The sequence below is a fragment of the Amblyraja radiata genome, chromosome 10 (assembly GCF_010909765.2).
Source record: "Amblyraja radiata isolate CabotCenter1 chromosome 10, sAmbRad1.1.pri, whole genome shotgun sequence".
NCBI classification, from domain to species: Eukaryota; Metazoa; Chordata; class Chondrichthyes; order Rajiformes; family Rajidae; genus Amblyraja; species Amblyraja radiata.
The window spans coordinates 68,144,114-68,215,804 of record NC_045965.1 but is presented as its reverse complement, the minus strand read 5'-3'; the positions used below and the strand labels follow the sequence as shown (position 1 = coordinate 68,215,804).

At 48.6% G+C, this 71,691-nt stretch overlaps 2 protein-coding genes across 2 annotated transcripts in view; both read left to right on the top strand.

Moving 5' to 3' along the window:
• Positions 1–14,857: 14,857 nt before the first annotated feature.
• On the top strand, positions 14,858–46,679 carry LOC116977420 (vitellogenin-like). The gene is made up of 33 exons (XM_033027848.1): positions 14,858–14,897; positions 15,004–15,027; positions 15,123–15,274; positions 18,051–18,302; positions 18,874–19,035; positions 19,827–19,975; positions 20,776–20,923; positions 22,281–22,438; positions 23,646–23,811; positions 24,753–24,878; positions 25,335–25,553; positions 26,172–26,389; positions 26,565–26,662; positions 27,619–27,743; positions 27,832–27,933; positions 28,308–28,427; positions 29,184–29,367; positions 30,570–30,654; positions 30,764–30,949; positions 31,970–32,120; positions 33,629–33,851; positions 34,811–34,974; positions 37,984–38,121; positions 39,132–39,344; positions 41,079–41,221; positions 41,863–42,001; positions 42,209–42,338; positions 42,890–43,082; positions 43,890–43,975; positions 44,711–44,805; positions 44,890–45,040; positions 45,130–45,291; positions 46,428–46,679. Exons 1-33 carry the CDS (start codon positions 14,858–14,860, stop codon positions 46,526–46,528), a joined length of 4,803 nt encoding a protein of 1,600 aa, XP_032883739.1. The 3' UTR covers positions 46,529–46,679.
• A 21,735-nt stretch (positions 46,680–68,414) lies between these two features.
• The window catches only part of LOC116978067 (di-N-acetylchitobiase-like), a 17,663-nt gene continuing 14,386 nt past the window's right edge, over positions 68,415–71,691 (top strand). The window contains exon 1 of the mRNA XM_033029088.1: positions 68,415–68,661. Within this exon, the coding sequence (XP_032884979.1) occupies positions 68,509–68,661 (153 nt within the window). The 5' untranslated portion in view covers positions 68,415–68,508. The remainder of the gene's footprint in view (positions 68,662–71,691) is intronic.

Genomic DNA, 71,691 nt, shown 5'->3' with positions numbered 1-71,691 from the left:
ATTAAACGAGAACTTACCAGTTTGAAGTTTGATCTTTATTTTATGAGGAGTTACGATGAGGGATTACGTGCCCCCCGCACCCACCCTCAATTATAAAGGTCAACTGGTATCTTAGTTCTCCTTATCTTTACTATGTTTATTTCAATCATTGTGTTGTTTCTGTGATTCCACACCGCTGCTTTGAAGAATGACGCGCATGCGTGCTGGCGGGGTCTTCACATAATCCCTCATCGTAGCTCCTCATAAAATAAAGATCAAACTTCAAACTGGTAAGTTCTCGTTTAATCTTACTAGTGATACACTGTGGAAACAGGCCCTTCCACCCAACTTGCCCACACCGGCCAACATGTGCCAGCTACATGAGTCCCACTTGCCCGCATTTGGTCCATATCCCTCCAAACCTGTACTATCCATGTACCTGTCTAACTGTTTCTTAAACATTGGGATAGTCCCAGCCTCAACTGCCTCCTCTGGCAGCTTGTTCCATACACCCACCACCCTCTGTGTGAAAAAGTTACCCCTCAGATTCCTATTAAATCTTTTCCCGTTCACCTTAAACCTATGTCTATTAGCAAGGTTGCTGATGATACAACAGTGGGTGGTTTTGCAGATAGTGAAGATGGTTGTGAACGATTGTAGCAGGAACTGGATCGATTGGCCAGGTGAGCGGAGGAATGGTTGAAGGAATTTAATACAGAGAAGTGTGAGGTGTTGCATTTTGGGACGTCGAACAAGGGCAGGACCTACACAGCAAATGGTCGGCCTCTGGGTAGTGTTGTAGGAAAGATGTTGTCAAGCTTGAAAGGATTCAGAGAAAATTTACGAGGATGTTGCCAGGACTAGAGGGTGTGAGCTACAGGGAGAGGTTGAGTAGGCTGGGTCTCTATTCCTTGGAGTGCAGGAGGATGAGAGGAGATCTTATAGAGGTGTATAAAATCATGAGAGGAATAGATCGTGTAAATGCACAGAATCTCTTTCCCAGATTACGGGAATCGAGGACCAGAGGACATAGTTTCAAGGGGAAGGGGAAAAGATTTAATAAGATCCGAGGGGTAACATTTTCACACAAAGAGTGGTTGTTGTATGGAACAAGCTGCCAGATGAGGTAATTGAAAGGTACATGGATCGGACAAGTTTGGAGGGATACGGACCAAGCGCAGGCTGGTGGGACTAGTGTAGCTGGGACATGTTGGCCGGTGTGTTGGGCCACTGATTCCCACAGCTATCTAGACCACACTTCTTCCCACCCTGCTTCCTGTAAACACTCTATCCCCTACTCCCAATTCCTCCGTCTACGCCGCATCTGCACCCAGGATGCGGTGTTCCATACCAGGCCTAAGGCAGGCAACGCCATTGTAGTGGGAGACTCCATTGTGAGAGGTACGGACAGGGGTTTCTGCGGCAACAGACGGGATGCGAGGATGGTGTGCTGCCTTCCTGGTGCCAGGATCCAGGATGTCACGGACAGAGTGCAGAAAATCCTCAAGGGCGAAGGTGAACATCCGGAAGTGGTAGTGCATGTCGGCACAAACGATGTCGGAAAGAAGGGGATGAATATTTTGCAGCGTGACTTTAGAGAGCTCGGAAAAATGCTGAAAAGCAGGACCTCCAGGGTTGTTATCTCCGGTTTGCTTCCAGTTCCTCGTGCTGGCGAGAGCAGGAACAGGGAGATACGGGACCTGAACGTGTGGCTGAGGAACTGGTGCACGGGGCAGGGATTTAGATTCTTAGATCACTGGGATCTGTTTTGGGGTAAGGGGGAACTGTACAAAAGGGACGGATTGCATCTTAACAGGTGTGGGACCAGCATTCTGGCAGGCAGGTTTGCCACTGCTACACGGGTGGTTTTAAACTGAATAAGGGGGGTGGGGTGTCGAATGGGCTAGTGGAGGATGGAGTTAAAGGGAAAGGGTTTCTTAAATGCGCGAGCGTAGAGACAGAGGGGTGTAAAATGAGGGTAGAAGCAATAGGTAGCAAGGTGAAAAGTAAAAGTGGCAGGCAGACAAAACCAGGGCAAAAATCAAAAAGGGCCACTTTTCAACATAATTGTATAAGGGGTAAGAGTGTTGTAAAAACAAGCCTGAAGGCTTTGTGTCTCAATGCAAGGAGCATTCGTAATAAGGTGGATGAGTTGAATGTGCAGATAGCTATTAATGACTATGATATAGTTGGGATCACGGAGACATGGCTCCAGGGTGGCCAAGGCTGGGAGCTGAACATCCAGGGATATTCAATATTCAGGAGGGATAGAGAGAAAGGAAACGGAGGTGGGGTAGCGTTGCTGATTAGAGAGGAGATTAACGCAATGGAAAGGAAGGACATTAGTTTGGAGGATGTGGAATCGGTATGGGTAGAGCTGCGAAACACTAAGGGGCAGAAAACGCTGGTGGGTGTTGTGTACAGGCCACCTAACAGTAGTAGTGAAGTTGGAGATGGTATCAAACAGGAAATTAGAAATGCGTGCGACAAAGGCAAAACCGTTATAATGGGTGACTTCAATCTACATATAGATTGGGTGAATCAAATTGGCAGGGGTGCTGAGGAAGAGGATTTCTTGGAATGTATGCAGGATAGTTATCTAAATCAACATGTAGAGGAACCAACGAGAGAGCAGGCTATTTTAGACTGGGTATTGAGTAATGAGGAAGGGTTAGTTAGCAGTCTTGTTGTACGTGCCCCCTTGGGCAAGAGTGACCATAATATGGTTGAGTTCTTCATTAGGATGGAGAGTGACATTGTTAATTCAGAAACAATGGTTCTGAACTTAAAGAAAGGTAACTTTGAGGGTATGAGAGGTGAATTGGCCAAGATTGACTGGCAATTAATTCTAAAAGGGTTGACGGTGGATATGCAATGGAACACATTTAAAGACTGCATGGATGAACTACAAAAATTGTTCATCCCAGTTTGGCAAAAGAATAAATCAGGGAAGGTAGTACATCCGTGGATAACAAGGGAAATCAGGGATAGTATCAAAGCGAAGGATGATGCGTACAAATTAGCCAGAAAAAGCAGCATACCGGAGGACTGGGAGAAATTCAGAGACCAGCAGAGGAGGACAAAGGGCTTAATTAGGAAAGGAAAAATAGATTATGAAAGAAAACTGTCAGGGAACATAAAAACTGACTGCAAAAGTTTTTATAGATATGTGAAAAGAAAGAGATTAGTTAAAACAAATGTAGGTCCCTTGCAGTCAGAAACAGGTGAGTTGATCATGGGGAACAAGGATATGGCGGACCAATTGAATAACTACTTTGGTTCCGTCTTCACTAAGGAAGACATCAATAATCTGCCGGAAATAGCAGGGGACCGCGGGTCAAAGGAGTTGGAGGAATTGAGTGAAATCCAGGTTAGCCGGGAAGTGGTGTTGGGTAAATTGAATGGATTAAAGGCCGATAAATCCCCAGGGCCAGATAGGCTGCATCCCAGAGTACTTAAGGAAGTAGCTCCAGAAATAGTGGATGCATTAGTAATAATCTTTCAAAACTCTTTAGATTCTGGAGTAGTTCCTGAGGATTGGAGGGTAGCAATCGTAACCCCACTTTTTAAAAAGGGAGGGAGAGAGAAAACGGGGAATTACAGACCAGTTAGTCTAACATCGGTAGTGGGGAAACTGCTAGAGTCAGTTATTAAAGATGGGATAGCAGCACATTTGGAAAGTGGTGAAATCATTGGACAAAGTCAGCATGGATTTACAAAAGGTAAATCATGTCTGACGAATCTTATAGAATTTTTCGAGGATGTAACTAGTAGTGTGGATAGGGGAGAACCAGTGGATGTGGTGTATCTGGACTTCCAGAAGGCTTTCGACAAGGTCCCACATAAGAGATTAGTATACAAACTTAAAGCACACGGCATTGGGGGTTCAGTATTGATGTTGATAGAGAACTGGCTGGCAAACAGGAAGCAAAGAGTAGGAGTAAACGGGTCCTTTTCACAATGGCAGGCAGTGACTAGTGGGGTACCGCAAGGCTCAGTGCTGGGACCCCAGCTATTTACAATATATATTAATGATCTAGATGAGGGAATTGAAGGCAATATCTCCAAGTTTGCGGATGACACTAAGCTGGGAGACAGTGTTAGCTGTGAGGAGGATGCTAGGAGACTGCAAGGTGACTTGGATAGGCTGGGTGAGTGGGCAAATGTTTGGCAGATGCAGTATAATGTGGATAAATGTGAGGTTATCCATTTTGGTGGCAAAAACAGGAAAGCAGACTATTATCTAAATGGTGGCCGACTAGGAAAAGGGGAGATGCAGCGAGACCTGGGTGTCATGGTACACCAGTCATTGAAAGTAGGCATGCAGGTGCTGCAGGCAGTGAAGAAAGCGAATGGTATGTTAGCTTTCATAGCAAAAGGATTTGAGTATAGGAGCAGGGAGGTTCTACTGCAGTTGTACAGGGTCTTGGTGAGACCACACCTGGAGTATTGCGTACAGTTTTGGTCTCCAAATCTGAGGAAGGACATTATTGCCCTAGAGGGAGTGCAGAGAAGGTTCACCAGACTGATTCCTGGGATGTCAGGACTGTCTTATGAAGAAAGACTGGATAGACTTGGTTTATACTCTCTAGAATTTAGGAGATTGAGAGGGGATCTTATAGAAACTTATACAATTCTTGTGGCTAAGGGGATCAGAGGGTATGGAGAGAAGGCAGGTATGGGATACTGAGTTGGATGATCAGCCATGATCGTATTGAATGGCGGTGCAGGCTCGAAGGGCCGAATGGCCTACTCCTGCACCTAATTTCTATGTTTCTATGCTTCTATGTCCTCATTCTTTAGGGAAAGGGGGTTCCCCTCATCCATTATAGATGAGGCTCTCACAAGGGTCTCCTCGATATCCCGCAGCTACGCTCTTATTCCCCCACCCCCCATTCATATCAAGGACAGAGTCCCCCTTGTCCTCACCTTCCACCCCATCAGCCATCACATACAACACATAATCCTCCAACACTTTCACCACCTCCAACGGGATCCCACTACTGGCCACATCTTCCCATCTCCACCCCTTTCTGCTTTCTGCAGGGACCATGACCTCCGTAACTCCCTGGTCAACTCGTCCCTTCCCACCAAAACCACCCCCTCCCCAGGTACTTTCCCCTGCAACCGCAGGAGATGCAACAGCTGTCCCTTTACCTCCCCCTTCGACTCTATCCAAGGACCCTGACAGTCTTTCCAGGTGAGGCAGAGGTTCACTTGCACCTCCTCCAACCTCATCTACTGTATCCGCTGTTCCAGGTGTCAACTTCTTTACATCGGTGTGACCAAGCGCAGGCTCGGCGATCTTTTTGCTGAAAACTACCGCTCAGTCCGCCTTAACCTAACTGATCTCCCGGTTGCTCAGCACTATAACTACCCCTCCATTTCCCAATCTGACTTTTCTGTCCAGGGCCTCCTCCATTGTCAGAGTGAGGCCCAGCGCAAATTGGAGGAACAGCACCTCATATTTCGCTTGGGCAGTTTACACCCCAGCGGTATGAACATTGACTTCTCTAACTTCAAGTAACCCTTGCTTTCCCTCTCTCTCCATCCCCTCCCCTTCACAGTTCACCCACCAGTCTTACTGACTCCGACTACATTCTATCTCTGTATCGCCCACTCCCCTGACATCACTCTGAAGAAGGGTCACAACCCGAAACGTCACCCATTCCTTCTCTCCAGAGATGCTGCCTGTCTCGCTGAGTTACTCCTGCATTTTGTGACTACCTTGATATAAACCAGCATCTGCAGTTCTTTCCTACACACTGTTTCCACACTGTATCACTCTATGACTCTATGACTTTATGTCCTTAGGGTAGTTGAAAATCCAAGATTCATTGGTAATCATTTTCCAATGTTCTCTTGACTCTGGATCAGTATCTGTGGACTGGAGGGTAGCCAATGTAGCTTCACATTTTAAGAAAGGAGGGAGAGAGAAAACGGAATGATAGACCAGTTAGCCTAGCATCGGTGGTGGGGAAGTTGCTAGAGTCGATTATTAAATATGTTATAGCAGCACATTTGGAAAGCAGTGACGGGATCAGTCAAAGTCAGCATGGATTGATGAAAGATAAATCATGCTCGACTAATCTTCTGAAATTTTTTGAGGATGTAACAAGTAGAATGGAGAAGGTAGAGCCAGTGGATGTGGTGTATCTAATAATAATAATAAATTTTATTTGTGGGCGCCTTTCAAAAGTCTCAAGGACACCTTACAGAGATTAACAAGAATAATAAAACATATAATCGGAATAAAATAAATAATAAAGACATCACCAATAAACAAATTAAAAACAGAATTCGATCCAAAGACAAAAAATCAAAAACACAATGTGAAGAAAGAGCAGCGGCAGCCAAACCGGGCCAGCATACACTCTCCTTTCCGACAGCCATCTTGGACACAGACTAACATATTTACTTACACACAAAAAAATCATCCCCCCACAATGGTTACCACTGTGGGGGAAGGCACAATGTCCAGTCCCCATCCACAGTTCACCCAAAGTCAGGCCTATTGAGGCCTCCGCTATTGCCTCTACGGAGGCCCGATGTTCCTGGCCGTTCTGGCCGGGTGCTGTTGCCCCGGCGTCGGGAGAGTCCACTCAGCGGCTGGGCCACCTGGAACGGCCGCTTCCTAACTGGGGACCGCAGCTTCCGAAGCCGACAAGGCCGCGCTGGTTTGGAGCTCCCACGCTCCCGATGTTAAAGTCGGCGCCGCCCGCTCCGCTCCGCTCCGCAGACCCGCAGCCCGGCGGTGTTGATCTCTGCGGTCACAGCTCACCGGAGCTCCAGCGCGTCATTCCAGCGCAGCGACCCAGGCAAGGCATCGCCCGCTCCGCTCCGCGATAGCGCTCCAGCGCTGTGCCGCCACCGAAGCCGAGGTGCTGGGCGGTCCCCGCCAGGAAACGGCGCTCCACGCCCGCTGGTAGGCCATGAGGATGGGTCGACGGGGCAGCCCGGAGAAAAAGCTGCCTCTCCGACCAGGTAGGGACCTAGAAATATAGTTACCCCCTTCCCCCCACATTAAAAAGTCAATTTCTCCAACAGACAAAGCACAGGACTTACTAAAACTTCAAAAAAAAAGTGAATTCAACTGACGGCTGCTGGTTAGCAGCCGTTCCCCAAGATGGCTCCTCTTGCTGCTGAGGACTGGACTTTCAACGAGCCTTTGACAAGGCCTCACACAAAAGCTTAGGTCGACTGGGCTTGTATTCACTGGAATTTAGAAGGATGAGAGGGTAACTTATAGTAACATATAAATTTCTTATGGGATTGGACAGGGTAGATGTAGGAAAAATGTGTATCTGGACTTTCAAAAAGCCTTTGACAAGGCCCCACACAAGAGATTAGTGTGCAAAATTACAGCACAGAGACTAAGTGGGACCCATTGGGTCCCATTCTCACAAGGGAGGCCTGGTCCCCCAACGCAATATTCCACCACTCACGCATAGCCCGCAACTGCGCAGGTGCGGCTGACGGGTTCCCATTGTGATGCACCTGATCCCCTCTCCTCCCCATTCCCCCCCCTCCCCCCCCCCCCCCCCGCAGCTCCCTCCGGTCTCACAGTTCACTCAGCCACGGCTTGTGGACTCACAATTCACTCATTCACGGCTTGTGGACTCACAGTCCACTCACTCATTGCTGGTGGACTCACAGTTCACTCACTCATGGTTTGCGGACTCATAGTCCACTCAATCATGGCTTGCAGACTCACAGTTCACTCACTCACGGCTTGTAGACTCACAGTTCACTCACTCACGGCTTGCAGACTCACAATTCACTCATTCACGGCTTGGGGACTCACAGTTCAGTCACTCACGACTTGTGGACTCACAGTTCGGCCACTCACGGCTTGTGGACTCGTAGTTCAGTCACTCATGTCTTGTGGACATACATTTCACGCACTCACAGCTTGTGGACCTCTGGACTCAGGCTTGACTTCTGGACTCAAGCGCAACTTCGGGACTCAAGAGTGACTTCCGAACTCAAGCGCGACTTCCAGAATTAGCGCGACTTCCAGACTCAGTACGGCTTGTGGACTCACAGTTCTGGACGCAACTCTCACTCACGGCTTCGAGGTTGACTGACTCATGGCTGCCCTCCGGGGCTTTATTCTCCTCATCCCCCGAAGGGGCGTTACCATCATGGGGACTGACAGGCGAGAAATTCAATCTGTTGATCTCACGATTGTTTAAACCTTCAAACTTTTCTAATATTCCACCGATCGGAATAAAACTTGGTGCGTTTGGAGCAGAGGAGAACAGTGAGTAAGGTGGCCAAAAAACCCTAGTGATATAGCGTACCGTTTTTGTGCAAATTAAAAAAAAAGCAGACTGGAAGTTGTCAACATGAGAGTTTAGTAATAGTATATAGATGGTATTGGGAGTAGGGTATTGACATGGATAGAGAACTGGTTGGCAGACGGGAAGCAAAGAGGCAGTGACTAGTGGGGTGCCTCAAGGCTCGGTGCTGGGACCCCAGTTATTTACTATATATATTAACGATTTAGACCAGGGAACTAAATGTAACTTCTCCAAGTTTGCAGATGACACAAAGCTGGGTGGCAGTGTGAGCTTCAGTGTGAGGAGGATGCAATGAGGCTGCAGGGTGACTTGGATAGGTTGTGTGAGTGGGCAGATGCATGGCAGATGCAGTTTAATGTGGATAAATGTGAGGTTATCCAATTTGGTGGCAAGAACAGGAAGGCAGATTATTATCTGAATGGTGTCAGATGATGAAAAGGGGAGGTACAACGAGAACTGGGTCTGCTTGTACATCAGTCACTGAAGGTAAGCATGCAGATACAGCAGGAAGTGAAGAAAGCCAATGGCATGTTGGCCTTCATTGCGAGTGGATTTGAGTTTACGAGCAAGGAGGTCCTACTGCAGTTGTACAGGGTCCTGTTGAGACCACAGCAGGAGTATTGTGTGCAGTTTTGGTCTCCTGATTTGAGGAAGGACATTATTGCTATTGAGGGAGTAGAATTTGTTCAATCTTGTTTTTGAATAATATAATCTATGTAAAATTTTAAATTGAATTAGATTATGTCTTACATTAATCGAACATTTGTGAATATATATCGTACTTTTCCCATGTAACTTTCGTAATTTTTATCATTAATTCCCGTTCCCACTTTTCTCTAAGTACCTCTGTCGATTGTAGGTCTATATTTAAAATACTCAAATTACAATCGAAGAAATAGGTGAAACAATAAAATTGTTGAAAAATGGTAAGACACTGGGACCAATGGTTTTAGTAATGAATTTTATAAAAAATTTCATGAGATAACGACTCCTTACTTATTTAATTTATATACTCACCAAATATGAGGTTATCCATTTTGGTGGCAAAAACAGGAAAGCAGACTATTATCTAAATGGTGGCCGACTAGGAAAAGGGGAGATGCAGCGAGACCTGGGTGTCATGGTACACCAGTCATTGAAAGTGGGCATGCAGGTGCAGCAGGCAGTGAAGAAAGCGAATGGTATGTTAGCTTTCATAGCAAAAGGATTTGAGTATAGGAGCAGGGAGGTTCTACTGCAGTTGTACAGGGTCTTGGTGAGACCACACCTGGAGTATTGCGTACAGTTTTGGTCTCCAAATCTGAGGAAGGACATTATTGCCCTAGAGGGAGTGCAGAGAAGGTTCACCAGACTGATTCCTGGGATGTCAGGACTGTCTTATGAAGAAAGACTGGATAGACTTGGTTTATACTCTCTAGAATTTAGGAGATTGAGAGGGGATCTTATAGAAACTTACAAAATTCTTAAGGGGTTGGACAGGCTAGATGCAGGAAGATTGCTCCCGATGTTGGGGAAGTCCAGGACAAGGGGTCACAGCTTAAGGATAAGGGGGAAATCCTTTAAAACCGAGATGAGAAGAACTTTTTTCACACAGAGAGTGGTGAATCTCTGGAACTCCCTGCCACAGAGGGTAGTCGAGGCCAGTTCATTGGCTATATTTAAGAGGGAGTTAGATGTGGCCCTTGTGGCTAAGGGGATCAGAGGGTATGGAGAGAAGGCAGGTACGGGATACTGAGTTGGATGATCAGCCATGATCATATTGAATGGCGGTGCAGGCTCGAAGGGCTGAATGGCCTACTCCTGCACCTAATTTCTATGTTTCTATGTTTCTATACTTACGCTTTGAAAGAAAATAAACTACCTGAAACATTAGCAGAATCAACTATTACACTTATTCCAAAAAAATATAAAGATTTAGATGATCCGGGCTCATATAGAGCTATATCACTTTTACATACAGACCAGAACATTTTAGCAAAGACTTTAGCAAGAAGATTAAGCAAATATACTAGTAAATTGATAAACCCTGATCAAACGGGGTTTATACCCAAAAGATACTCATTTAATAATTTGAGACGCCTGTTTAATATAATATACACACATAAAGTAGAGGAAAGAAGATATATCAATTATTTCTTTGGACGCAGAGAAAGCATTTGATCAGGTAGAGTGGCCGTACTTATATAAAGTACTGCAAAAATTTAATATGGGAGAGAATTTTATTACATGGATAAAATTATTGTATGATAAACCGATGGCAAGAATATTAACTAACGATATGTTATCGCAAAAATTTCAATTATCAAGGGGTAATAGGCAGGGATGTGCGTTATCACCCCTGCTATTTGCCCTTATGATAGAACCTTTGGCTGAAAGTATACGAATTCATCCGAATATTCAGGGCTATAATACTAGGGACTCAAAGAATAAAATTTCATTATATGCAGACGATATACTTTTATATATTACAAAGTCACTAACGAGCATACCAAATTTATTAAATTTAATAGAGGAATTCGGGTCCTTTTCTGGATATAGAATAAACTGGAATAAAAGTGAAATCATGACGTTAAAACCTCAAGAATCTACACACTTACTGAAGTTCCCCTTTAAAATTGCAACAGAAAAATTTAAATACTTGGGTATTCAGATTACTAGAAAATATAAAGCATTATTCAATGCTAATTTTATACCATTATTAAATAAACTTAATATGCTGATTAAATTTTGGAAAACACTTCCTTTATCTTTATTAGGTAGAATAAATTCTATAAAAATGATCTTCCTACCACAATTATTATACCTATTTCAGTCTATACCTGTATATATACAAACATAATGGTTTTTTCAAGTGTCGCAACATTTTTTTTGTCGCCGTTGGATTTTGAAATGTTCAAAACCTATTGGCGACATTGATATGACGCCGGCAGTCGACGAAAAAATTGCCAAGAGGGACAGGCCCTTAAGGGACCTACATTTGTCTTCACTAATCTTTTCCTTTTTACATATCTAAAGAAGCTTTTACAGTCAGTTGTTATATTCGCCGCAAGCTTTCTTTCATGCTCTTTTTTCCTCCTCTTAATTAACCCATTTGTCCTCTGTTCAGCTAAATTTCTCCCATTCCCCCGGTTTGCTGCTTCCTCTGGCCAATTTATATGCCTCTTCCTTGGATTTTCAACTACCCTGAGGACATAGAGTCAGAGAGCGATACAGTGTGGAAAAAGTATGTAGGAAAGAACTGCAGATGCTGGTTTAAATCGATGGTAGACACAAATGCTGGAGTAACTCAGTGGGACAGGCAGCATCTCTGGAGAGAATGAATGGGTGACGTTATTGTTAGGGGAGTGGGCAGTACAGAGATAGAATGTAGTCAGAGACCGTAAGACAGGTCGGAGAAATGGGAAGATGGAGGGAATCGAGAGAAGGAAAGCAAGGGCTATCTAAAGTTAGATGTCCATACCGCTGGGGTGTAAACTGTCCAACCGAAATATGAGGTGCTGTTCCTGCAATTTGCGCTGGGCCTCACTCTGACAATGGAGGAGGCCCAGGACAGAAAGGTTAGTGTGGGAATGGGAGGGGGAGTTGAAGTGCTGAGCAACCGGGAGATCAGGTAGGTTAAGGCGGACTAAGCGGAGGTGTTCAGCGAAACGATCGCCGAGCCTGCGCTTGGTCTCGTCGATGTAGAGAAGTTGACACCTGGAACAGCGGATAGATGAGGTTGGAGGAGGTGCAAGTGAACCTCTGCCTCACCTGGAAATACTGTTGGGGTCCTTGGATGGAGTCGAGGGGGGAGGTAAAGGGACAGGTGTTGCATCTCCTGTGGTTGCAGCGGAAAGTACCTTGGGAGGGGGTGGTTTGGATGGAAGGGACGAGTTGACCAGGGAGTTGCGGAGGGAACGGTCTCTGCGGAAAGCAGAAAGGGGAGGAGATGGGAAGATGTGGCCAGTAGTGGGATCCCGTTGGAGGTGGCGGAAGTGTTGGAGGATTAGATGCTGTATGTGACGGCTGATGGGGTGGAAGGTGAGGACAAGGGGGACTCTGTCCTTGTTATGAATGGGGGGAGGGGGAGCAAGAGCTGAGCTGCGGGGTATCGAGGAGACCCTAGTGAGAGCCTCATCTATAATGGAAGAGGGTAGCCCCTGTATCTGAAAGAATGGGGACATCCCCGATGACCTGGTGTGGAACACCTCATCCTGGGCACAGATGCGGCGTAGACAGAGGAATTGGGTTAGAGTCTTTACAGGCAGTAGGGTGGGAAGAAGTGTAGTCTAGATAGCTGTGGGAGTCAGTGGGCCAACACACTGGCCAACATGTCCCAGCTACACTAGTCCCACCTGCCTACACTTATCTGAAGTGTCAGATTAGGAAAAGGAGAGGTGCAATGAGACCTGGGTGTGCTTGTACATCAGTCGCTGAAAGTAAGCATGCAGGCTACAGTAGGCAGTGAAGAAAGCCAATGTCATGTTGGCCTTCATTGCACGAGGATTTGAGTTTAGAAGCAAGGAGGTCCTACTGCAGTTGTTCAGGGCCCAGGTGATACCACACCTGGAGTATTGTGTGCAATTTTGATCTCTGAATTTGAGGAATGACATTATTGCTATTGAGGGAGTATAAAGTTCTTAAAGGATTGGCCAGGCTAGATGGAGGAAAAATTGTATCGATCTTGGGTGAGTCCAAAACCAGGGATCACAGTGAGGGGTAGGCCATTTAGGACTGAGATGAGGAAAAACCTTTTCACCCAGAGAGTTGTGAATCTGTGGAATTCTCTGCCACAGAAGGCTGTGGAGACCAATTCACTGGATGTTTTCAAGAGAGAGTTAGATTTAGCTCTTAGGGCTAAGGGAACCAAGGGATATGGGGAAAAAGCAGGAACGGGGTACTGATTTTAAATGATCAGGCATGATCATATTAAATGGTGGTGTTGGCTCGAAGGGCTGAACGGCCTACTCCTGCACCTATTTTTCTATGTTTGTATGTCTCTCTGGGTGAAAATGTTTTTCCTCATCTCAGTCCTAAATGGCCCACCACTTATTCTTAAACTGTGACCCCTGGTTCTGGACTCCCCCAACATGGGGAACATTTTTCCTGCATCTACCCTGTCCAATCCCATAAGAATTTTATATGTTACTATAAGTTGCCCTCTCATCCTTCTAAATCCCAGTGAATACAAGCCCAGTCGACCCATTCTTTCATCATGTGTCAGTCCTGCCACACCGGGAATTAACCTGGCGAACCTACGCTGCACTCCCTCATCATTGTCAAGTGAACGATGTACAAAGAAAAGCTTTGTTTTACACGCTGTCCAAACAGATCAGACAATACTGGACATAGATGCAATCTAGTCAAACCAAAGTATCATACTTTTGTTTACACCCCAAGGGTGGTGGGCGTATGGAACGAGCTGCCAGAGAAGGGAGTTGAGGCTCGGACTATCACAATGTTTAAGAAACAGTTTGACAGCTACATGGATAGGACAGGTTTAGATGGATGTAGGCCAAACGCGGGCAGGTGGGACTAGTGTAGATGGGAGACTTTGGCCGGGGTGGGCAAGTTGGGCCAAAGGGCCTGTTTCCACGCTGCATCACTCTATGACTCTACAATAGGTGATGCAAAGGGGAAGATATAGAATGCTGAATATCATTCTCAGCATTGTTGCAGAAGTCCCACGCCCGCAATGGGGTAGAGGTGAATCGGACAGTACCATGACTCCATGACTTTTCAGGTCGGCTCCCCCCAGTCTGAAGAAGGGTCCCGACCTGAAAGGTTCACTATCTCTTCCCTCCACAGATGCTGCCTGACCTGCTGGTTTCCTCCAGCACTTTGCGTTATGCTCCAGATTCCAGATTGATGCTTCAGAACATCTAGCATTCCTTGTGTCTCCACAACAAGGGAGAGTGAACGCTGGCGCCATTAGTTACCGCTGCTCTCTCTTTCAATTGTGTGTTGTTGATGTCCCTACTATTTTGTTTTGTTTTTTGTTTTATTCTGCTTATATGTTTTGTAATCTGCTTATTAAATTGTGTAAAGCGGTCCGTGAGAGTCTTTAAAGGCGCCCATAAGTATAATGTTAATAATAATAATAACAACATCCTTCTCCTGATCACACTTCTATATCATCACAATCATGTTGCATTTACGTGCAGAATCTAACAAGTGGACACACTTTCCCTTTGGCCGTTAGACTGGGGGGAATTGGTTGAATTGTTTACCGTTTGGAAAAGATTCTCGCAACCCAATGTCAAGCTGAACAAAGTCAACAACAAACTTGTGGAATGAACACACATTGTGTGTCACCAAAGTCACTGCGTTGATAAGGGGCGAGTTATCTCGATCTAGTCCGGTCACCCTAACCTACGTGGTCACGTCACACCTGATGTCAAGCCACATCATCTCACAAACATCTAATGGTGGCAAGTTTTCACCTCTCTTCAACATGACTCTGGATGTGTGGAGATGTGCCAAACATCTCGACCGTTGAACCCGACAAGAAGTGGCCGACTCAGCACTCGTGGTCAGCTGACCCAGAAGAGCCGGCTATATATTGGGCAGCAAAACCCAGAGAAGGCAGATTCAACATGAAGTCCCTCATCTTCCTGTTGGCTCTCGCCCTTGTGGGTAAGTCAAGGCTTTGGTCTACCTTGTCCACTTCTTAAACCAACTTTGTGAGTGTCTGTTCAATTCATTTCCGATGTTCATTTCTGCTTCTTCCTTCCTTCCACAGGGAGTGATCATGTCAGTAAATATGGTACGTATATCCTTCCTCTCCCTCAAGCCGCAGAGACTTTCCTAGCCAGGCCCATCTTTATCGCCATGCTACCTTTGTTTTTTCTCTTTGTACAGATCCCAGCTTCTCCGAAAACAGCCTTCACATCTACAGGTATGAAGGTGTGATTCTGTCTGGACTGCCCGAGAGAGGATTGAACCAAGCTGGAGTTAGGCTGATCTGCAAAGTGAAAATCAGGGGCGTTGGACAAAGACAATACCTGCTGCAGGTAGGTGGACAATCCTGCAATGTTTCAGCTGCCAGAGCATGTTGTAGCGAAGGTGGACACAGAATGCTGGAGTAACTCAGCGGGACAGGCAGCATCTCTGCAGAGAAGGAATGGGTGACGTTTCAGGTCGAGAGCTTTCTTCAGTAGGGACTTGTACAACCTTCCAGCAGAAGGTTTCTTGATTAGTGCGGGTGTCAAGGGTCATGGGGAGAAGACATGAGAATGGGATTGGGAGAGAAAGATAGATCAGCCATGATTGAATGGCGGAGTAGATGGAAAGGGCCAAATGGCCGACGTCTACTCCTGGAACCTATGAAGGATTTGCTTGTGTGGGAGAGAAATACCAGGGATTCTCCAGCACCATTCCTGGCGCAGAGTGTTTCACATCCGAGGAGGGAACAAAGAGACGTGTTCTATTTTCCCTGGAGCACTGGGGTCAGTATGGACACGGCGGGCCGAATGGCCTGTTTCCATCCCTTTATGACTCTGTTAACCAGAAACCGAATTTGATGGAAACACTCGGCAGGTCAGGCAGCATCTGTGGAAAGAGAAAAACGTTTCAGTCCAGACGCCCTTTGTCAGAACTATTTTAACAAAGCTTCACCCTGAAATGTTCGTTCCTTATTTCTCTCCACAAATGCTGCCTGATCCGCTGAGAGTTTTCAGCAATTTAGGATTTGGTTTCAGATTTCATTCGTCTTGCAGTTCTTCTTTGTGTTGGTTTTCAGGGAATATTCAGTCATGGGCACGAGGTTCGAGTCCTGTCATTATTCAAGCTTGTTCTAGTTGAACCACAGTGTTCAATATTCCCAACCACATCTGGGAACAGGAAGGGAGGGAGAACTGGGCAGATGTGGAAATGTTCCACGTCACACGATGGCCAGTATTGACCACGGAGCCACACAAAGACAAACTATTCCTGCCCATCAGTGGGGAATACACAGAGATGGTCGAGGACTTTGCCAGAAGGGGTCTGGATCTTCAGGAATATTCTGACACAGGGAGGAAAACCCGGAAGACTAAAGGACGAGCGAATGAGCGGGATGGGGAAGCGATAACAGAGTTTAGTTTTGTTTATTGTCACGTGTACAATGAAAAGTGTGTTTGTCAGCATAATCTGAGGAAAGACATTCTTGCCATAGAGGGAGTTCAGAGAAGGTTCACCAGACTGATTCCTGGGATGGCAGGACTTTCATATGAAGAAAGACTGGATAGACTCGGCTTGTACACGCTAGAATTTAGAATATTGAGGGGGGATCTTATAGAAACTTACAAAATTCTTAAGTGGTTGGACAGGCTAGATGCAGGAAGATTATTCCCGATGTTGGGGAAGTCCAGAACTAGGGGTCACAGTTTAAGGATAAGAGGGAAGTCTTTTAGGACCGAGATGAGAAAATCATTTTTTACACAGAGAGTGGTGAATCTGTGGAATTCTCTGCCACAGAAGGTAGTTGAGGCCAGTTCATTGGCTATATTTAAGAGGGAGTTAGATGTGGCCCTTGTAGCTAAAGGGATCAGGGGGTATGGAGAGAAAGCAGGGATGGGATACTGAGTTGGATGATCAGCCATGATCATATTGAATGGCGGTGCAGGCTCGAAGGGCCGAATGGCCTACTCCTGCACCTATTTTCTATGTTTCCATGTTTCTATGTTTGTTACGTGGTCTCTGTGGAAAGACTATACATGATTACAATCAAACCATCCGCAGAGTATAGATACTGGATAAAGGGAATAACGTTTAGTTCAAGATAAAGTCCAGTAGAATCTGATTAAAGATAGTTTGAAGGTTTCCATTGAGTTTGATGGGAGGTCAGGATCGCTCTCTGGTTGGTGAGAGGACGGTTCAGTTTCCCGGTAAAGTGCAGGACGTTACAGAGCTAGACTCTGTAAGGTGCCAGGAAGCTGACATCTGTTCCCTTATCTCCCAGTGTAGTTACAAGTCTAGTTCATGAATCCTGATATGACCAGTATGTGTTCTGGTTGCACTAACAGCAGGGACATGGTTAGCAAGTTTGGTTGTGTTTGGCACACTCGCTGTGAGTGGCAGTCGTACCCTGAACCAGAGCCCACAAACAGTTGGGAAATTGGTTAACAACAAGTGTGTAATACAGTGAACATGGATCCCAGTCCCAAAGACAGTTGAATGACTGGACTTTAATAGTCCTTGCAACACAGGACAGGTTGGACACACTTGGATTGTTTACTCTGGAGCATCGGAGGCTGAGGGGAGACCTGATTATAGAAAATGATGAGAGGCAGAGATTGGGTAGAACCTTGTTCCCCAGGTGGAAATGTCAAAGACCAGAAGGTGAGAGGGGGAAGGTGCAAGGAGATGTGTGGGACAAGTGTTTTACACACAGAGAGGTGGGTGCCTGGAACACACTGCTGGGGAGATGGTGGAAGCAGATACAACAGTGATGTTTAAGAGGCATTGAGCCAGACACATGAACAGCTGGGGAATGGTGAGATAGAACCATGTGAAGTTTAAATTGGCATCATGTCTGGAACATTCAAGGTGGGCCGAAGGGCCTATGCCTGGTCTGTCCTGTATCATGTTCTATCACATTATAACTCTTGCACAACTTGCAATCTGGTCAACTGGCTAAGCAGAACATGACTTTTCTCTGAGCTGCCTTCTTCACAAAGTATGTAGTGTGTGTGCGTGGTCTAAACTTCAATGGATGGGTGCAAACAAACACCTTCCTAATGAGTTGATCATACGATGTGGAGTTAGAACCTTGTTTGTGCATGGACTGATGTCAACTTGCTTTCTCAGATTGAAGAACCCCGCATCCAAGAACTCAATGGAATTTGGCCAAAGGACCCGTTCACTTCCGCGAAGAAGCTGACGGAACGATTGGCTCCACTCTTGACCAAAGCCGTGAAGTTCGAGTACATCAATGGACGTGTGGGGACCATCTTTGTCCCGGCCAACCTGCCTGAAGACATCCTCAACATCCACAGAGGGATCCTCAACATCTTCCAGATCACCATCAAGAAGGCTCAGTCTGCCTACGACCTGCAAGAGGTAAGGATTTGTTCTCCATCCTTACTCTCGCTCCACAATCGCTCACTTTCACATTCCCTTTAGTTTATTGTCCCGTGTACCGAGGTACAGTGAAAAGCTTTTGTTGCGTGCTAACCAGTCAGCAGGAAAGACAAGACATGATTACAATCGAGCCGTCCACAATGTACAGATACATGAGAAGCGAATAACGTGTAGTGCAAGGTAAAGCCAGCAAAGTCCTTTCAAAGATAGTCCGAGGGTCTCCAATGAGGTAGATGGAAGGTCAGGACCGCTCTCTAGTTGGTGAGAGGGCGGTTCAGTTGCCTGATAACAGCCGGGAAGAAACTGTCCCTGAATCTGGAGGTGTGCATTTTCACACTTCTGTACCTCTTGCCCGATGGGAGAGGGGAGAAGAGGGAGTGACCGGGGTGAGACTGGTCCTTGATGATGCTGCTGGCCTTGCCGAGGCAGCGTGAGGTGTAGATGGAGTCAATGGAAGGGAGGTTGGTTTGTGTGATAGTCTGGGCTGTGTCCACATTTTGCTGCTCTTCCCCCTTCTTGTCCAATAACACTTGGAGTTGCTCCCGTGCAGGCTGGGATTGAAGGAATCTGCCATGCGAGATACCTGGTCCAAGAAGACAAGAGGAAGGAACGTGTAACCATTATTAAGTCCAAGGACCTGAACAATTGCCAGGAGAAGGTGGTGAAGCACACTGGCATGGCCTACACACAACTCTGCCCCAGCTGCCAACTGGTGAGTCTTTCATTGTTCATCCATCTCAGGTCAACACAACCCAATGTGACCATCAGAGGCTTAGTTTCCTTTAGAGATACAGTGCGGATACAGGCCCTTCGGCCCACCAAGGGTGTTAGGTGATATGGGGAGAAGGCAGGAGAATGGGGTTGAGGGGAGAGTTAGATCAGCTATGATTGAATGGAGGAGTAGACTAGATGGGCCGAATGGCCTAATTCTGTTCCTTTCACTGACGCCCTTCTAAGCATTGTAACAGTCACCTGCTTCTTACCAGAGTCCCAGTTCCCTGCTCTTTCTATCCAGCTTTGAAAAGTGCAGAGAAGATTTATGAGGATGTTGCCAGGACATGAGGGCCTGAGCTACAGGGAGATGTTGGGCAGGCTTGGACTTTATTCCCTGGAGCGCAGGAAGATGAGGTGATCTTAGGAGGTGCATATGATCATCAGGGGAATAGATAGGATGAATGCACGGTCTCTTGCCCAGAGTAGAGGAATCAAGAACCAGAGGACATAGGTTTAAGGAGAGAGGGGGAAAGATTTAATAGGAATCAGGGGGGTAACAGTTTTACACAAAGGGTGGTGGGTGTATGGAATGAGCTGCCAGAGGAGGCAGTTGGAGATGGGACTATCACAATGTGTAAAAAACATTTGGACAGGTGCATGGATAGGACAGGTTTGGAGGGATATGGGCCAAACGCAGGCTGGTGGGACTAATGTGGATGGGACATGTTGGTGGGCGTGGGCAAGTTGGGCTGAAGACCGGTAACCACCATGTTCTTGTCCCACCAACAGAGAGGCAGGAATATCCGAGCCTCTGTGACCTTCACCCATGTCCTGAAGCCCACTGCTGCCGGGGCCATCCTGCAGGAAGCCAAGGTCCGGGAGGTGCATCAGTTCACTCCCTTCCATGAACTGGACGGTACAATGCGCGTTGAGGCCAGGTATGTACTCACACACTCAACCCTCCGCTGACCAATGTCCAATCATTCCCATCATCACATCTCAGCCAAGACTGGTCTTTGCTTCGGATTCTCATGTCACCGCCATGATTGCTGCTCCCTCTGCTGTGTTCTGATTAAATCAACCTTGTCTGATGGACAACCAATTATTGACTGATTGATTGAATGATACAGCATGGAAACAGCCCCTTCGGCCCACCCAGTGCATGCTGACCCCCAATCACCCGTTCATACTAGTTCTGTCTTATCCCACCTTCGCATCCACTCCCTGCACACTGGGAACAATTTACAGAGGCCGATTAATCTACAAACCCACACATCTTTGGGAGATGATAGCAAACTGCAGCACTCTGAGAAGACTGGGTAGTTCCCTTCAATGGTGGGGAGGTCAGTACTGTGATGGACCTTCGATGGTGGGGGGGGGTCAGTACTGTGATGGACCTTCGATGGTGGGGGGGGGTCAGTACTGTGATGGACCTTCGATGGTGGGTAGGTCAGTACTGTGATGGACCTTCGATGGTGGGGGGGGGGTCAGTACTGTGATGGACATTTGATGGTGGGGGGGGGGGGTCAGTACTGTGATGACCGGCCAGTGTCCACCATTCTCTGTAGTCTCCATCATTTCTGGGCGTTGGAGTTACTGAGCCAGACCGTGATCCAAAGCTGCCACTGCCAACCGTGTGGCACTGCCCTGGGGCGGCAGTGGGCTGTAGAGCATGTTTGAGATTCCGTGGCGGCCATGTTGGTGACGGAGACCTTGTGATGAATGTTTCCCATTGCAGACAGAGCCTGATCTTGGAGCAGATCACCACAGCAACCATGAGTGAAGTGCCCGACTTCCAGATCCAACGCACCCTTCAGTTCCGCAGTGACAGCAACGTTCTCCAACAGCCCTTCACTCTCATCCGTGACCAGAACATCATCCTTAAGGTGAAGCTCAGCGCCTCCACACTGCTCACGGGGAGATAGGAAACCTCTGAGTATAGTTTAGTTTATTGTCACGTGTACCGAGGTACAGTGAAAAGCTTTTGTTGTGCCCCAACCAGTCAGTGGAAAGACAATACATGATTACAATCGAACTGTCCACAATGTACAGATACATGATGAAGGGTATAAAGTAAATCACGTTTAGTGCAAGATAAAGCCTGTAAAGTCTAATCAAAGATAGTCGGAGGATATCCAATGAGGTAGACAATAGTTCAGGACTGCTCTCTAGCTGGTGATAGGATGGTTCAGTTGCCTGATAACAGGTGGGAAGAAGCTATCCCTGAATCTGGAGGTGTGGGTTTTCACATCAGACAGTATGGTATAGGGAGGTGAAGAATATATTTGGCACGCTGCCCTTTATCAAGCAGGGAACTGAATATTGAAACAGAGTATTGAATTTGGGGCAATATGTACAAAACGTTTGTCTTATAACATCATGTAAAGGACATTTGGACGGGATCATGGATAAGGAAGGTTTAGAGGGATGTGGGCAGGTGGTGCTAGTGTAGATGAGGCATCTTGGTCGGCGTGGGAAAGTTGGGCCATAAGACCTGTTTCCGTGCTGTGTGACTCTGTCACTCTATGTTGGTGAGACCACACTTGGAATATTGTGCTCAGTATTGGTCACCCTGCTGTGGGAAGGCAGTTGTTTGGCTGGAAAAAGAGAAGATTTACAAGGATGTTGTCATGGATTTGAGTGATTGAGGTATCGGGAGAGATTGGGCAGGATGGGACTTTATTCCTTGGAGCACAGGAAGCTGAGGGGTGATCTTATAGAGATGTATAAATAATGAGGGGAATAGATAGGGTGAATGCACAGTCTTTTTCCCCAGAGTAGAGGAATCAAGAACCAGAGGATGTAAGTTTAAGATAAGTTTTGAGGAACTTTTACACAGAGAACTACAAAGGTTTTTCGCTTGGGTGGGCTGTATGGAACCAGCTGCCAGAGGAAGTGGTTGAGGCAGGAACATGAACAACATTTAGAGGATGTGTAGGAAGGAACTGCAGATGCTGATTTACACCAAAGATAGACACAAAATGCTGGAGTAACTCAGCGGGACAGGCAGCATCTCTGTATAGAAGGAATGGGTGATGTTTCAGGTTGAGACCCTTCTTCAGATGTGTGGACAGGGACATGGTGAGGTAAGGTTTAGAAGGGCTAAATGCGGGCAGGTGGGACCATTGATGGTTGATGGGACATGTTGGTCGGCAAGGACTAGTTGGGCCTGTGGCTGTTTGGTGTGACTATAAGACTGTGTTAGTCCTGGACTTCACCTTGTCTCCCACTTGTTGTGTGTAGGTGAAGGACACACTGAACCACATTGCCCAACACAATGTACAGACTATCCACAGTGATGCACCCTCTCGATTCCTGGAGCTCATTCAGCTCCTGCGATCCGCGGATCATTCCAGCCTGGCTGAGATTTGGAGACTGGTGAAGAGCCAGCCTGAGTTAAGGTAAGCCATCGTATTCTGCCTCTTTGTGTGGAGAAAATAATAGTCTTGTGTAATTGCAAACTTGTTATTTAGAAGCGAGTGACCCTAGTTCTAGATGGCTCCATGGGGGAGGGGAATCATACACTGGGTGAAAACACAACAGGATGTATCTGTTTCCATCTAGCCTTGTCTCACTCACCTACATTCCAGCCAGTGTTCGCCCAGCCTGTACAACCTTCCCTCATTACACCTGCTGACATAATACAGACAGCAGTGTCGTAGCAGTTTGCCTCACATTACCTTTCCCTGGAGACACGAGGAACTACAACTCTTTCTGACTGTCGTTTAGTTTAGTTTATTGTCACGTGTACTGAGGTACAGTGAAAGGCTTTCATGTTGCCTGCTATCCAGTCAGCAAATAGACTGTACATGATTACAATCGAGCCGTCCACAGTGTACAGATACAGGAGAAAGGGAATAACATTTAGTGGAAGATAGAGTCCGGTGAAGTTATTAAAGATAGTCCGAGAGTCTCCAATGAGGTAGATGGGAGGTCAGGACCGCTCTCTAGTTGGTGATAGGACGGTTCAGTTGCTTGATAACTGCTGGGAAGAAACTGTCCCTGAATCTGGAGGTGTGCGTTCGTTTTCACACTTCTGTACCTCTTGCCCGATGGGAGAGGGGAGAAGAGGGAGTGACCGGGGTGAGACTGGTCCTTGATGATGCTGCTGGCCTTGTCGTGGCAGCGTGAGGTGTAAATAGGGGAATCCTGTGCCTGAATCTTGAGAAAAGCACAAAGGAACTCAGCAGGTCAGGCAGCATCTGTGGAAGGAAATGATGCAGGTGCTGTCACAACATTTAAAATACATTTAGACAAGGACATGGATAGGACAGGTTTAGAAGGGCCAAACGCAGGCAGGTCAGTAGTGTAGATGGGACATGTTGGTCGGCATGGGCAAGTTGGGCTGAAGGGCCTGTCTCCATGCTCTATGACTCTATGAGATAAAGTTTCGGGTCGGGACCCTTCTTCAAACTCAAACGTTTCTGCCATCGTTCTTCAGAAGTTTGCTTGTCAGGGAAACACGTTGCCGACAGTAATGGCTAGACTGCACAAGTGGAAAAAGGAAATCTGTGCCAGGGGGTTGACTGGAGGAAAGGTCCAGTGAGCCATCTAGAGTTGGCCAGACCAATATTGATTCAAGGAGCTTGTGTTGTTCCATGATTGCAGGCGTTGGTTCATTGAAGCACTTCCTGCCGTCGGGACGATCGACTCCCTGAGATGCCTCAAGGGCCGCATCCAAGAATCGGAGATCAGTCGCATGGAGATCCTGCAGACTTTACTGCTGGCAATGCACCAAGTCAAGACCGATCGTCCAGTTATGAACTTAGCCATCGTGAGTATTCCCATTATCCATCTGTTTGATGTCTCCTTGATGTACCAAGTCAGCAGCTCAACTGACTCAGCTCAGTTCAGTTCAGTCTATTGTCACATGTACCGAGGTACAGTGAAAAGCTTTTGTTGCAACTAACCAGTCAGGGGAAAGACAATACATGATTACAATCGAGCCATTCACAGTGTACAGATACATGATAAGGGAATAACGTTTAGTGCAAGGTAACACAATGTTTAGTCACAGGGTGGTGAATCTATGGAATTCATTGCCACAGACGGCTGTGGAGGCCAACTCATTGGACATTTTTAAGGTGAAGATTGACAGATTCTTGATTAGTACGGGTGTCAGGGGTTATGGGGAGAAGGCAGGAGAATGGGGTTGAGAGGGAAAGATAGATCAGCCGTGATTGAATGGAGGAGTAGACTTGATAGGTTGGATGGCCTAATTTTGCTCCTACAACTGATGAACTTATTATGAGAACCTTTAGCTGTCCACACAACCTGCCTCAGTGTAAACTTCACTGAGCTGTGACCAGAGTCGCACTTAAACCTAGTTGAGGAAGGAAAGTAATTAATCTCCCAACTAGACTCAAGGGACTGCAGATGCTGGAATCCTGAGCTAAACACAAACTGCTGTCGTCTCAGCAGCTCAGGCACATTCCCTGCATCTGTCCATTGGAGGGAAGATTACATTTTGGGTCTGGACCCTTGGTCTTTAGCTGGGACTGGGTTGAAGAGGTTTAGATGGGCACGTACGTATATATGCAGGGAATGGAGGGATAGGGTTGATGTGCAGGCAGAGGAGATTCGGTTATCTCAGCATCATGTTGGGCATGGACATTGTGGGCCGAAGGGCCTGTTCCTGTGATGTATTGCTCTATGTTCTAGTCCCAGCAGCTGGAAGATTTGCTTTGACATCTCGTTTGCTTTCTCTTACTGTAGGAGATCATCAACCTCAGTGTGATCAAAGAAATCCCGTTCCTGCGCAAGGCCACGCTCCTGGCGTACGGTTCCATGGTCTTCCGATTCTGTGCCGACAAGTCTACATGCTCCGATGATGTGTTGAAGGTGAGTTCCTGCAACCGACCCCATCTGGTCCCCACCCCGATCCCCCTGGTCTCCCTGGTCCCCCTGTCCCCCAGTTCCCCAGTCCTCCAGTCCCCCTGTCCCCCTGTCTCCCTGTCTCCCTGTCCCCCAGTCCCCCAGTCCCCCTGTCCCCCTGTCTCTCTGTCTCCCTGTCCCCCAGTCCCCCTGGTCCCCCAGTTCCCCTGGTCTCCCTGTCCCCCAGTCCCCCTGTCCCCCAGTCCCCCTGGTCCCCCAGTTCCCCTGGTCTCCCTGTCCCCCAGTCCAGTCCCCCAGTCCCCCAGTCACCCAGTCCAGTCCCCCAGTCCCCCAGTCCAGTCCCCCAGTCCCCCTGTCCCCCTGTCCCCCGGCCCCCCTGTCCCCCTGTCCCCCTGTCCCCCGGCCCCCCAGACCCCCCTCATGCTACTGTGCACCAGTCTAAACACAAGGCATCTCTTGCAGCCACTTCACAACCTGCTGGCTGAAGCCACCAGCCAACGCAACGATGAGAACATCGTGCTGGGCCTGAAAGCCATCGGCAATGCGGGGCAGCCCGGCAGCATCAAGAGTATCGTCAAACTGTTGCCATCCTTCGGAACCGTCTCCACCAACCTCCCACTCAAGATCCGTGTGGACGCCATCATGGCTCTGCGCAACATCGTACACAAGGACCCCAAAACGGTACAGCTTGGTTACCTTCACTTGCGGCCAATGTCGTCTTTGTTTAGTGACATCCCCCAGATGGGCAACTTGTTGATACGCCCGGTGAATTGTGGCTGGAAGTGGACTCCAAGAGTCCAGTCAGGAGTCAAGAGTCTTGACCATCCAACTTACTACTTGCCTCATTGGGCGGCACTTGATTAGTTCGGGGGTCAGGGGTTATGGGGAGAAGGCAGGAGAATGGGGTAGGGGGGAGAGATAGATCAGCCATGATTGAATGCTGCAGTAGACTTGATGGGCCGAATAGCCTAATTCTACTCCTATCACTTATGATCTTATGATCCAATGGCAGTGCAGTGGGTAAAGCCCTGCCTCACGGCGCAGAGACCTGAGTTCTATACTGATGAGCTACAGATCTCGAATGATGTCAATGAGGACGAGTTGGGCCGAAGGGCCTGTGTCCATGTTGTAAGCCTCCATTAATGGTCAGCATGGATGTGTTGGGCCAAAGGGCCAGTTTCAGTCCTGTAGACTCTATGACTCTATAATTGGGTTTCAGGCTGTTTCTGACCTGTAGACTCTATGACCAGTCCAGGGCAGTTACTAAGACAGGTCCTTGTCATCTCTCTCTCTCTCCAGGTACAACGCATTGCTGTGCAAATCTTCCTGAATCGCAAGAACCACCCAGAGGAGCGGATGATGGCGTGTGCCGTGCTCTTCCTCACCAAGCCTCCACTCACCCTGGTCTCCATGGTGGCCAACTCACTGCTGACTGAGACCAGCCTACAAGTGGCCAGCTTCACCCATTCACACATCAGAGCGCTGTCCAGGAGCTGCCTGCCCGGCATCCACTCTCTGTAAGTACCCAAGGCACTGGTTCATTCATCCATGCACGCCCGCTCCACAGTGGCAGCACCGTGCTGAGTGCTGAAGGCAGGGTGCCTCTCACCAATACATCCATCATAGAGTATAGACCTTCTCAAGGTATGAATCCGCCAGCCTAGTCAGCATCACTGCTTCTTGTTCCCACAGGGCGACCTCCTGCAATCTCGCCCTGAACATCCTCAGCCCCAAGCTTGAGCAGTTGGGCAACCGATTCAGCAAGGTTTACCGCATGGACACCTTCATGTGTAAGTACCTGGCTCCCACCCTCAGTGGCATTTTCAACGCCAGCTACAGAAACACAAAGACTGAACCATAAGAGTTTTGAATGCAAGATAGTGGCATGGAATATAGGTAAGTCGATAGGGCACTTCTGGCGCAGTTGATGGCATTGTAACTGAGCCCCTCATCATAGTGGAGGCCTGCCAGATATTCCAGAACAGACGGGATGTTCATGTCTCTGTAGGTGATGTTGTTTTTATGGCAGTACATCTCCCACTTCCTGATATAGACCAGATACTGTTTTTTGGTTGACTTTGTCTTTGGGCCGCCGAGATCATGTTCACTGTTCGGTCCGTCAGTCCCAGTTGTATTAGAGGTGATCCGAGTGCCGCTGGCTGCCCGCTGCTCCGCGGTCCTCCCTCACCAGCTTTGTCGCAGCCCGTTGGTTTCTCCACCTGTAATCAGCATTGGAAAACACAAAAAGACCGCAGCTCTTACCTGCAGGTCCTGGTTTAAATTGTCGCTACGGGGGAATGTCGTTCCACCCCACCTCCTCCGTTTTCGACTTGTCAAAAGTCGACGGCCCCATTCTGAATAGTCTCCCGCCTGGCCGTGGTGTTCTGGCCGACGCGGGACAAAAAGTCGGCACAGCTGATCCCTTACGGGGCTTGTGCCTTCAGCTGCTGCTGGCTCCCGCAACTTCGTGGCCCTCCCCAGCCAGCTTTACTCGCAGCACTTGTAGACACTATTTTGTCCAGCTTCCCCCCCTGTGTAAAAACAGCGCGGGGACAAAAACTACCGCAGAGTAAATCACTTATCTGCGGGTCGCGGTTTCAAACTTACCGCTGCGGGGGAACGTTCCACCCCGCCTGTCGTTTCGCAAGCGTGAAGCGATATGGCACGCATGCGTCCTGGCGGGCTTCTTCACGTAGTCACTCACGTGACTCCGAAGTAAAATCGTTGTTGTGTTCTTGTGCTGCAGACCGTGTGATGGCAGGAATATCGGCCAAACTACTTATGATCAAGTCATCCAGCACCGTCATTCCAACAGTCTTGATGGGCAAGATCAAGGGTCATGCTTTGGGTGGTGAGGTGGATCTCATTCAGGTAATGACTCAAGCTGTGAGGCTACAGGTGTAACACACATTGATTCAATGAATGAAGGCATTCTCACCATCTATGTCCATCCCTACAGGTTGGTTTGAGGGCTGAGGGTCTACAGGAAGTCATCACAAAGTCTCGATCAACAGACATCAGGATCACAGAGAACAGATCCATCCGTCGTATCTTGAGCAAGGTGAGGCTGGGCACCAGTACACCAACATTATTCTCTCGCCAGTCCCAGAGTCACACAGTGTGGAAACAGGCCCTTCATCCCAACCTGCCCACGCCGACCAACATGCCCCATCCACACTAGCCACACCTGCCCACGTTTGGCCCATATCCCTCTAAACCTATCCTATCCATGTACCTGCCCAAGTGGCGATGAAATGTTATTATAGTACCGGCTTCAACTACTTCCACCGGCAGCTCGTTCCCTACACCTGCTCCTCCTCTGTGTTAAAACGTTGCTCCTCAGGTTCCCATGAAACCCTTTCCCTGCTCACCTTTAACCCCTGACCTCTGCCTCTGGGGTGCCTACACTCACACCAAGTTCATTCTCTTCTCCAGATTGTTAACTGGAAGGACTTCCCCGAGGAGGAAATCCTGGGCTCAGCTTACGTCAGAGTGTTCGGACAGGAACTGGCCTTTGTCCAAATCCGCAAAGACACCATCGATCAAATTGGCCAGGTACGGAGGTGGTGGGCAAAGCCAGTGGGGGTTGGGTTTGGTTTGGTTTAGTTTATCCTCACCTGTACTGAGCTCGAGTGAAAAGCTTTTGTTAGCCTGCGATCCAGTCAATGTAAAGACTATTAATGAATACAGACGAGCCATCCACAGTACACAGATACAAGAGGAAGGGGCCAACATTGAGTGTGAGATAAAGTCCGATTATAGATAATTCAAAGATCTACAATGAGATAGATGGGAGGTCAGGACCACAACCAGCAATGTCTTCCTTCAGTTTAGCAACAGTCTTGGTTTGGTTTAGTGTGGTTTATTACCACGTGTGTCAAGCAGCAGTTAAAAGCATTTTTGTTGCGTGCTATCCAGTCAGCGTAAAGACTGTGCATGATTACAATCGAACCGTCTACAGTGTACAGATACAGGATAAAGGGAATAACATTTAGTGGAAGATAAAGTCCAGTGAAGTCAGATTAAAGATAGACCGAGGGTCACCAATGAGGTAGATGGGAGATCAGGACCGTTCTCTGAGAAGAAACTGTCCCTGAATCTGGAGGTGTGTGTTTTCACACTTCTGTACCTCTTGCCCGATGGGAGAGGGGAGAAGAGGGAGTGACTGGGGTGAGACTGGTCCTTGATGATGCTGCTGGCCTTGCCGAGGCAGCGTGAGGTGTAGATGGAGACAATGGAAGGGAGGTTGGTTTGTGTGTATTGATCCTAGAGGTGGGATGGTCACACTAAACACTGACCTTGGTGTTACAGATCATGACGGAACCCCTCAGTGGCCAGTGGAGGAATTACCTGGAGCAACTCAACAACGGCATCAACTTCCAGCCCGCCAAGGCCATCATGGCCGCCGAGGTTCGCCGTGTTGTTCCGACTGCCGTCGGTCTCCCCATGGAACTCAACTTCATCTCAACTGGTCTGGCTGTGGCCAAAGGAAGCAGTAAGGCTCTCTTCCCATCTTGATGGATCCATCCTCCTGCTTCTCCATCCTGTCTCCCAGGCTGGGAACCTGAGTCCTGGAGTCATACTCAAAGCTGACCAACATGTCATAGAAATATAGGAACAGAGGACATAGGTGCAGGAGTTGGCCATTCAGCTCTTCGAGCCAGCACTGCCATTCAATATGATCATGGCTGATCAGCTACAATCAGTACACCGTTCCTGCTTTCTCCCCATATCCCTTGATTCAGTCTAAGAGCTGTATCTGACTCATGTCCCACCTACACTAGTGCCACCTGCTCACGTTTGGCCCACATCCCTCTAAACCTTTCCCATCCATGAACCTGTATACCTTTGTGAAAACAGAGTCTATACTGGGTCCCAGAGATGATCGAACAGTACCGCACAAGAACATCCCTTTGGGCCACAATCTTCATCAGTTCATAGGTTCTAGGAGCAGAATGAGGCCATTCAGCCCATCGTCTTCTCCATCATTCAATCATAGCTGATCTATCTCTCCCTCTCAAGCCCATTCTCCTGCCTTCTCCCCATAACCCCGACACCCGTACTAATGAAGAATCTGTCAATCGCTGGTCAGCGTGGGCAAGTCCACACCAAACATGAAGCCTAGTTAAACTAGTTAAACTAGTCTCCTCTACCTACATGTGATCCATATCCCTCCACACCCTAAAGCCTGTCAAACACCACTATTGTATCAGCCTCCACCACCACCCATGGCAGCGCGTTCCAGGCACCCACCACCCTCTGTGTAAAAAATCAAATGCCCCGCACATCTGCATTAAAACCTTGTCCCTCTCACCTTAAAGCTTTGCCCTCTGGTCTTTGGCATTTCCACACTGGTCAGGGTCAACCCCAGGTCGCTGGAGAGATAGATGATGGAGCAGCACTACCCGTTGCACAGTGCCCGCGCCTCTGGGGCAGATCCCGAGCAGATCCCGTTTAATTGTCACAAGGATCAACATGCAACAATGATATTGTTACTTCCACCAGCTAAACTGGATTTGAAGCAAGTACTGAATAGGCAGCAATAAATAAATAAAACACCTAATCTGGTGCAAAAGAAATCAAAGCCCAAAGTCTGAATGTGACAAGGATAACATAAAAGGAACTTTGCGTGGTTATGGTCAACGTATAACATTAATCACACTTAACATGGTTTTCATTCTCTTTCCCTCAATACAGTTGAAGTCCGCTCTGAACCTCCCATTTCCCGACTTCCTCAGTTACTCACCTCCAAGATTCAGCTGAAGGCTCGTCTGTCCCCAAGGTAGGGACTAGCAAGGAATTTAGTTCCTGAGATCATGGCTGCCTCATTGAGCCGATGGTGCCAACCTCTGCCCTCATCCACTCACCAAGGCTTCCTTTCTTCTCTGCAGTGTGGCCATTCACACCAGGGCCTTCATGGGCATCAACATGCGTTACATCCGCTCAGGAGTGAGTCTTCAGGCCAACGTCCGCTCAACCATCCCCATGGACATAACCGCCAAGATCAACCTGAAAGAGGGCAACTTCAGGATCGACACCACTCCCGCTCAGAAGGAGAACAAGATTGTCAGCATTGAGTGAGTTCACTCACCACATCCTCTTGTTTAGCACAATGATGGGTGGCACTAAATGTATTTGTGAGCGGCACGGTGGGACAGCGGTAGAGTTGCTGCCTTACAGCACTTACAGCACTAGAGATCCCGGTTTAATCCTGACTACGGGTGCTGTCTGTACGGAGTTTGTGCGTTATCCCCATGACCATGTGCGTTTTCTCCGAGTTCTTCAGTTTCCTCCCACACTCCAAAGACGTACTGGTTTGTAGGTTAATTGGCTTGGTATCAATGCAAATTGTCCCCAGTGTGTGTAGGGTATTGTTAGTGTGCGGGGATCGCCGGTCAATGCGGACTCGGTGGGGCGAAGGGCCTGTTTTCATGCTAAACTAAACGAAACTAAATTATCTCTAAACTAAACCAAATTATCCCAGGGATGATTGGGTTAACATATGATGAGCGTTTGTCGGCACTGGGCCTGTACTCGCTGGATTTTACAAGAATGAGGGGGGACCTCATTGAAACTTACCGAATAGTGAAAGGCCTGGATTGAGTGGATGTGGAGAGAATGTTTCCACTAGTGGGAGAGTCTAAGACCAGAGACCATAACCTCAGAATAAAAGATCGTACCTTTAAGAAGGAAATAAGGAGGAATTTCTTTATTCAGACGGTGATGAATCTGTGGAATTCTTTGCCACAGACGGCTGTGGGGACCATCAAGGGTTATATTTAAGGCAGAGACAGATTGTTGATTAGTACGGGTGTCAGAGGTTATGGGGAGAAGGCAGGTGAATGGGGTTAGGAAGGAGAGATAGATCAGCCGGAGAAGACTTGATGGGCCGAATGGCCTAATTCTGCTCCTGTCACTTCTGGACTTGTGAACATATGTCTGACCGTGAGCTGTACAGTACAGCGTGATCTTGAGCAGCTGGGCAAGTTGTCTGAGGAACGGCAAATGCAGTTTAATGCAGGACATTTAGTGTTTGTGTTTATGGCCCATTGCTGTTTGCGTTTGCATTATTTACTGACATGATCTACGATATCCAGTTCTCAGGTTTATGCCATCTCAGCGAATATGGAGAACCTTTCCTCAGTGAGACGGGTGCCCATCTTGCCTCGGTCGACAAGAAGGGACATTTCCAGCCAAAGATTCCAGTCGTCGGCTCAGTCAGGGAGGGTTCCAGATGAGAGGAATGTAGTAAGTATTCTCCACAAAATACACGCTTCACAGGTCGTGTTCTCTTCCATGTGGTGAGGTACAGCTACATTGCGAACCTTGCTCGCAGCAGCATCACACACACACATACACTCAGACACACAACAAAACAGTCTTTCATTGTCCTATGTGCTGGAAACACAACAATGGAATTCCTACTTGCTGCAGTTTAACCGGTCTGTAAACTCAAGGCTTAAAGATAACACAATTCACCAAAAAAACATAAATTGAAAAAACCTAATATTAATGCAAAAATCTAGTCCTTAGTGTAATCAAGTCAGTTCATAGACGTCAATAACACACATTGTACAGAAATTACATATAAGTGACACAAATGGTGTCAAGTTGGGAAAAGGGGAAGTACAACGGGATCTGGTGGTCCTTGTTCATCAGTGAATGAAAGTAAGCATGCAGGTACAGCAGGCAGTGAAGAAAGTGAATGGCATGTTGGCCTTCATAACAAGAGGAGTTGAGTATAGGAGCAAAGAGGTCCTTCTGCAGTTGTATAGGGCCCTAATGTGACCACACCTGGAGTATTGTGTGCAGTCTTGGTCCCCTAATTTGAGGAAGGACATTCTTGCTATTGAGGGTGTGCAGCGTAGATTTACAAGGTTAATTCCCAGGATGACGGGACTGTCATATGCTGAGAGAATGGAGCGGCTGGGCTTGTACACTCTGGAGTTTAGAAGGATGAGAGGGTATCTTACTGAAGCATATAAGATTATAAAGGGTTTGGACATGCTAGAGGCAGGAAACATGTTCCCGATGTTGGGGGAGTCCAGAACCAGGGGCCACAGCTTAAGAAATTAGGCGTAAGGCATTTAGAATGGAGACGAGGAAACACTTTTTCTCACAGAGAGTGGTGAGTCTGTGGAATTCTCTGCCTCAGTGGGCGGTGGACGCCAGTTCCCTGGATACTTTCAAGAGCGAGTTAGATAGGGTTCTTGAAGATAGCGGATATGGGGAGAAGGCAGGAACAGGATACTGTTTGGGGATGATCAGCCATGATCACAGTGAATGGTGGTGCTGGGTTGAAGGGCCGAATGGCCTACTCCTGCACCTATTGTCTATTGTCTAAAGTACAGATAAATTACACATAAATTACACATAAATTTTCCATGACGTTTACAAGCCAGTGAAAAGAAAATGATTGTGAAAACATGAGACATTAGTGTAAACCACAATTAGGTAGCATCCTCAGTAGTGCCAGAGTTAGTCCATAGTGTTCCGTTGTTGAGGTGGGATTAGGGATGTGTGGGTGGGTTCAAGAACCTGATGGTTGTGGGAAAGTATCTGTTGCTGAGCCTGGTGATGTGGGTCGTGAGGCTTGTGTACCTCCTGCCCATCGGCTGCAGTGAGAAGGGGGCACCGTGATGAGAGATGCCGCCATCTTCAGGCAGCTCCTGGTGTCGATGCTTTTTAATTCCCCGCCCGTGCAGCGTTAATGCAAAATTCTTGATTCTCCTGGCTCATCACCATTGTGTCCACAGGCACAGGTCGCCCCAGAAACCCTTGCTGACCAAATCCCATGCTCTGGAGAGGATCAGCGTCCGAGGTTGCCCAACAAAGCTGCCTATCGTGCGTGCATGAGAGCGGACAAGATCGGAGTGCAGGCTTGTATTGATGGAAGAATGGAGAATGCTCTTTCCATCAAACACATCCCACTGTACCGACTGATTGGCCGATACCAGCTGAATATCACCATTATCCCAGGTGAACGAACATTCATCTCCCTCCTTTAACAAACCTCCAACAAAAAGTCTTTGTACAGGTCATCAGCAGAGTCACAGAGTGATACAGCACAGAAACAGGCCCTTCGGCCCACCACGTCCATGCTGACCTTTATGTCCATCTACACTAATCGCACTTGCCTTCTTTGGTTTAGTTGAGTTTATTATTGTCACGTGTACCGAGGTACAGTGAAAAGCTTTTGTTGCGTACCATCCAGTCAGCGGGAAGACTGTACATGATTACAATCGAGCCGTCCGCAGTGTACAGATACAGGAGAAAGAGAACAAGATTTAGTGCAAAGATATAACACGGAGGTCAGATAAAGTCCAAGTTAATGATAGATGGGAGGTCAGGACCATTCTCTAGATGGTGAGAGGACGATTCAGTTGCCTGATAACAGCCGGGAATAAACTGTCCCTGAATCTGGAGGTGTGCATTTTCACACTTCTGTACCTCTTGCCTTAGAGGGGAGAAGAGGGAGAGGGGAGAAGAGGGAGTGACCGGGGTGAGACTGGTCCTTGATGATGCTGCTGGCCTTGCCGAGGCAGCGTGAGGTGTAGATGGAGTCGATGGAAGGGAGGTTGGTTTGTGTGATGGTCTGGGCTGGGTCCACAACTCTCTACAATACCAATGCCTGACACCAAGTGTCTATCTATGTGCCCCGTAAACATAGTGAATGTATCTGATTCCTCGGGCAGTGAGTTCCAGATTTCAACCACTCTCTGTGTGAAAAATCCTCGGCTTCCCTTTAAATCTCCTTCCTGGCACCTTCAACGTCAAGCTAATGGTAAAGTAGAGATCATGTCCTCCTGAGTTGGCCAATGTTGGTGTGGTAGTAGCTGACTCGAAGAACCTTACGGTAGAACCTTGTAGGTTAACGGGATTGGGACGAGTCTTTGCTAACAAGAGTCTGATGATCTTCATCTTGTCTCATCTTGCAGTCAGCTCAGGAGCAGACATTGAGAAGATTGTGCTGGAGATACAGACTGGAGCCAAGTCTCTGACCAAGATGATAAAGCTGGAGGATAAGGAGACAAAAATGGAGCAAACTCCATCTGTAATGAGCTCAGATAGACTGGGGAGGATTCTGATGAAGCAGGCTAAGGTACGTACTGATTCATCCACATATTACACCACCTGACCACACCATCTTGTGCTGATGAGTAAATAGTGGCTGGGCTGGGTAAAGCCAGGACAGTTCACACCTGGCAATGTTTGCAATTAATCTCATGCTGTTGCAGAGAACATGGCCATTGTACCCGTGCCGGCCAGTGATCACCAGTAGTCCTCTACACACTGGGAACAGTTTACAATCTTCACTGAAGCCTAATTAACCCACAAACCTGCACGTCTTTGGAGTGTGGGAGGAAACTGGAGAACCCGGAGAAAACCCACACAGGTCACGGGGAGAGCGTGCAAACTCTGTACAGACAGCACCCGTAGTCAGGATTGAACCCGGGTCTCTGGCGCTGCCCACTCTACCAGCAGTGTCACAGTTATCTCCTAATGTGTGTGACCCTGTTGTGTTTCTCCTCCCAGGGTAACAGAACACTGAGTCAGTCCAGTTCCAGTTCCAGCAGCTCCGGCCACCTGTCGGGCAGCAGACACTTGCGGGCTGGCAGCATCATCAGTAGCAGCAGCAGCAGCAGCAGCAGCAGCAGCAGCAGCAGCATGAGGAAGAGCAGCAAACACATCAAGGGGCAGACCCGCAGCATGCGACGCAGCATGCGACGCAGCAGCAGAATCCGTGGCAGCACCAGGCGCAGCGGCAGCCTCCATCGCAGCAGCAGCAGCCTCCGTCGCAGCAGCAGCAAACCTCGCACCCTCCTCCATCGCAGCCGCCGTCTCAGCCTCCGTCGCAGCAGCCGTCGCAGCGGCAGCCTTAGGACCTCCAGCATGCACAGGAGCAGCCGCAGGGTCAGTAGCATGAGAGCGATCCAGGGTACCCACCTGCCGAACCCTGCCCACCTGCCGAACCCTGCCCACCTGGCCAACCCTGCCCACCTGACCAACCCTGCCCACCCCACCAACCCTGCCCACATGACCAACCCTGCCCACCTGGCCAACCCTGCCCACCTGCCCAACCCTGCCCACCTGCCCAACCCTGCCCACATGACCAACCCTGCCCACATGACCAATCTTGCCCAACCCTGCCCACCTGACCAACCCTGCCCACCTCACACATGGTGAAGTGAGTGGATGTGGAGAGGATGTTTCCACTAGTGGGAGAGTCTAGGACCAGAGGTCACAGCCTCAGAATTAAAGGACGTACCTTAAGGAATGAGATGAGGAGTAATTTCTTTAGTCAGAGGGTGGTGAATCTGTGGAATTCTTTGCCACAGGAGGCTGTGGAGGCCAAAGTCAGTGGATATATTTATGGCAGATTCTTGATTAGTACGGGTGTCAGAGGTTATGGGGAGAAGGCAGGAGAATGGGATTAGAAGAAGGGTCTCGGGCACAAACGTCACCCATCCCTTCTCTCCAGAGATGCTGCCTGTCCCGCTGAGTTACTCCAGCATGTTGTGTCCACCAGCAGAAAGACTATACATGAGTACAGTCAAACTGTCAACAGTGTACAATTGCAGGATAAAGGGAATAACGTTTAGTGCAAGGTGAAGTCTGATTAAAGAGTCTGAGATCACAGGTACCATCCCCTGCCCGTTCCACTGCTGAAGTCTCTACTTGAGAGACCCCCCCACCCTCACCCTGCCCCCCCCTCACAACCTGCCCCTACCCCCTCACCCTTCCCCTCCTCACACTGCCCCCCCTCACACTGCCCCCCCTCCTCACACTGCCCCCCCTCCTCACCCTGCCCCCCCGCCTCAACTTGCCCCCCCCTCACCATGCCTCCCCTCAGCTGTCCCCCCCTCACACTGCCCACCCCCCCTCACCCTGCCCCCCCCCCTCCCCTGGGTGACCCACCAGGACCACATCTCCACACGGTTCAGCTCTCAGTATCATGGGCTCACCTCAACAACAACATGCCACTGATCCCCAGACAAGGTCCAGGTCATGTACCCACAATAATGAGCCTGGACATAACAGTGAAGGACACTGGGCAGCAGAAAGAGGAGGCTAATGCTTTTTATTCAAATATCATTTCCACAGAGTTCAAGCCGTCACATCCTGGAACATCGATTTAAGTCTGGACATGTCAGTCGGGTAAGTTCATCTTCCCCATGCCATCCCCCCTCCTCCCTCCCCCTCCCCCCCCCCCTCCCTCCCCCCTCCTCTCTCCCATCCCCCCTCCTCCTCCCCCTCCTCCCCCCTCCCCCTCCCCCTCCTCTCTCCCCCTCCCCCCTCCTCCCTCCCCCTCCCTCCTCCCCTCCATCAATCTGTGGAATTATTTGTCACAGACGGCTGTGGAGGCCAAGACATTGGGCATTTTTAAGGTGGAGATTGACAGATTGTTGATTAATAATAATAATGGATGGGATTAATATAGCGCCTTTCTAGAATACTCAAGGCGCTTTACATCGCATTATTCATTCACTCCTCAGTCACACTCGGTGGTGGTAAGCTACTTCTGTAGCCACAGCTGCCCTGGGGCAGACTGACGGAAGCGTGGCTGCTAATCTGCGCCTACGGCCCCTCCGACCACCACCAATCACTCACACACATTCACACACAGGCAAAGGTGGATGAAGTGTCTTGCCCAAGGACACAACGACAGTATGCAATCCCAGAGGGGATTCGAACCGGCTACCTTCCGGTCGCCAGCCGAACACTTAGCCCATTGTGCCATCTGTCGTCCCAATGGGGTTTGGAGGGAGGGGCATTAGTGCGGGTATCAGGGGTTATGGGGAGAAGGCAGGAGAATGGGGTTTGGAGGGAGAGATAGATCAGCCATGATTGAATGATGGAGTTGACCTGATGGGCCGAATGGCCTAATCCTGCTATCACTGAAGATGATGAACTGACCCAGTGATGCAGCCTGGAATCAGATTAATTATTTATTGCGAAGGTGCCTTTATAAATATAAAAATGTGGCCATTTTGGGCCATTTGTCTTTACTTGAATGGATGTTGGGATTTCGAAGTAAATGGTGAAGGTGTCTGGCGGGCAGTGATGCAGTTTGCTGCAAATGTTCATTGTGTTGTCTGTCTGTGCTCAGTCCACAGCCAGCAGGCGGTCAATCCAAGTCAGCCGCTCGACATCTCAACGCTCCAGCTCTCGTCTCATCAGCAAACTCAGGCACTCGTCTAGACGCACGTCTAGTCGCAGTTCCTCCATCCTCCGCTCATCCACTCAGGTGGGTCTTGGCCACGGACTCCCCCTCCCTCAAAGGGTCAGGGTGGGGGGGGGGGCAGGGTGGGGTGGGTCAGGGTGGGGTCAGGATGGGGTCAGAGCTGGGAGGGTCAGGGTGGGGTGGGCAGGGTGGGGTCAGGATGAGGTCAGAGCTGGGAGGGTCAGGGTGGGGCAGGGTGGGGTGGGCAGGATGGGGTCAGGGTGGGGTCAGGGTGGGGGCAGGGTGGGGGCAGGGTGGGGTGGGCAGGGTGGGGTCAGGGTGGGGTCAGGGTGGGGTCACGGTGGGGTCAGTGTTGGGAGGGTCAGGGTGGGGAGGGTCAGGGTGGGGTCGGGGGGGGGGGGTGGGGGGGGGGGGGGGGTCCAGCCTGCCTCCATTGGGAAGGGGAACTGATACAGACGTTGGCACATGGTGATGCTCCTGTACAAGGGGTTGGTGAGACCACACTTGGAGATACTGTGTACAGTTGTGGTCAACCAGCTACAGGGGGGATGTCATTGTGTAGGAAAGGGTTCAGGAGAGATTGACCAGGATGTTACCTGGGCTTGTGGGCTTGAGGTATCGGGAGAGGCAGGGACTTTATTCTTTGGAGCGTAGGAGGCTGAGGGGTGACCTTATTGAGGTGTACAAGGTCACGAGGGGTGTGGATATAGTGAACACTCTGTCTTTAACCCGGGGTAGAGGATTCTAAAACCAGAGGGCACAGGCTTAAGGTGAGAAGGGAGAGATTTAAGAGAGAGCTGAGGGGCAACATTTTCACCCAGAGGGTAGTCCGTGTCTGGAACGAGCTGCCACAGGAAGCTGGAGAAGTGGATGCTATCATGACTTATAAAATACATTTGGACAGTTCTATGGATAGGAAGGGTTTAGAGGGCAATGGGCTTACACGTACTAACCCAACATGCCAACTCTGTCAGCATGGACAAGGTGGGCTGAAGGGCCTGTTTGCCCGCTCTCTGACTGTGTGACTGTGCCACTGGGAGACTCTAAGAGATGGATTGTCTTTGATATTGCAGCGTTACTTGGTCGGCAAAGCTGGAACTCCATTACTGGTCGTGCTTCTCCGGGTGCGACGTACGGATGGAATACAACAAGGTTATCAGCTGACGGGATACGGCAAGATATCATCACGGATTCCTAGGGTGCACGTACGCCTGGTGGACCTGGAGCCCAAGAACAACTGGAAGATCTGTGCTGATGCATTACTACCCCGATCCCACAAACTCTTGGTAAGGCTTTCCATTCCTTTATCTTTAGAGATACAGCACGGAAACAGGCCCTTCGGCCCACTGAGTCCGTGCCGACCAGTACACTAACGCCATCCTACACACACGCGCCACAATTCACAATTTTTTACAGAAGCCAATTAACGTACCAACCTATCCGTCTTTGGAGTGTGGGAGGAAACCGGAGCACCTGGAGAAAACCCACACAGTTCACAGGGAGAACGTACAATCCCCGTATAGACAGCACCCATAGTCAGGATCGAACCCAGGTCTCTGGCGCTGTCAGGCAGCAAATCTACCGCTGTGCCACCGTGCCGCCCACATGGGACTTTGGAAGGGTCGCTAGTGATTAGGAGAGAGGACTTCATCAGCTCAGGCATGGAGCAATGCGAGAGGAAGGGCAGGCTGGGACATTATTCCTTGGAGAGCAGGAGGATGAGCAGCAATCTGAGAGAGGTATATAAAATCATGGGGCTTAAACAAGGTGAATGCAGACTTTTGTCAGCACTCGAGGGTCTGAGCTACAGGGAGAGGATGGGCAGGCTGGGACTTTGGTGCTTGGAGTACAGGCAGAGAGCGGTGATCATACAGAGGCTTATATGATGATGGTCTATTACCCAGAGAAGGGCAATCGAGAACCAGAGGGTCTAGGTTTAAGATGAGAGGGGACAGATTTAATTGGAACCTAAGGGGCAACTTGTTTTACACAAATGGAACGAGCTGCTGGAGGAGGGATTTGAAGCAGGTCGTATTTAAAAGACTATTGGACCAAACTTGGGTAATGGGACTAGCTTGGATGGGGCATCATTGATCGAGTTGGGCTGAAGGGCCTGTGACTGAAGTACAAGGGCAGTGAGCTCACATTTAGACCTCATGGGAAATAGCTCAGAGAGAACTCCAGTTCTATGGAGGATACAGATAGATGACATCAGAAGAAAGCATCTCAAGAAAGGTCCCGACGCGAAACGTCACCTATCCATGTTCTCCACAGATGCTGCCTGACCCGCTGAGTTACTCCAGCACTCTGTGAAACGTCACCTATCCATGTTCTCCACAGATGCTGCCTGACCCGCTGAGTTACTCCAGCACTCTGTGAAACGTCACCTATCCATGTTCTCCACAGATGCTGCCTGACCCACTGAGTTACTCCAGCACTCTGTGAAACGTCACCTATCCATGTTCTCCACAGATGCTGCCTGACCCGCTGAGTTACTCCAGCACTCTGTGAAACGTCACCTATCCATGTTCTCCACAGATCCTGCCTGACCCACTGAGTTACTCCAGCACTCTGTGAAACGTCACCTATCCATGTTCTCCACAGATGCTGCCTGACCCGCTGAGTTACTCCAGCACTCTGTGAAACGTCACCTATCCATGTTCTCCACAGATGCTGCCTGACCCGTTGAGTTACTCCAGTACTCTGTGAAACGTCACCTATCCATGTTCTCCACAGATGCTGCCTGACCCACTGAGTTACTCCAGCACTCTGTGAAACGTCACCTATCCATGTTCTCCACAGATCCTGCCTGACCCACTGAGTTACTCCAGCACTCTGTGAAACGTCACCTATCCATGTTCTCCACAGATCCTGCCTGACCCACTGAGTTACTCCAGCACTCTGTGTGTTCAACACAAGATCCTGCCATCTGCCGTTGCTCGTGGTTCCATCTCCAGGTATCCGATGTTTCCAGGTGCCGAGCTTCGTGGTTTCATTGCAACTTCTTTTACTTTCTGCAGACGTTGACAAGATGGGGTGAAAACTGTGAGAAATACCGCGTTGCAGTTACAGTCTCCACTGGTCAACTTGCAAGTCACCCAGCTACAAAAGTCAAGATGCAGTGGTCTAGAATCAACGAGAACTTGAAATATGGTGGCAGAATGTAAGTCCTTAGTCATGTCATTGCCTGCACTGGCCTCATATCATCACCTCTTTGTTATATATGCTCTATACTGAACACATAGAATCATCACACACAGATTGGCTTCACACTTGATGAGTGTTTGACAGCACTGGGCCTGTACTCGCTGGAGTTTAGATGAGGGGCAACCTCATTGAAACGTACAGAATAGTGAAAGGCCTGGATAGAGTGGATGTGGAGAGGATGTTTCCACTAATGGGAGAGTCTAGAACCAGAGGGCACAGCCTCAGAATTAAAGGACATCTACGGGCGACCATTTGCTGACATTGGATGCGCCAACGAAGAATTTCACTGTGACTTGTCACATGTTACAATAAAGTATTCAACTCTTTAGTCAGAGGGTGGTGAATGTGTGGGATACATTGCCACAGACGGATGTGGAGGCCAAGTCAGTGGGCATTCTTAAAGCGGAGGTTGACAGGAAATTGATTAGTACGGGTGCCAAAGGTCACAGGGAGAAGGCAGGAGAATGGGTTTGAGAGGGAGAGATAGATCAGCCATGATTGAATGGTGGAGTAGACTTGATGGGCCGAATGGCCTAATTCTGCTCCTGTGTCTTAAGAACTTGTGGTCTTACTGCAACCATTTGCTCCTTGTATCAGGGTTGGCGACTACCTCCCAGGACTGGCCTATTCACTGGGATTGTCACAGAGCTACAAACTTAATCGTGACCGCCAGATTACTGTGATGGTCGCACTAACCTCCCCACGAACCATCGACACAATAATCCGCTTGCCCAAGGTAACATGCAACTTTATTTCTTTCTGTCCAAGTTTGGCTGGATCGACCATCTGGGCCCCAGTTACACGTTGCTTCAGCTTCAGTCCAGTTTAATGTCACGTGTACCGAGTGAAAAGCTTTTTGTTGTGTGCTAACCGGGCAGCGGAAAGACAATACATGGTTACAATGGAGCCAGAGGGTGAATGAACCGTTTTGCTTTGGTTACAGATGACAGCGTTCTATCAGGGTCTCCGTATCCCCACATCCCTGCCAGTCCATGCTGTCAGCAAACGTTTACAGGTTGCAGGATTCCACAGCATCGCCGAACTCTCAGAGACCTTCCTCACAATGAACCAACGTTAGTATTCTTCAATGTTCTTGTCTCCTGATCTTGATTCCTCTCCTCTACCCATGTCCTATAACTGGGAATATCCACAACAAACATCTTGTGTATTGTCTCAGGCTAGATATGTTCACCAACCAAGATGATCCATGTTAAATTTGGATCAGTACCACTGATTGCTTCTCTCCATAGATGCTGCCTGTCCCGCTGAGTTACTCCAGCATTTTGTAGTCTCGCCCTGATTCCTACGTTTGTACCTTCTCCCCATGTCAGTGTGGCTTTCCCCTTTTTACTGAAGCCAAACTAATCTACAAACCTGTACATCTTTGGAGTGTGGGAGGAAACCGGAGCAGCCGGAGAAAACCCAAGTGGTGATGGGGAGAAAGTACAAACTCCGTACAGACAGTCATTTGAAGTTAATACACATGTTGGCCTTGCCTGAGAGGTCAACATATAACCTTGTTGACTCTATGACTGTTCCAGTGGCGGAGCAGATGTGGGAGGTCAGAGGGACATCTCCAACTCCTTCCTCCCTTCTAACGTGATGACCTTTAACTTTTCTTCAGGAGAATGCGTTGTTGAAAACGATACAGTTTGGTCATTTGACGGGAACAAATTCAACCACAGTCTTTCCAACGATTGCTACTATGTCCTGACCCAAGACTGCTCCGATAGTCCAAAGTTTATGCTGTTGATGAAGCGTGCACAAACCGATAAGATGAAGAAGTCCATCAAACTGATTGTGTCCGTGAAAAACTTGTGAGTGTTTGCGTGTTTAATGTGCGCGGTGACCCTTCACAGTAAAGTTTCACAGATGGAGCCTTAGGTGAGAACATTGGTGACAACTCTGCAAACATCCATTGGTGTTGAAGTCATCCATACAGAAACAGGCCCTTCTGCCCATCGAGTCCACACCATCCATCAACCACCCATTGTACTATTCCTACATATTATTCTCCCTGCATTCTCATCATCAGCCCACGGATTCCACATCTCACACACAATGGGGGCACATTTTACAGCAGCCGTTTAGCCCACCAACCCTGCAGGTCTTTGAGAGGTGGGAGGAAACCGGATCACCCGGGGGAAACCCACGCGGTCACAGGGAGGACGTGCAAACTCCACACACACAGTAGCAGCCAAGGTCAGGATAGAACCCGGGTCTCTGGTGCCGTGAGGCAGCAGCACTACCCGCTCCACCACTGTTCCGCCCTGTTACTAATTCCTCACCTTACACCCCTAACTGGGATGGAGAAGTATTTATACGTGTGGATGGACACAAGGTGCTGGGGTCACTCAGCAGGACGGGCAGCATCTGTGGAGGGAATGGACAGGTGACATTCTGGGTCACACTGATGCAGGAGTCGGGAGAAAGCTGTTACATGAATGGAAACAGTGGAATGACGGCTCGATGGGGAGAAATTCTCCATCGGTGGTGTGTAGTTCAACACTTATTCTGATTCTACACCAGAAACGTCACCCATTCCTTCTCTACAGAGATGCTGCCTGTCCCGCTGAGTTACTCCAGCTTTTTGTGTCTAAGACAATGTGTTTGCTTTATAACAGGACCATTGAGGCAGTTCCTTCTTCAGACCGAATGATAATATTGGTGAATGGAATCAAACAGTCTGCAGGGAAACCAATTCTACCAGGTGAGTGGCCTTTCCCTTATTGAGGGGATGTGGTGAGACAGTCACACTTTAAATGCCTCTTCAAACTGCAACAGCGCTGTTAACCTGCCTGAATTAGCGAGCAGGTAGGGATTGTCACCTTGTCGTGGTGGAGAAGCTTGTGTGGTCCTGAGATCCTGAGAGTGATGCCGTCTGGAGCTATGCTCCTGGTAGGGCCACACATGGCGGTAAGGTCGAGGGGGAGGTCTCTGACAAAGAGCAATCCAACCAAGACCTCAACTTTAGATCAGTTTAACTTGGCATCATGTACAGCATGGACATTGTGGGCCGAAGGGCCTGTTCCTGTGCGGTACTGTTCTACATTCTATGTTCTTGCAGTAACCTCTGATCCTGGTATCATTGTAGAGCAGGGAAATCACAAACACAAGCGTTTCTTTGTCTCAGATTTATCACAATGAGAAAATCAATGTATTTTAATACAAAAGCGAAATAGACCCAGTGCTAATAATCTGGACATGTCCATCTGGTCAGTCAGTGGACAATCTGTAGAACTCATGGAGAAGGCAGGCGAATGGGGTTGAGAGGGAGAGATAGATCAGCCATGATTGAATGGCAGAGTAGACTTGATGGGCCGAATGGCCTAATTCTGCTCCTATCACTCATGAACATTTAGCAGGTGAGCTTATTACAATGTGTCAGTACAAGATGTCACAAGATGAAAGTATCTGTTGAACAAAAGACTGTCCTGTCTTCCAGCTGGTGTAGAAGTTGTACAAAACTTAACTGGAATCACTCTGCGGATCCCGTCTGTGAACATCGAGAAGTTGTACTTTGATGGAGAACGTGTCCAGGTAGCTCACGCTCACTAACAGATTCAAACTTTCAGCGTTAACTTTGTGGTCGCACTGTTCTGATGTATCTGCCTTTGTGTGAAGATTGTCGTGGACCAGATGATGAGCAAGACGTGTGGCATCTGTGGCCTTAACAACGATGAGAAGAAAATGATGATGCCCAGCCGGGAGGTCGCCGAGGACCAGGATCGTCTCTTTGAGTCCTGGTTGTGTTCGGGAACGTCGTGCAAGGACGGTAAGAGGCTCCGCCTGGTTGTGTCATCGTCCCCCCACTCCCGGCCGCTGCTCGGCTCCCTGACAAACCACACTCTGTTTGTCTTTCAGATTGCAAAGTAAGGCAGGAGTTTGTGGAACTAGGAACTGTGGTGGAGTTTGAAGGACAGGCATCCAGATGCTATTCTGTAGAACCAGTACAACGGTGCCTGGCAGAATGTACACCCATGGAAACACGATCTCGCCGTGCCCGCTTCCACTGCTTGGCAGCCAGTGAGTTCACTTACTTCACATCCCATCCACAACCTTTATATACACCTGGTGTCGTGTAGAACATCCAGTCTCACTACCATGTTAGAGAATTCCAGTTACAGTCGTACTGTGATAAATCTCAGCAACTGCTTCATCCCAGGGAAGTGGAATCAAGAACTAGAGGGCAATGGGTTTAAGATGAGAGGGAAAGATTGAATCACAACCTGAGGGACAACTTTAACATTCAGAGGGTGGTGGGTGTATGGAACAAGCTGCTGGAGGAGGTAGTTGAGGCAGGTACAATAACAACATTAGAAAGACACTTGGATGGGTATCAATGGTTGAAATGGTTTAATTATTATCACCTGTAGCAAGGTACAGTGAGATACATTGAAATACAATGACAGCTGCACGAGTGGGAAGGTTTAGAGGGATCTGGGCCAGGGACAGGCAAATAATGATAGTTTAGATGGGTCAGCATGGACTAGTTGGACCGAAGGGTCTCTTCCATGCTGTATCTCTATACAACATTGAGGAAAATAGTCATACTTGAATTGAAGTGAATTAAATTGCAAGATACAGAATTACAAATGTCCCTCCAGCCCACTGAGTCCACACCAGACATCGAGCGCTCGTTCACACGAGTTCTATATCAATCCACTTACACATCCATTCCCAACGTACTAGCGCCAATTTACAGATAAGGACACAGAGTGTTGGAGTAACTCAGTGGGTCAGGTAGCATCTGTGAGAACATGGATAGGTGACGTTTCGGGTGGGGATCCTTCTTCATACTGATTGTAGTGGGTGGGTAAGAAAGCTGGGAGAGGGTCGGGCAGATAATGGGTGGACATCGCTGAAGGGGGGGGGGCAGGATTGTGAGACATTAGACGCCAGACATTAGAGACTGAAGGTGTGAAACAAAAGGACATTCTGCAATTTACAGATGAGTACTAAACTACACAACTGCATGACCCTAGGATAAGGTCACGGAGAGAGTGTGCAAACTCCACACAGATAGCACCTGAGGTCAGGATGGAACCCGGCTCACTGGAGCTGCGAGGCAGCAGCTCGACCCGCTGCGCCACCGTGCTGCATAAATGTGTCAAGTTGTTGCTGTGAGTTGTGCAACTAATCAGGAGTTTGTTTCTCGACAGATTACACAGTGACTAACATGAGTCTCTTTAACAAGAAGCCAGTGGACATCAGTCGATCTGTCGACTCCCACACTGACTGCATGTGTCGCTGTTCCCAATGATCAAGATAAACGGCAACCTTCACACCTGCTGCATCAGCAACCTTGGAATATTACAATGCTTTGCAAATTCTGACCATGTAGAAAAGTAAATTCAACATCTTGAATTGTTCTTTCAAAAACATTAATAAAGATTTTTACAGCATCCAAAAAATAGTTTGTGAATCGTTTGTGTAACAACGGTGGTTTTATGGAAGTAATAGATGATGCTGAACTTGCTGTCATATGTTTATTAGTTCTCAGAGCAGACATTGGCCATTCCGCCCACAAGTCCACAGGTCATAAGCCATCAAGTTTAGATTCTTAGATCACTGGGATCTGTTTTGGAGTAAGGGGGAATTGTACAAAAGGGACGGATTGCATCTTAACAGGTGGGGGACCAGCATTCTGGCAGGCGGGTTTGCCACTGCTACACGGGTGGGGTGTCAAATGGGATAGTCGAGCATGGAGTTAAAGGGAAAGGGTTTCTTAAATGTGTGAGCGGAGAGACAGGGGGGGTGTAAAATGAGGGTAGAAGCAATAGGTAGCAAGGTGAAATGTGGCAGGCAGACAAATCCAGGGCAAAAATCAAAAAGGGCCACTTTTCAACATAATTGTATAAAGGGTAAGAGTGTTGTAAAAACAAGCCTGAAGGCTTTGTGTCTCAATGCAAGGAGCATTCGTAATAAGGTGGATGAGTTGAATGTGCAGATAGCTATTAATTACTATGATATAGTTGGGATCACAGAGACATGGCTCCAGGGTGACCAAGGCTGGGAGCTGAACATCCAGGGATATTCAATATTCAGGAGGGATAGAGAGAAAGGAACAGGAGGTGGGGTAGCGTTGCTGGTTAGAGAGGAGATTAATGCAATACAATACAATACAATTCAATTTATTGTCATTTGGACCCCTTGAGGTCCAAACGAAATGCCGTTTCTGCAGCCATACATTACAACAAATAGACCCAAGACACAACATATTTTACATAAACATCCATCACATCACTGTGATGGAAGGCCAAAAATTTTTTTCTCTCCACTGCACTCTCCCCCCCCATGTCAGAGTCAAAGTCAAAGCCCCCGGCGGGCGATGGCGAATTGTCCCGTGGCCATTAAACCACGCCGGGTGATACAAGATCGCGCACCGGGTCTTGGTGTTAGAGCCCCCGGCGCGCGCGCGCAGCCCGCCGCCATTCCAAGCCGCGCGGGGCGGTGATGTAGGCCCCGCTCCAGGAGGTCTTCAACCCCGCAACTCGGGCGGGAGAAGTCGCCGTTGCGGAAGCCCCGAAAAGCGGTCTCCCTCCAGGTACCCGCGGGCTCCCGGTGCCGTCCGCCAAACCCGCAGTTGCAGCCACCGAATCTCCGGGGGTCGGGTCGCAGCAGCGTCCACCACAGCTCCACCCGCTCTGGACTCGGCCAGCTCCGCGACGGTGAGGTGAGTTCGGCACTGGAGTCCCCGGTCTTCATGTTGGAGGCCGCTCCTCGTTGCTGCCCCAACGACAACGGAGACCCGACAAAGAAAAGGTCGGGTCTCCCGTGCAGGGAGAGATTTAAAAGTTTCCCCCTCCCCCCCACACCACCCCCACCCCCCCACACACATACCCCAACAAAAATAACAAAAACTACATTAAAACATAGACATAAAATAATAAAAACGCAGACGGACTGCAGAGGCCGCTGCAGACGAGAGTCGCGCCGCCTACCGGATGACTTGGATAGAAAGGAAGGATATTAGCTTGGAGGATGTGGAATCGGTATGGGTAGAGCTGCGAAACACTAAGGGGCAGAAAACGCTAGTGGGAGTTGTGTGCAGGCCACCTAACAGTAGTAGTGGAGTTGAGGATGGCATCAAACAGGAAATTAGAAATGCATGCAACAAAAGTAAAACAGTTATAATGGGTGACTTCAATCTACATAAAGATTGGGTGAATCAAATTGGCAGGGGTGCTGAGGAAGAGGATTTCTTGGAATGTATTCGGGATAGTTTTCTGAACCAACATGTCAAGGAACCAACGAGAGAGCAGGCTATTCTAGACTGGGTATTGAGTAATGAGGAAGGGTTAGTTAACAGTCTTGTTGTACGTGCCCCCTTGGGCAAGAGTGACCATAATATGGTTGAGTTCTTCAGTAGGATGGAGAGTGACGTAATTAATTCAGAAACAATGGTTCTGAACTTAAAGAAAGGTAACTTTGAGGGTATGAGATGTGAATTGGCCAAGATAGACTGGCAATTGATTCATAAAGGGTTGACGGTGGATAGGCAATGGAAGGCATTTAAAGACTGAATGGATGAACTACAAAAATTGATCATCCCAGTTTGGCAAAAGAATAAATCAGGGAAGGTAGTGCATCTGTGGATAACAAGGGAAATCAGGGATAGTATCAAAACAAAAGATGAAGCATACAAATTAGCCAGAAAAAGCAGCCTACCAGAGGACTGGGAGAAATTCAGAGTGCAGCAGAGGGCTTAATTTGAAAGGGAAAATAGATTATGAAAGAAAACTGGCAGGGAACATAAAAACTGACTGCAAAAGTTTTTATCGATATGTGAAGAGAAAAAGATTAGTTAAAACAAATGTAGGTCCCTTGCAGTCAGAAACAGGTGAATTGATCATGGGGAACAAGGGCATGGCAGACCAATTGAATAACTACTTTGGTTCTGTCTTCACTAAGGAAGACATAAATAATCTGCCGGAAATAGCAGGGGATCGGGGGTCAAATGAGATGGAGGAACTGAATGAAATCCAGGTTAGCCGGGAAGTGGTGTTAGGTAAATTGAATGGGTTAAAGGCCGATAAATCCCCAGGGCCAGATAGGCTGCATCCCAGAGTACTTAAGGAAGTAGCCCCAGAAATAGTGGATGCATTGGTGATAATTTTTCAAAATTCTTTTGATTCTGGAGTAGTACCTAAGGATTGGAGGGTAGCTAATGTAACCCCACTTTAAAAAAAAGGAGGGAGAGAGAAAACGGGGAATTACAGACCATCGGTAGTGGGGAAACTGCTAGAGTCAGTTATTAAAGATGGGATAGTAGCACATTTGGAATGTGGTGAAATCATTGGACAAAGTCAGCATGGATTTATGAAAGGTAAATCATGTCTGACGAATCTTATAGAATTTTTCGAGGATGTAACTAGTAGAGTGGATAAGGGGGAATCAGTGGATGTGTTATATCTGGACTTTCAGAAGGCTTTCGACGAGGTCCCACATAAGAGATTAGTATACAAACTTAAAGCACATGGTATTGGGGGTTCAGTATTGATGTGGATAGAGAACTGGCTGGCAGACAGGAAGCAAAGAGTAGGAGTAAACGGGTCCTTTTCACAATGGCAGGCAGTGACTAGTGGGGTACCGCAAGGCTCAGTGCTGGGACCCCAGCTATTTACAATATATATTAATGATTTGGACGAGGGAATTGAATGCAACATCTCCAAGTTTGCGGATGACACGAAGTTGGGGGGCAGTGTTAGCTGTGAGGAGGATGTTAGGAGGCTACAAGGTGACTTGGATAGGCTGGGTGAGTGGGCAAATGCATGGCAGATGCTTTCTAAAGAAACATCATTTATTCTGAGGCTGTGGCCTCTGGTCCTAGACTCTCCCACTAGTGGAAACATCCTCTCCACATCCACTCTATCCAGGCCTTTCACTATTCAGTAAGTTTCAATGACGTCCCTCCTCAAGTTTAGTTTAATTCAGAGATACAGAGCGGAAACAGACCCTTCGGCCCACCGATTCTGCACCGACCAGTGATCCCCACACTAACACTATCCTACACACACCAGAGACAATTTTAATTTATGACATGCCAACTAACCTACAATCCTGTACGACTTTGGCGTGATGGAGGAATCTGAAAATCTCGGAGAAAAACCCACGTAGGTCACGGGGAATACGTACAAACGCCTTACGTACAGCAGCCATAGTTGGGATCATATCTGGGTCTCTGGCACTGTGAGACAGCAACTCTACCACTGCGCCACCATGCTGCCCTATGCTTTTAAACTCCAGCGAGTACAGGCCCAGTGCCGTCAAATGCTCATCACGTCACGTTAACCAAATCATTCCTGGGATCTCATGAAGTCAGGCCCTGACCTGAAACATCATCTGTTCATTCCCTCTGCAAATACTGCCTGACCCGCTGAGTTACTCCAGCACTCTGTGAAACGTCACCTATCCATGTTCTCCACAGATGCTGCCTGACCCGCTGAGTTACTCCAGCACTCTGTGAAACGTCACCTATCCATGTTCTCCACAGATGCTGCCTGACCCGCTGAGTTACTCCAGCACTCTGTGAAACGTCACCTATCCATGTTCTCCACAGATGCTGCCTGACCCGCTGAGTTACTCCAGCACTCTGTGAAACGTCACCTATCCATGTTCTCCACAGATGCTGCCTGACCCGCTGAGTTACTCCAGCATTCTGTGAAACGTCACCTATCCATGTTCTCCACAGATGCTGCCTGACCCACTGAGTTGCTCCAGCACTTTGTATTCTGCTCAAGATTCCAACAATTGCAATTGGCTCTCTTTATGTCTTGTAAATTTATGCCTCTTAAACATAGCGATTATGTCTGATTCCACCACCAACTCTGGCAGCAAACTTCAAATACCAAACTCTCCATGACTAAAAACATTCATATCCCATTAAAACTTCCTCCCCTCACCTTCAACCAATGCCATCTTGTTTTTGATACCCGACCATGCAAAAAAATTATTCTGATGACCTTTCTTAATCATGCTGCGAATGATTAGCAGCTCATATTGAAACACAAGGAATTGCAGATGTTGGGAATTTGGGTAGAACACAGAGTGCTGGAGTAATTCAATGGGTCAGGCAGCATCTGTGGAGAACATGGATAGGTGACATTTCACAGAGTGACGTTTCAAGCAAAGATCAAAGAGCGGAGCAAGATACTCCACTCCTGCGTAATCCAATGCACTGAGGTGTAGTACGTAACGGAGCGTAACGGCTGCCATCTTGGAATGCTCAACCCGACTTCCGTTATGCCTCCCACAGTGTGATCAGTGTTGTTGGGGAACAGTATGTATGTGATATAGCTCATCTATCAATTCACATATTTTAGTTAATGTTATATTTAAATGTTTTCCCCTGCTTAATCTATCTGTTTCTGCCCATTTCCCTCCCATCCTTCCTCCCCAGCCCGCCTCTTTGTGCAGTTCCCCCTTGCATTGCTTTAGCACACACTGTGCACAAATTAAATTTAACTGATATATATATATATGTATATATATCAGTTACATTTAATTTTGTGCACAGTGTGTGTGTATATATATGAATGTGTGTTTGTGTGTGTGCCTGTGTGTGAGAGGCAAGATAGAGATAAATAGAAAATCAAAGTTCCTTTTCATGGATCAGAAGCAACTGATTTAAAGCAACACTCTATTTCTCTCTTTATCTTATTTGTCAGCTGATGTACATAAACCATAAAGGTAACTATATTTATAAATATTTACATATAAATATAAATATATTAATTCATTTTTTACAGCTTTTTACAAAACTGCACACACAATTGTGACATATAGGGTCAAATTTCAAATTCCTTAAAAAAAGTTGACAAGCATTTTACTGGGTTCATGACTAATATAGTATCAACAACAAATATAACAAACAATAGCATATTGATGACAAGTTTTGGAAAATGGCATCAGATACACAATACGCAGTAAGTGCACATATTTTATTCATCTATCTATCTATCTATCTATCTATCTATCTATCTATCTATCTATCTATCTATCTATCTATCTATCTATCTATCTATCTATCTATCTATCTATCTATCTATCTATCTATCTATCTATCTATCTATCTATCTATCTATCTATCTACTCCCACTTCTTTGCCGAGTCTCTGTGTGGTCCGGATACTACTGCTTAAACAGCTGACGGCAAGCAAGGAGTCTGAGACCGCAAAACTCAGCAGGGTGCACCTTCCCTTCGTCCGTCTAATCCCGTCAGCTGTCCAGAGTATTTGATCCCGGAAACCGAGCCCCCACGCTGTGAGATTCAAAATCAGAAACGCTCTTGAGGCAAATTCAGGCAAAGAAGTGTTTTTATTAATTTCATATTCTGCAGAATAGGTGCCTCTCCTCTGATGTCCCCTAGAGGCACACCGAGGATCGGGATGTCTTCTATCTTTATACATTTCTTTTCATTATTATCACATTCTCATCCCTCCCCATTGAGCTTCTTCCAATCATAACATAAAGCCCTGATTCCCACGAGAACGTCCGGGAACGCCCACCCAACGTCAAAGACACCTCCCCTATCATGCATCGCATGTGCATTTAAATTAGGCATCTTGTCATAATGGGCGTGATTTAATGTTCATGTAATCTCATCAAGCATGCGTAGATCTGTTTGATCTTTTGTACTTCTCAACTTTCACTTACTTCTTTCAAATCTCCAGCTGAAGTATTTCTCTTGCTACTTTTTATCTAGAATTTCTCTCTGTTCTGTATATTGTTACTTTCTTCTACCAGCAGTCTGGCTTCTGCTGACACCTTATTTCTTTCTAAGTTATATTTCAGAGTTCTAGTATAAATCAACCATCTCTATTAACCTTTTTCTCACAATCCACCATTTTTCTTTTTGCTACGCAACTTTTGATTTATACTATATCTTCCTTTTCTAGTGCTAGCAGCAGATTCTTCGCCTCCCTATCCTCCTCTCGCTGGTCATACTGTGTTAAGAAGGCCATCATGATGGTGCTGTTCTTTGTCAGGGCTGTCTCTATCTATCGCTGAGCCAGCCCTCGTGCGCAGGGAATGATACAACATCCGAATAGGCACAAAGTCAATGGTTCCTTCCCTTCACGCACAGTCCACGGGCTGATATTGTCTGGTGGGGCCTCCACAGGACCCTTAAATCGGCTTGCGTGTGTCCACCCTTTTACTTTTGTTCGTACTGCTGTCTTGGTGATTAATAACACAAGGTAGGGTCCAGTCCACTTAGGTTGCAGCTTTTCTTCTTTCCATGATTTTACAAGATCCCAGTCCCCCGCTTTCACAGAATGGATTGGAAAGTCGAGATGGGGACTCTGTGCCAGCAGCCCCTTGGTTTTTAATTCTGTAATAGAACGAGATATTGCCAGTAAACAGTTCCTTAAGAAAACATCACTACCATGGTGGGTATTCCTTCTATCTTTCCCAAATAATAAAGACCTAACTTGCTCAACCTTTCTCTTAGTTGCTGAAACCCAGTCAACATTCTAATTGATCTCCTCTGTACTCTCTATTTTGTTAACCTTTTTCCTATAATTATGCCTACCAAAATTATACACCATACTCCACAATTTACCTCACCAATAGCTTGTACAATTTAACATTACAACCCAACTTCTATACACAATGCTCTGATTTATAAAGGCCAACACACCAAAATCTTTCTTTACCATCCTATCTACATGAGATTCCACCTTCAGGGAACTATGCACAGTTATTCCTAGATCCCTCTGTTCAACTTCATTCCTCAATTCACAATCATTTACCATGTAAGTCTAATTTGAATTTGTCCTGCCAAGATGTATCACCTCACACTTATCAACATTAAACCCATCTGACATGTTTCCACCCACTCTTTCAAATGACCTAAATCTCTCTAGTACACTTTTAAAATCTACTTCATTATTCACAACACCACCTATCTTAGTATCATCTACATACTTCTTAATCTATCTTACCACACCAACATCCATATTATTGATGTCACATGACAAACAACAGTGGACCCAACACACATCCCCGAGGTACCCCTCTAGTCACTGACCTCCAACCTGATAAATATCCATCCACCATTGCTCTCTGACATTTCCCATACAGCCACTTTTTAATCCATCTTGCTATTCCTTACTAACCTCTTCTTAACCAACCTTATTTCCTTTTGAACCTTGTCAAAGGCCTTACTGAAGTTCACCACTTTAACCTCATCAATTTCCCTAATAACCTAATTTTTAAGGAAAAAAATCAAGATTAGTCAAATATCACAATCACAAATCTATGCTAATTCTTCCTAATCCTACCCTATTTATCCAAATCCCTATAATATTGCCTTTAGTATCCTTTCCATTATTTCCCACCACTGATGTCAAACAACGTTCTTGTTAAAACACTACTCTTCTTTGTCCTCTTGTTCACTTACCTCAGGGCTATTATCTATTCGTACCTGCGGGACAGCCCTCATGTAATTATTGAAATTGTACTAGGTATCTCAACCTTCTAAACGAACATCGGTCGGTGATTTAGAAAACTCATACATACACCTTGTCTTCAGGCTTAAAGGGTCCTTCCTCCTGGTCCACCTCCAACAGCTTTTACTTTACCTGTTCATAAGTAGACTTGTATATCATAATTAACTGTTTCATATACTTTTTAAATTCTATCTTTAACTGTTCCAAACTCGGTCCCTTGTAGGGACTTCTCCATTGTGCCACCTGCTGGTTAGTTTGCATGCAACATTTCTTCAGTGCTAATGGCAGAGCATTACACAAAACCAAATTTCGTTTGAACCTCATGTGAGGTTCAAATGACAAATAAAAGGTATTGTATTGTATTGTATTTATTTTAACCTTCAATGTTCCATTTATTCTTTTCATCAAATGAAAACAATCCGTTGTCAAAGCTGATTTCTGTAGGTCTACCAAACCTCTTCATTACCTTATTCATCATAAACGACACTACAGTGCTCATACCTAAATCGATTCAGACTTACCCTAGACATATCTTCCAGATGCTGTTCCGGCTGCTTTGTCTACATTTTAATTTAACTTCTTTGACATGTACTTTTTCCATTTCACCATACAATCTCAACATATTTTCCAATCTAGTCTGAACTATATCCTGCCTTTCCCAAGGTCATCATCCGCTGTCTTATATTCTGAAGTATTTCTCTCTCTCTCTCTCTTCACTTGTGGAACAAACCAACAAATTGTCCACATCATCAAATACTGTCTAAGGGTATACCTTCCAAACCCTACAATACAATACAATACAATACCTTTTATTTATGATTCGAACCTCACATGAGGTTCAATCGAAATTTGGTTTCTGCAGCCCTACAAGAAAAGAACCAAGACACACACCAACACAATTTACACAAACATCCATCACAGTGAGTCTCCTCCTCACTGTGATGGAAGGCAAAGTCTTGTCTCTCCCCTGCTCTCCATTCCTCTCCCGAAGTCGAGGTCAAAGCCTCATCCTAGCCTTTCTTGACATCCTCCTTTAAATCCCTTTCTCTCTCTTGGGGACCCCAATCCTGTTAGGGCTTATCTCCAGATTAATTTCACTCCTAATAGGACTTTTCGAGGAAAAGTTCCCCAAGACATGTATTATTGGCATGTAATTCTCTGGCCCCGCTTGGTTCCGTCATAGGACTCACTTGTGTCAGTTCATCACTTTTTTCAGTCTTTTCAACCAGGTCCTTTGTTCATTGACATCGACCGCATAGACCAACTGTTTGCTGAATCGGGGGTTGGAAATAAATGACAATCCCACCACCTCCTTAAATTCTGCTTGACTTTAAGAAGAATGACTTCCACCACAATAGTTCATAATATAATGTTCACTGGTTGCCTTCTATTTCTTGTTCATTTTCAACTCTCCACCTTTTCAGCTGGTTTTCCAGATAGGCTACATTATTTGCCTTTCCTTGTGTATTTCCCCTTTGTTCCTTGGGGTTCACCTTAAGTGGGTAATGACGGCATCCAACCAGAAGATGGCACTGTGGCCGGTAGTCAGGCTGCAGTGACGGCATCCAACCAGAAGATGGCACTGTGGCCGGTAGTCAGGCTGCAGTGACGGCATCCAAACAGAAGATGGCACTGTGGCCGATAGTCAGGCTGCAGTGACGGCATCCAACCAGAAGATGGCACTGTAGCCGGTAGTCAGGCTGCAGTGACGGCATCAAACCAGAAGATGGCACTGTGGCCGGTAAGTTTGTGAGTGGCGGCCATGTTTGTAGTCTTTTGCCCGCCGGCTGTAACAATTTACATCATCCATCTTTATCTGCCACTTAGCGGTTCCCACCACTTTTACCAATGGTGCCTTCAAATCTTTCATGGCCAATAATCGTCCCACGTTCTCCTCCTCCAAAGCCCTAATCCATTTCCTTCCCCATCAGGGATATAGGGTGAGGTATTTTTTATTTATTATTTATTTATTTATTTATTATCATTATTTTTTAGCCCTCTCAGTTTATGGATGCCCCAAGGGATAATCTGTGTCATCCTGTCGTCTCCTACTTCTGTTTCTCGGTCTCTCTCTCTCGTTTTCTTTCTGTGTCTCTGTCTTTCCTCTCTCTGTGTCTGGCTCTCTCTCTCTCTGTGTCTGTCTCTCTCTCTCTCTCTCTCTCTCTCTGTGTGTCTGTCTCTCTCTCTCTCTCTCTGTGTGTCTGGCTCTCTCTCTGTGTCGGGCTCTCTCTGTCTGGCTCTCTCTCTCTCTCTGTTTCTGGCTCTCTCTCTGTGTCGGGCTCTCTCTCTGTGTCTGTCTCTCTCTCTGTGTCTGTCTCTCTCTCTCTCTGTGTCTGGCTCTCTCTCTCTGTCTGGCTCTCTCTCTGTGTCTGGCTCTCTCTCTGTGTCTGGCTCTCTCTCTGTGTCTGGCTCTCACTCTCTCTGTGTCTGGCTCTCTCTCTCTCTGTCTGGCTCTCTCACTCTCTCTGTGTCTGGCTCTCTCTCTCTCTGTGTCTGGCTCTCTCTCTCTCTCTGTGTCTGGCTCTCTCTCTATCTGTGTCTGGCTCTCTCTCTCTGTGTCTGGCTCTCTCTCTCTCTGTGTCTGGCTCTCTCTCTCTGTGTGTCTGGCTCTCTCTCTGTGTCTGGCTCTCTCTCTCTCTGTGTCTGGCTCTCTCTCTCTGTGTCTGGCTCTCTCTCTCTCTGTGTTTCGGTATCTGTATCTCTCTCTCTCTGTGTTTCTCAACTTGAATGTCTACCATAAAACAACAAACCATAAAAGCTGGTCATGTTTCATCAATTAACTTATTTCCAATTATTTCAATCCATATTCACCATTATTTTAAATGTCCAATTCCTAGCACTAGTAACAATTTTCCAAATTAACTTTACTGACAAGAAATCTAAAAGAACATCAAGAAACGATTAAAAGAAAATCAAAAGCTGATTTTTACAACTTCCCTTTTTCAGGTTACGAGGATACAAAGAGTTAATTTTACAGCTTGTTCGTAATCCCCGATGGCTTGCAGTATTTTTAACTACAGTGGAAATTCTCGCCGCCGCCACGGGGGGCGTCTGTGTTCAATTTTACAACTTGCTCATTCCAACCTTTCATCTTACAACCATTCGTTCCAAACCGGTTTTTACATACAAATCACATTCGTTCCGTTCTTACTTCAAATAGATTATTCAATTTATATTTTCTCCCTGTCCTGCACTCTTGTCCCTGGCCTTTGCCGCCTTCTTATCTGCTACTTCTTATCTGCTACTTTCGGGAGTAACTCCCTCATCATCCTGTCTCTCTCTGTTCCTTATTTGCTGTTTTTCTACTGCCTGCAACATAATCTTTACTACTTGTTTTTCCCTTCTGTGAAAAGGAATTGATCTAACTGTTCTTGTCAGACCTAAAGGATCTTCAAGGAGGCTATTTAACAAACCCCCTTCCCCCTCAGGGTCCTCTCCTAGGTACCTCCCTCAGGGGTCTAATTTCTACCGATCTTATCTTCCCCTTCCGACCTTTTGACTCCCCATCCTGGTGGCCGGGTGATCTTCGTCCACCCCGGCCCCTGTCTTCTCTCTTCCCTGGGTATTTTGGCCCCCTGCGGCTCTGCATTTGCCCCAACGGACTATTGGGCAGAATGCGGGGATTTGGCTTACAGCCGTTCCCCTCCCTTTTTCATTAACACTGTGTTTAATTACCTTATTTATCATAATCATATTCTTAATACCGTGTCCATCATATTCTCAATACCGTGTTCATCATATTCTCAATACCGTGTTCATCATACCTGCCTTGCCCGTACAAGGTCTTATATATTCTTAATACGTGTTCATCATACCGTGTTCATCATACCTGCCTTGCCCGTACAAGGTCTTATATTCTTAATACCGTGTTCATCATTCTCAATCGCCCAGGAAGTACTTAATAGTCATTTTCCTACCTGGGTTCCATGCACTGGAATTGCTCGATTGATTATTCGCGATTTCCAACTACTACCACTTCTTTGCCGAGTCTCTGTTTGGTCCGGATACTACTGCTCAAACAGCTGACGGCAAGCAAGGAGTCTGAGACCGCTGAACTCAGCAGGGTGCACCTTCCCTTCGTCCGTCTACTCCCGTCAGCTGTCCAGAGTATTTGATCCCGGAAACCGAGCCCCCATGTTGTGAGATTCAAAATCACAAACGCTCTTGAGACAAATTCAGGCAAAGAAGTATTTTTATTAATTTCATATTCTGCAGAATAGGTGCCTCTCTTTTGATGTCCCCTAGAGGCACACCGAGGATCGGGATGTCTTCTATCTTTATACATTTCTTTTCATTATTATCACATTCTCATCCCTCCCCATTGAGCTTCTTCCAATCATAACATAAAGCCCTGATTCCCACGAGAACGTCCGGGAACGCCCACCCAACGTCAAAGACACCTCCCCTATCATGCATCGCATGTGCATTTAAATTAGGCATCTTGTCATAATGGGCGTGATTTAATATTCATGTAATCTCATCAAGCATGCGTAGATCTGTTTGATCTTTTGTACTTCTCAACTTTCACTTACTTCTTTCAAATCTCCTGCTGAAGTATTTCTCTTGCTACTTTTTATCTAGAATTTCTCTCTGTTCTGTATATTGTTACTTTCTTCTACCAGCAGTCTGGCTTCTGCTGACACCTTATTTCTTTCTAAGTTATATTTCAGGCTAGATGCAGGAAGATTGTTCCCGATGTTGGGGAAGTCCAGGACAAGGGGTCACAGCTTAAGGATAGAGGGGAAATCCTTTAGGACCGAGATGAGAAAAACTTTTTTCACACAGAGAGTGGTGAATCTCTGGAACTCTCTGCCACAGAAGGTAGTTGAGGCCAGTTCATTGGCTATATTTAAGAGGGAGTTAGATGTGAAACTTGTGGCTAAAGGGTTCAGGGGGTATGGAGAGAAGGCAGGTACGGGATACTGAGTTGGATGAGCAGCCATGATAACATTGAATGGCGGTGCAGGATCGAAGGGCCGAATGGCCTACTCCTGCACCTATTTTCTATGTTTCTATGTTTCTATGGGGAGAAGGCAGGAACGGGGTATTGATTGGGGATGACCAGCCATGATCACATTGAATGGCGGTGCTGGCTCGAAGGGCTAAATGGCCTACTCCTGCACCTATTGTCTATTGTCTATTTACACCGCCTTATTGTCAAAAATCGCCTTATCTGAAAATTTCATGCATTATTTCTCTAGTTATTTATGAAAATGTTCACAAATGTGCAACAACTTGGAAAAAATAACTGCTTTTCCCCTGCGCTTACAGCTGTGACGTCACAATGGGATTGTAGCCCTGCTCGCAACATTGTTGCTATCCAAGTACACTGGTTCTGCTCGCCCTAGCAAGTGCGAATGGAGCCTGCACCGCCATTCAATATGATCATGGCTGATCATCCAACTCAATATCCTGTACCTGCCCTCTCTCCATACAAGGGCTCTCGCTTAACTTTTTTTCCCTGTTGCCAGCCGGGCAACCTTGGCAGCTTTTTAGGTTGCCAAATTACATTTTAGGTGGTCATTTAAGAAGGCTTGCATGACGTGTGCTCGGACGAAGTGCGTAGTTACCAGTCGGAATTATGCTCAATGAAGCATTCACATATTATTTCTGCTTCAAATAAAGTCACAAACTAACATATTCACCAATCAAGAGTGAACTGTGAGTCCGCAAGCTGTGGCAGAGTGAACTGTGAGTCCCCAAGCCGTGGCTGAGTGAACTGTGAGTCCACAAGCCGTGCGTGTGTGAACTGTGAGTCCGCAAGCCGTGAGTGACTGAACTGTGAGTCCACAAGCTGTGCTGAGACCGGAAGTCGCACTGAGTCTGGAAGTCGCACTGTCTGGAAGTCTTATTGAGTCCGGATGCAGAGCCTGAGCCCAGAGGTCCACAAACCGTGAGTGACTGGACGGTGAGTCCACAAGCCCTGAGTGAATCAACTGTGAGTCCACAAGCCGTGAGTGACTAAACTGTGAGTCCTTAAGATGTGAATGACGGAACTTTGAGTTCACAAGCCGTGAGTGGCTGAACTGTGAGTCCATAAGCCGTGAATGACGGAACTGTGAGTCCACAAGCTGTGGCTGAGTGAAATGTGAGTCCACAAGCCGTAGCTAAGTGAACTTGAGTCCACAAGCCGTGGGTGAGTGAACTCTGAGTCCACAAGACGTTGCTGAGTGAACTGTGAGCCCACAAGCCGTGGTGGAGTGAATGTTAGTCCACAAGCCGTGGCTGAGTGAACTGTGAGTCCACAAGCCGTTGCTGAGTGAACTGTGAGTCCACAAACCATGCGTGAGTGAACTGTGAGTCCGCAAGCCGTGAGTGACTGAACTGTGAGTCCACAAGCGTGCTGAGACCGGAAGTCGCATTGAGTCTGGAAGTCGCGCTGTCCGGAAGTCGCATTGAGTCCGGATGCAGAGCCTGAGTCCAGAGGCCCACAAGCCGTGAGTGACTGAACTGTGAGTCCACAAGCCATGAGTAACTGAACTGTGAGTCCATAAGCCGTGAATGATGGAACTGTTAGTTCACAATCCGTGAGTGACTGAACAGTGAGTCCACAAGCCGTAAGTGAGTGAACTGTGAGTTCACAAGCCGTGGCTGAGTGAACTGTGAGTCCACAAGCCGTGGCTGAGTGAACTGCGAGTCCACAAGCCGTGGCTGAGTGAACTGTGAGTCCACAAGCCGTAGCTGAGTGAACTGTGTCCACAACCCATGGCTGAGTGAACTGTGAGTCCACAAGCCATGGGTGAATCAACTGTGAGTCCACAAGCCGTGAGTGACTGAACTGTGAGTCCACAAGCCGTGGCTGAGTGAACTGTGAGTCCACAAGCCGTAGCTGAGTGAACTGTCTCCACAACCCATGGCTGAGTGAACTGTGAGTCCACAAGCCATGGGTGAATCAACTGTGAGTCCACAAGCCGTGAGTGACTGAACTGTGAGTCCATAAGATGTGAATGACGGAACTGTGAGTTCACAAGCGGTGAATGACTGAACTGTGAGTCCATAAGCCGTGAATGACGGAACTGTGAGTCCACAAGCCGTGTCTGAGTGAAGTGTGAGTCCACAAGCTGTGGCTGAGTGAACTGTGAGTCCACAAGCCATGGCTGAGTGAACTGTGAGTCCAATAGCCATGGTTGAGTGAACTGTGTCCACAAGACGTGGTTGAGTGGTGAGTCCACAAGACGTGGCTGAGTGAACTGTGAGCCCACAAGCCGTGGCGGAGTGAACTGTGAGTCCACAAGCCGTGGCTGAGTGAACTGTGAGTCCACAAGCCGTTGCTGAGTGTACTGTGAGTCCACAAGCTGTGCGTGAGTGAACTGTGAGTCCGCAAGCCGTGAGTGAGTGAACTATGAGTCCACAATCCGTGAGTGAGTGAACTATGAGTCCACTTTTAAGAGAGAGCTCGATAGGACTCTTAAAGTTGGCGAAGTCAGGGGATATGGGGAGAAGGCAGGAACAAGGTACTAACTGGGGATCATCAGCCATGATCACATTGAATGGAGGTGCTGGCTCGAAGGGCCGAATGGCCTACTCCTGCACCTATTGTCTATTGTTTACTGAGTGAGTGAACTGTGAGTCCACAAGCCATGAGTGAGTAAACTATGAGTCCACACGCCGTGATTGAGTTAAATGTGAGTCCACAAGCCGTGCTTGATTGAAGTGTGAGTCCATTAGTTGTGAGTGAGTGAACTGTGACGCCACAAGCTTTGAGTGAGTGAACTGTGAGTCCACAAGCCGTGAGTGACTGAACTGAGAGTCCAGAAGCCGTGCTGCGTCCGGAAGTCACGCTGAGTCTGGAAATCGCACTGTCGGGAAGTTGCGCTGAGTCCGGAGACAGAGCCTGAGTCCAGTGGTGCACAAGCCGTGAGTGATTGAACTGTGAGTCCACAAGGCCTCAGTGACTGAACTGTGAGTCCACAAGCTATGAGTGACTCAACTGTGAGTCCACAACCCGTGAGTGACGGAACTGTGAGTTCACAAGCCGTGAGTGACTGAACTGTGGGTCCACAAGCCGTGAGTGACTGAACTGTGAGTCCATAAGCCATGAGTGAGTGAACCGTGTGTCTACAAGCCGTAAGTGAGTGAACTGTGTGTCCAAAAGCCGTGAGTGAGCGAAATATGAGTCCACAAGCCGTGAGTGAGTGAACTGTGAGTCTACTTTCAAGATAGAGCTGGATAGGGCTCTTAAAGTTAGCGGAGTCAGGGGATATGGGGAGAAGGCAGGAACGGAGTAGTAATTGGGGATTATCAGCCATGATCACATTGAATGGCGGTGCTGGCTCGAAGGGCCGAATGGCCTACTCCTGCACCAATTGTCTACTGTTTACTGAGTGAGTGAACTGTAAGTCCACAAGCCGTGAGTGATTGAAATATGAGTCCACAAGCCGTGAGTGAGTGAAGTATGAGTCCACAAGCCATGAGTGAGTGAACTGAGAGTCCAGAAACCATGAGTGATTGAAGTGTGCGTCCACAAGCCGTGATTGAGTGAACTGTGAATACACAAACTGTAAATTTTCTGGTTGGCAGCACGACTCACTGTTGCAGCGGCCCCTACAGCCTGCCTGTCTTTTTTTTAAATTTTTTTGTCTAGTTAAATGTAGTTGTTGTGTTTTTTTATAGTCTTTAACTGTGTTTATGTGGGGGGCAGTGGGGGGGGGGGGGGGGGGGGGCGGGGGGAGGGGGAAACTTTTAAAATCTCTTCCTTGCACAGGAGACCCGACCTTTTCCCTGTCGGGTCTCCGTTGTCGTTGGGGCCTAGCACCGTGGAGCGGCCTCCAATCGGAACGACCTGGGGGCTCCAGTTGCGGAGCTTGCGGAGCTGCGGACTACTTACCATCGTGGGGCTGGCCGGCCTCGGAGCGTGGGGAGCGGTGGTGGTTTGCTGCTGCGACCCGACTCCGGAGCTCCAGCAACGCAACTTCTGTGGACTGTGATATCGGGAGCTCGCGGGTCCCGGGTGAGAGACCGCTTTCCGGAGCTCCCACAATGCAACTTCTCCAGCCCGTGTCGTGGGGATGGAATGACCCTGAGCGGGGCCGTACATCGCCTGGCGCGGCTTTAATAGCTGCGGGACTTACCATCGCCCGCCTGGGGCTTCAACATCGGGCTTCAACATCGGGAGAAAAATGGAGAGCAGGGGAGAGAAAAGAACTTGCCTTCCATCACAGTGAGGAGGAGGTTCACTGTGATGGATGTTTGTGTGAATTAAATTGGTTGTGTGTCTAGTAGGAATCGTTTTTTGTTTGTATGGCTGCAGAAACAGAGTTTCGTTTGAGCCTCACTGAGGTTCAAATGACAATAAATATTGTATTGTATTGTATTGTATTGTATTGTATTGTATTGTATTGTATTGTATTGTATTGTATTGTATTGTATTGTATTGAGTGGACTGTGAGTCCACAAGCCGTGGCTGAGTGAACTGTGAGTCCACAAACCGTGGTTAAGTGAACTGCGAGTCCGCAAGTCATGAGTGAGAGAACTGTGAGTACACTAGCCATGAGTAAGTGAAATGTGAGTCCACAAGCCGTGAGTGAGTGAACTGTGAGTCCACAAGCCGTGAGCAAGTGAACTGTGAGTCCTCAAGCCGTGAGTGAGTGAACCGTGAGTCTACTTTCAAGAGAGAGCTAGATAGGACTCTTAAAGTTAGCGGAGTCAGGGGATATGGGGAGAAGGCAGGAACAAGGTACTAATTGGGGATTATCAGCCATGATCTCATTGAATGGAGGTGCTGGCTCGAAGGGCCAAATGGCCTACTCCTGCACCTATTGTCTATTGTCTACTGGGTGAGTAAACTGTGAGTCCACAAGCCGTCAGTGAGTGAACTATGAGTCCACAAGCCGTCAGTGAGTGAACTATGAGTCCACAAGCCGTGATTGAGTTAACTGTGAGTCCACAAGCCGTGAGTGACTGAACTGTGAGTCCAGAAGCCATGCTGAGCCCGGAAGTCGCGCTGAGTCTGGAAGTCGCACTGAGTCGGGAAGTCGCACTGAGTCCGGAGACAGAGCCTGAGTCCAGTCGTGCACAAGCCGTGAGTGATTGAACTGCGAGTCCACAAGCTGTGAGTAACTGTGAGTCCACAAGCTGTGAGTAACTGTGAGTTCACAAGTCGTGAGTGAAGGAACTGTGAGTCCACAAGCTGTGAGTGAGTGAACTGTGAGTCCACAAGCCGTGAGTGAACTGTGAGTCCACAAGCCGTGAGTGAGTGAACTGTGAGTCCACTTTCAAGAGAGAGCTAGATTGGGCTCTTAAAGATAGCAGTCCAGAAGCCGTGCTGAGCCCGGAAGTCGCGCTGAGTCCGGAAGTCGCACTGAGTCGGGAAGTCGCACTGAGTCCGGAGGCAGAGCCTGAGTCCAGTGGTGCACAAGCCATGAGTGAGTGAACTATGAGTCCACAAGCCGTAGCTGAGTGAACTGTGAGTCCACAGGCCATGAATGAATGAACTGTGAGTTCACAAGCCGTGAGTAAGTGAACTGTGAGTCCACAAGATGTGAGTGAACTGTGAGTCCACAAGCCGTGAGTGAACTGTGAGTCCACAAGCCATGAGTGAGTGAACTGTGAGTCCACAAGCCGTGAGTGAGTGAACTGTGTGTCCAAAAGCCATGAGTGAGTGAACTGTGAGTCCACAAGCCGTGAATCAGTGAACTGTGAATCCACAGGCCGTGAGTGACTGAAGTGTGAGTCCACAAGCCGTAAGTTAGAGAACAGTGAGCAGCACATCAAAATGGTGCGAAAAATCCCCATGACGTACGACATCCGAATGGAGTATCTTGCTCCACTCTCTGATCTTTGGTTTCTGTAGATTGGTTATTTCTTACTAACCAATTGTAGTGCTTGTTAGTAGTTGCTCTGCCTAATATGCGATTTATAATACCAATAGCTTGATTGCGTAATTCAGTCTGAGTAGTTGTTAGGTACTGTAACGTTCTGCAGACCAATGCTGTAAGTGGACTTTAATAAATATGTGTTGTATTTTGATGTGTGTACGACTCAACTCTTTACAGTTTCAAGGGGTGGGACTGGAGGACTGGGGTGGGTCTGGAGGACTGGGGTGGGTCTGGAGGACTGGGGTGGGGCTGGAAAAATGGGAGCATGGTCGGAGGACTGGGAGTGGGGTTGGAGGACTGGGAGCGAGCTTGGAGTACAAGGGACGAGACTTGAGGACTGGGGGCATTGCTGAACGACTGTGACTGGGGGGCCCGAGGGCTGAGGAAGGGGAGGAGACAGCAAGGGCTAACAAAATTGGGAGAATTCAATGTTCATGCCCGCAGGATGCAGACTCCCCAAGGTGCTGTTCCTCCAATATGAGGTGCTGTTCCTCCAATTTCCGGTGTTGCTCACTCTGGCCATGGAGGAGACCCAGGACAGAGAGGTCGGACGGGGAATGGGAGGGGGAGTTGAAGTGCTGAGCCAACGGGAGGTCAGGTAGGTTCTTGCGGACCGAGCGGAGGTGTTCGGCGAAACGATCGCCCAACCTCCGCTTAGTCTGATGGTCTCACCTGGACTGGAGGACAGGGAGCGGGGCTGAAGGATTGGGGGTGGGTTTGGAGCAAAGATTATAGAGGAGCGGTTTGGAGCCTCATGGCGGGGCTGGCGTGCAAGGGGCGGGACTGGAGGACTGGGGGCGGTGTTGGAGGACTGGAGGCGGGGCTGGAGGACTGAGGGAGGGACTGGATAGCCGGGGGCAGGGCTGGAGGACCGATGACGTGGCTGGAACACTGGGGGCGGTGCTGGAGGACTAGGTGCGGGCTGGACTAGGGACTAGGGGCGGGACTGAAGGCATGGGGCCAGGCTGGAGGGCAGGGTGGGGCCGAAGTATAAGGGGCGGAACTGGTGAACTGGGGGCGAAGATGGAGCTGGGGGCTGCTGGAAAACTGTGGGCGGGGCTGGCGTACAAGGGGCGGGACTAAAGGACTGATGGCTGGTCTGTAGGACTGGGGGCAGGGCTGGCAGACTGGGGACGGGGCCGGAGGGGGGCTGGAGGAATGGGGCGGGGCTGGAGTAATGGGGCGGGGCTGGAGGAATGGGGCGGGGCTGGAAGGCTGGGATGGGCTGGAGGACTGCTGGCGGAGCTGGAGGACAGGGGAATGGCTCGTTTAGGTACAGGGCTGGAGTACATGGGGCGGGGTTGGAGGACTGTGGGCGGGGCTGGTGTACCCGGAGCGGGGCTGGAGGACTAGGGTTGTGCTGGAGTACAAGGGGTGGGGTGGGATTAGGGGCGGGCTGGAGGAATGGGGGCGAGGCTGGTGTACAAGGGGCGGGACTGGAGTACAAGCGTCGGGGCTGGAGGACTGGGAGGGGCTGGTGTACAAGGGGCGGGGCTGTAGGAATTGGGCGGGAATGCAGGACTGGGACGGGGCTGGAGGGCTTGGGGCGGGGCTGGAGGACGGGGCGGGGCTGGAGGATTTGGGGCGGGGCAGGTACAAGGGGCGGGGCTGGAGAACTGGGGCGGGGCTGGACGAATGGGGGCAATACTGGAAGACTGGGGGCGGAGCTGGAGGAACGGGGCGAGACTTGAGGACCAAGGGCCGGACTGGAGGACAGGGGGCGGGGCTGGAGGACAGGGGCGGGGCTAGAGTACAGAGGGCGGGGCTGGAGCACAGGGGGCGGGGCTGGAGCACAGGGGGCGGAGCTGGAGCACAGGAGGCGGGGCTGGTGTACTGGGGGCGGGGCTGCAGCACAGGAGACGGGACTGGAGTACTGGCACTTTCCGTTGCAACCGCAAGAAATGCAACACCTGTCCCTTCACCTCCCCCCTCGACTCCATTCAAGGACCCAAGCAGTCGTTCCAGGTGCGACAAAGGTTCACCTGTATCTCCTCCAACCTCATCTACTGCATCCGCTGCTCTAGATGTCAGCTGATTTACATCGGGGAGACCAAGCGTAGGTTGGGCGATCGTTTCGCCGAACACCTCCGCTCAGTCCGCAATAACCTACCTGAACTCCCGGTGGCTCAGCACTTCAACTCCCCCTCCCATTCCCAATCCGACCTCTCTGTCCTGGGTCTCCTCCATTGCCAGAGTGAGCAACAGCGGAAATTGGAGGAACAGCATCTCATATTCCGTCTGGGGACCTTGCGTCCTTATGGCATTAACATTGAATTCTCCCAATTTTGCTAGCCCTTGCTGTCTCCTCCCCTTCCTTAACCCTCTAGCTGTCTCCTCCCACCCTCCCATCCGCCCGCCCTCGGGCTCCTCCCCCTCCTCCCCTTTTCCTTCTTTCTCCCACCCCCCATCAGTCTGAAGAAGGGTTTCGGCCCGAAACGTCGCCTATTTCCTTCGCTCCATAGATGCTGCTGCACCCGCTGAGTTTCCCCAGCAATTTTGTGTACCCTGGAGTACTGGGGGCGGCGCTGGATTACAGGGGGCGGGGCTGCACAGGGGGCGGGGCGGGGCTGGAGCACTGGGGGCGGGGCTGGAGCACAGGAGACGGGACTGGAGTACTGGGGGCGGGGCTGTACACGGGGCGGGGCTGTACAGGGGGCGGGGCTGGAGTACTGGGGGCGGGGCTGTACACGGGGCGGGGCTGTACAGGGGGCGGGGCTGGAGCACAGGAGACGGGGCTGGAGCACTGGGGGCGGCGCTGGATTACAGGGGGCGGGGCTGTACAGGGGGCGGGGCTGTACACGGGGCGGGGCTGTACAGGGGGCGGGGCTGGAGCACAGGAGACGGGACTGGAGAACTGGGGGCGGCGCTGGATTACAGGGGGCGGGGCTGTACAGGGGGGGGGGCTGGAGGACCGGGGTCAGTGGGGCGGCGGCTGCGGATGAGGAGGTAGTGGAAGGACGGTCGGTTAATGTCATGGCCCCCGGAGCCGCGGCCGCGCTCTTATTCCTCCTGAGCGCCGCCTGGGGCTCGGCCACCCTCTCCCCCTCCCTGCAGCGGCCCGTGCGCGGCTGCCCATGCTCCGACCCCGCGCTCTGCCGCCCGTTGGCCGGGAGCAACCAGCTGGAGGTGAGGCAGCGGCAGCCCCGGGCCCGGGCAACGGGGTGGCGGGGGCTGTATCCCCGGGGCGGGGGGGGGGGGGGGCTGTCACTGTCGGTCGGTGCAACACAGCAGTCAGATCGCAGGGGGGGGTTGAACTTTAAGCACGTTAACCCAGTTGCATCCGACATCGTGCAGGCAGTGTAAGGACAAGTGGCCTTCATTGGCAGAGGATTTCAGTTTAGGAGCAAGGAGTTAGTTGTATAGCGCCCTAGTGAGACCACACCTGGAGTATTGTGTGCAGTTTTGGTCCCCTAATTTGAGGAAGGACATTCTTGCTATTGAGGGAGTGCAGCGTAGGTTTACAAGGTTAATTCCCGGGATAGCGGGACTGTCATATGCTGAGAGAATGGAGCAGCTGGGCTTGTACACTCTGGAGTTTAGAAGGATGAGAGGAGACTTATTGAAACATAAGATTTGTAAGGGTTTGGACACACAAGAGGCAGGAAACATGTTCCTGATGTTGGGGGAGTCCAGAACCAGGGGCCACAATTTAAGAATAAGGGGTAAACCATCCTCCAACCGAAAGAGGGGGCGCTGTCCTGTGAGCGGCTGCCCTGCCAGCAGTTGTCTGTCTTTTCACCGTTTTATTTTTATTTTTAGTTAGTTAAAGTGTTTTGTTTGGAGGTCTAGACTTTTTTGTGTGGGGTGTGGGGGGGGGGGGGGGAAGGGGGGAAACTGCCTTTCAGGGTCCCTACCTGGTCAGAGAGGCAGCTTTTCTCCGGGCTGCAGCTTCGACCCGTCCTCGCGGCCTACCAGCGGGCCTGGAGCGGCGTTTCCTGTCGCGGACCGCTAGAACCTTGGCTTCGGCGGCGGCACAGCGCTGGAGCGCTATCGTGCAGCGGGCGATGCCTTGCCTGGGTCGCCGCGCTGGAGCTCCGGTGAGCTGAGACCACCGGGAACAACATCGCGGAGTTGCGGGACTGTGGAGCGGCCAGCTGCGGGCGGCGGCGCTGACTTTACACCGGGAGCCTGGGATCTCGCGACGAGATCGCCAGTTGTGAAGCTCCATCCGGCACGGCCTTGTCGGCTTCGGAAGCCGCGGCCTCCAGTACGGAGGCGGCCGTTCCAGGGTTCCCATGCCGCTGTGAGGACTCTCCCGACGCCGGAGCACCACCACCCGGCGAGAACGGCCAGGAACATCGGACCTCCGTAGAGGCAACTGTGGAGGCCTCAATAGGCCCGACTATGGGTGAACTGGGGTTGGGGACTGGACTTTGTGCCTTCCCTCATGGTGGGAGCCATTGTGGGGGGATGTTCTTTGTGTTTAAGACTCTCATTGGTGTTATGTCTGTATTGTTTTGTGTACTGCAAAATGGCAAAAAGCATTTCACTTCATTACACCTCGGTGTATGTGAATGTGACTAATAAAAACCTTTGAATACTTTGAATTTAGAACGGAGACGAGGAAACACATCTTCACACAGAGAGTTGTGAGTTTGGAATTCTCTGCCTCAGGGGGCGGTGGAAGCCGGTTCTCTGGATACTTTCAAGAGAGAGCTCTTAAAGATAGCGGAGCCAGGGGATATGGGGCGAAGGCAGGAACGGGGTACTGATTAGGGATGATCAGCCATGATCTTGTTGAATGGTGGTGCTGGCTCGAAGGGCCGAATGGCCTATTCCTGCACTTATTGATATGTATCTATGTACATAGTGTGGCCTCTGGACAAGTGACTTTGAAACATTCTCCTCCAACAGGTATAGAGAGGATGGCGGGGGTCATGGGGAGTAATGTCAAGCAGGGAGACCTGGGGAGCAGGTACATAGTTCATGACAGTGGCCACATAGTTAGACTGGGCGGTGAAGAGGGTAGACAGAATGAACTGCACAGAAACATACAAAATAAGAGCAGGAGTAGGCCATAGCCCTTCGAGCCAGCACCGCCATTCAATATGATCATGGCTGACCCCTTGATTCCACTAGCCCTAAGAGCTCTATCTAACACTCTTTTGAATGCGCCTAGTGAATCGGCCTCCACTGCCTTCTGAGGCAGAGAATTCCACTAATTGTTGAGGTAGATCTAGTGAAAATTAAGCATGATTAAGCAGAACTGGAAGCTCTTAGATATACCTTGCCAACATTCCACCCATAAAGCAGCAGATTAATCATTCAATATGAGCGACTTTTGACCCTTGTATCATGTTATCATGGGGGTTGTAACTAGCACTTTAACCCAGTTGCGTCCTATACTGTGTGGGCTGTGGATGTTTCAAAGTGTCTTTGAAACATCCTCCTAGCGGGGGTCATGGAAGTAATGTCGAGCAGGGGGACCTGGGGTGACAATAGACAATAGGTGCAGGAGTTGGCCATTCGACCCTTCGAGCCAGCACCGCCATTCAATGTGATCATGGCTAACCATCCACAATCAGTACCCCGTTCCTGCCTTCTCCTCATATCCCCTGACTCCTCTATTTTTAAGATCCCTAGCTCTCTCTTGAAAGCATCCAGAGAACCTACCTCCACCGCCCTCTGAGGCAGAGAATTCCACAGACTCACAACTCTCTGTGAGAAAAAGTGTTTTGTCGTCTCCGTTCTAAATGGCCTACTCCTTACTCTTAAACTGTGGCCCCTGGTTCTGGTCTCCCCCAACATCGGGAACATGTTTCCTGCCTCTAGTGTGTCCAGACCCTTAACAATCTTATATGTTTCAATGAGATACCCTCTCATCCTTCTAAACTCCGCAGTGTACAAGCCCAGCTGTTCCATTCTCTCAGCAGATGATGGTCTCGCCATCCTGGGAATTAACCTTGTAAACCTACGCTGCACTCCCTCAATAGCAAGAATGTCCTTCCTCAGATTAAGGGACCAAAACTGCACACAATACACCAGGTGTGGTCTCACTAGGGCTCTGTACAACTGCAGAAGGACCTCTTTGCTCCTATATTCGATTCCTCTTGTTATAAAGGCCAACATGCTATTCGCTTTTTTCACTGCCTGCTGTACCTGCATGCTTACTTTCATAGACTGATGTACAAGGACCCCCAGATCCCGTTGTACTTC

Excerpts from the sequence above, each read along its gene's own strand:
- LOC116977420 (XM_033027848.1), top strand. The coding sequence starts at position 14,858 with ATGAAGTCCCTCATCTTCCTGTTGGCTCTCGCCCTTGTGG. Across the intron at positions 15,275-18,050 it reads AAAGACAATACCTGCTGCAG|ATTGAAGAACCCCGCATCCA; the intron begins GTAGGTGGACAA and ends TTGCTTTCTCAG. Across the intron at positions 22,439-23,645 it reads AAGAGCCAGCCTGAGTTAAG|GCGTTGGTTCATTGAAGCAC; the intron begins GTAAGCCATCGT and ends CCATGATTGCAG.